The sequence below is a fragment of the Chlorocebus sabaeus genome, chromosome 8 (genome assembly GCF_047675955.1).
Source record: "Chlorocebus sabaeus isolate Y175 chromosome 8, mChlSab1.0.hap1, whole genome shotgun sequence".
NCBI classification, from domain to species: Eukaryota; Metazoa; Chordata; class Mammalia; order Primates; family Cercopithecidae; genus Chlorocebus; species Chlorocebus sabaeus.
The window spans coordinates 12,204,983-12,277,071 of NC_132911.1; the positions used below are offsets into that span (position 1 = coordinate 12,204,983).

General features: G+C 41.5%; 1 protein-coding gene across 4 annotated transcripts; it reads left to right on the forward strand.

The window, feature by feature from the left end:
* The first annotated feature begins 12,939 nt into the window (after nucleotides 1–12,939).
* TRMT9B (tRNA methyltransferase 9B (putative)) lies at nucleotides 12,940–48,275 on the forward strand. Of its 4 annotated transcripts, none has more exons than XM_007961696.3 (4): nucleotides 12,940–13,037; nucleotides 29,363–29,517; nucleotides 34,420–34,593; nucleotides 42,514–48,275. In XM_007961696.3, the coding sequence occupies exons 1-4, from the start codon at nucleotides 12,979–12,981 to the stop codon at nucleotides 43,548–43,550; spliced, it is 1,425 nt and encodes a 474-aa protein (XP_007959887.2). In that variant the 5' UTR covers nucleotides 12,940–12,978; the 3' UTR covers nucleotides 43,551–48,275. The 4 variants fall into 4 exon arrangements, with proteins under 4 accessions (XP_007959887.2, XP_007959888.2, XP_007959893.2 ...); XM_007961697.3 differs by having other exon boundaries at nucleotides 12,963–13,068; XM_007961702.3 differs by lacking the exon at nucleotides 12,940–13,037 and having other exon boundaries at nucleotides 29,461–29,517; nucleotides 34,420–34,457.
* The last annotated feature ends 23,814 nt before the right edge of the window (nucleotides 48,276–72,089 follow it).

Consider the following 72,089-nt stretch of genomic DNA (forward strand, 5'->3'; position numbering starts at 1 on the left):
GCCTGGGCAATATAACAAGACCCTCTCTCTACAAAAAAAGGAAAAAAATTACAAAAACATTAGCCAGGTGCCATGGCATGTGCCTGTAGTCCCAGCTACTGGGGAGGCTGAGGTAGGAGGACTGCTTGAGCCCAGGAGGTCAAGGCCTCAGTGAGCTATGATTGCACCACTGCACTCTGGCCTGTGTGACAGAGTGAGACCCTGTCTCCAAAAAAAAAAAAAAAAAAAATTGGATAGTGTGGAGTCTTAATTAGGGAAAAGGAGTCAGGCTGGCAGGACCAGGGGAGAGCAAAGAGAGAAAGCAAATAAGCTATAGGTCTGCCTTTCTTCATGGCCCAGGACATAGAGCCCTTCTGAGCAAATAACGTGCATAACTCACAAACTTCCTGCTCATCCTCAAACACTTCGATTTATCATCAAGCTCCTTGGCTGACAGAAGAATGCAGGTGAGCTCCCTGCTACCTTGGCGTTATCGATCAACCCAAGAATCGTTCTATAAAATCTCCAGCAAGCCTTTGTTTCCTGGCAGTCAGCTCCTCTTCCACCAATTCTGCCCATTGCACTCTGGCAGCATGTTTTCCTACTTTCTCTAATAAATCTGCCTTTCTTTACCTACAACTGTCTTGGTAAATTTGTTTACCCCTGCACCACTGGCCCAGGCAGTTGCTGCTCACCCACAACAGAGAGATAGATGATAGATAGATAGATAGATAGATAGATAGATAGATAGATAGATTCTTGCACTATGAGCAATTCTGAGAAGTTCATTTATATGACTCTTCCCAGACTGTTTCTGTGTCACTAACCAGCCAATATAGTAGCCACTGCAGGGCATGAAACAGGCCCACTTGCCATGCCTTAGTTGATCTTTGATCAAGAAATATACAGCATCTCAACTCTGGTTAGGCCACCACTGAGTCCAGGTTTTGATTTAACAGATGAGCAAGCTCCTAGAACTGCATTCAGTCGCCCAGGTTGGCACATGAAGCCCAGACTCTGGTAAGCTCACCCATGTTGATAAACTTAGTACAGTCTATAATTACATTCCTCTCTCTTTGGCAGTCACCTTCAGAATCCGTATGTGTGGGTACTTACCCCAGATCTTTTCCTTCTAAATTCAATGGGCTGTAAATCTGGTGTGTAAACCTTCTGGGTCTGACTTTGTAATATTTTTTCTCTGGAACCTGCAGGAAAGTGGCCAGTTACAGACTTGGGGACAGTGAGAAGGGGAGGGAACATGGTGGTGTGGAATGGGCTGAGCTCTCTCCCTCTTACAGGAAACTCCCTCTGGTCGGGGAATGGCAGGCCTATGAGGAAGTAAGGGTTGTCCTTTTCAGGGGAGTGAGGGAGGGCTGCATCCAAAAATTCTCATTCCTGTTCTCGGGGTCTAGTTTTGCCCCCTACAGGCAATGCCCTGACTTTCACATAAAATATTTGGGGAGGTATGAATTCAAGTAATTTCACATAAAATATTTGGGGAGGCATGAATTCAAGTAATTTCACATAAAATATTTGGGGAGGCATGAATTCAAGTAATTTGGCAGCCTATAGATTCTCACTAACCTAGAGCTTGTATTTCAGCTGCCTTAGCACTACCGCTTCAAGAGATAAGAGAATCAAGCCTGTGTCGAGTTAAGAATTAAATGGGAGGTGCAGTGAACCAAGATCATGCCACTGCACTCCCTCCTGGGTGACAGAGTAAGACTCCATTTCAAAAATAAGAATAAAAAATAAAAATAAAATAAAAAATGATTTGAGCATTTTTTTTTTTTCTTAAGCTCATTCAAATGCCTTTCTGCCTTCTTGAATTCCTCATGCCCTTGGTAGCAGTCTCCAGTGAGAACGGTGTTAATTCCCAAAGCCTTGCCCTACTTGGATACCTAAATCCTGCAACTACAGGTGATTAGTTAAATGAGCTTTCTGCTACTGTACCCCACTGGTTGCCAGAGTCCCATTCTGGACTTAATAATGTTTCTCAGAATCTTCATATTTCTCTTGGAATGGCCGGAACAACGACCAACACGTTTTTAAAAGTTTAGTTAAAATTGTGAATTGCAGGCAACAGAAAGGAATTCTGGCTATCTTAAACAGAGAAGAATATTGTCTGGAATACAGCAGGGACTGTACAGAATCAGGAGAACCTGGGTTGGAGAATGGGTTTGAATCCTGATTGTCTGAGAAGGACAAGGGCCCCTATTAGTGGGAGTGATGTGGCCAGGACACTGTCACCCCGCCTGTGCCTTTGAATGACTCGCTTTGCATTCAGAGTCCAGGATAAGAGTTCACTGTTGATTGAATCTAGGTCACAGGACCAGGCATCTATATTTGTTTCCTGGGGCTACTGTAATAAATGACCACAAACTGGGGGCTGAAAACAACAGAAATGTATTCTCTTGCAGCTCTGGAGGCCAGACGTCCTAAATCAAGTTGTCAGCTGGGCCCTGCTCCCTTTGAAGGCTCCATAGGAAAATTCCTCCTCGCCTCCACCAGTTCCCGGTGGGCCCAGGCACTCTTTGGCTTGTGCCGGTGTAACTCCAGTATCTGCCTTCCGCCTTCTCTCCTGTCTGTTATAAGGACATTTGTCATTGGTATGTAGGGCCCACCCAGATAACCCAGGATGATCTCCCCTTGAGATCCTTAATTGCATTTAAAATAAGGTCGCATTCCCAGATTCCAGAGGTTAGGATGTGGGCATATCATGGCGGGACGACACCATCTCACCAGGGGACAGGGAGTGGGGAAAGCTCCCTGCTTCCGTGTCTATGGTGAGAGGCAAGGCTCTGCATCCCACCAGCACTGCACACTACGGAGTTGAGTAGAAAATGCCCTGAGATATTAAAGCCAAAATAAACCAGATTGCAACCACAGCACTAGTGCGAAAGCCTACCATATAATACAGGAGAGGTCCAAGAGAGCACAGAAGACGAATCCTACATGGGGGGCAAGAAAGGCTTCGTGACACAGGCTGAACCATCAGAGAGACTTGGTCTGTTAGGTGGTGTAGAGGAGAAAGGAAATTCCAGGCAGAGAGGGAACAGACGAGCAAAAAGCATGAAGGTATCAAATGTCCAAAGCATTCAGGAAATTTCAAATCCAGAGGGAAGAGCAGTGGTACTAGATAAGGAGCTTGTGCTGGAATATAAATCCACGAAGTCACCATGCGGATTCCTTTTTTGTTTGTTTCTTTGATCACTGAAAGTTTCTCTATGATAGAAGTAATGCATTGATTTACATTGTGGTGCAAAGTCCTCCTCTCGTTGTCACAGAGAAGTCACTGGCTGGCTACTTCAAATGGCGCTGGCAGAGCACAGGGTGCGCGAATTGCAGGTGGGACATCATGAGCGAAGATGCAGATCAGATCCTGGGGGCTTTAGGTGACATGCTCAGGTATTTGGACTTTCTCTTTAGAGCTGGAGAGTGATACAGTGGTGACATAGAGGATGACTTTCAGGACTTGAGTGTGACGGCACAGGGCGTGTGAGATTGGAGACCATTGTGTTATCTGCTTCCCCAAACTCAGTTCTTTATTCCAGTGTTGGTTTCTTTTTCCTTTCCTTTTGTTTTTCTTTTTTTTGATAGAAACAGGGTCTCGCTCTATTGCCCAGGCTGGAGTGCAGTGGTGCGTTCATACCTCACTGCAGCCTCAACCTCCTGGGCTCAAGTGATCATCCAGCCTCAGTCTCCTGAGTAGCTAGGACTATAGGCGTGCACCACCACACCCGGCTATTTTTCAATCTTTTGTAGAGATAGGAATCTCATTAAGTTGCCCAGGCTTATCTCAAACATGTGGCCTCAAGTGATCCTCCTTCCTCAGCCTCCCAAACTCAGTGTTGGGAGGTGACAACATTTTCATCAATCTGTAGTGAAATGAGAAAATTAAACCTGATATAGTCAGTTCTTCATAAATTCTGTTCAATTTCAAAAGACTCTCCTTTGGTTTGAGATTTTATGAGAGTAAAATTGTCCATTTGTCTATGAAATTGTGGTAATAGTAAATAATAGGCTTTACAATCTCTGTATCTATCTATTATATCTATCTATCTACATACCTATCCATGTGTTTGCCTTCAAGTAAAAAATCAGCTGGTCCCTCTAGTTCTCCAATTGTCCCTTTGAGACTTTTCTGTCCTGTGCAATCTGCAAGAGTGAGAACTCCTGGACCAGGTGAGGACTTAATCCCAGGTGGACGTGATAGGGAAGGGGCAGGGGTACTCACAAGAGGGATATGACAGAGCTGGAATCCACACCATGAGATCCATGACAGTCCAGATTCTACTATGTTTTGCATACACACAGACTCTGTCTGAAATTCAAATACATAATCAGGGTCGGACACGGTGGCCCATGCCTGTAATCCCAGCACTTTGGGAGGCCATGGTGGGTGAATCACTTGAGGTCAGGAGTTCAAGACAAGCCTGGACAACATGGTGATACCACGTCTCTACTAAAAATACAAAAATTAGCTGGGTGCGGTGGCAGGTACCTGTAATCTCAGCTTCCCGGGAGGCTGAGGTGGGAACATCACTGGAACCCAAGAGGCGTAGGTTGCAGTGAGCCAAGATCATACTGCTGTACTCCAGCCTGGGTGACAGAGCGAGACTCCGTCTACAAAAAAAAAAAAAAAAAAAATCATAATCAGAGTTTATTTAGTTTATCTTTTTAGTACAGGTTGGATATTTCTAGTCTGAAATTCCAAATCCGAAATGCTCAAAAATTTGAAACTTTTGAGTGCCCACGTGATGCCACAAGTGGAAGTCACACCTGACTTCATGTGACTGGTTGCAGTCAAAATGCAGGCACGGGACACATGGTTTCTTCAGCATCTCCAAGGGACAAAAGGCCCTTCCATCCCTCTTTAGATACGATCTATGTTCTCCTCACATGCCCAAATTTCCCCACGCGAGCATGCTCACAAAGTGTAATAAAATGACCTGTGTTCGGGCACCAACGACGGGTTCCCCACGATGCCCCACATGAGGCCAAGACCTGCGTGCATTGCTCAATGTGGTCTTTTGCTTCTTTCCTGCTCTGTGGTGTGAAGAAATTGTTGAAAATGTCAAAAAGACCTGCAGATACCCCTATGAGTAATGGTGATGAGAAAAAGGAAGCATTTACGTAGTAGTGACGATGAAGATGACATTGTCAACACTGCAGAAAAAGCGCCTGTCAATGGCATGGTGAAAAGGGACGATGGGCTTATTGAAGGACTAGAGCAGTGTGCAGCCATAACACAAGAAATCATGTCAGTTTATAAAATCAGAGAGTTCCAAGACAAAAAAAAAAAATCTTAATGAGGCAGGTGACTCTGGAGGAAACATTTTCTAAAAGCCATCTAGCCGGCTAGGTGCAGTGGCTCACGCCTGTAATCCCAGCACTTTGGGAGACTGAGGAGGGCGGATCACCTGAGGTCAGGAGTTCAAGACCAGCCTGGCCAACACAGTGAAATCCCGTCTCTACTAAAATTACAGAAATTAGCTGAGTGTTGTGGCGGGTGCCTGTAGTCTCAGCTACTCAGGAGGCTGAGGCAGGAGAATCGCTTGAATCCAGGAGGGGGAGGCAGCAGTGAGCCAAGATGGTGCCACTGCACTCCAGCCTGGGCAACAGAGCAAGACTCTGTCTCAAAAAAAAAAAAAAAACCAGTAACAATAAAACCCTTCTAGCAGAATGTCTCCTCATCCCTAGAGGCCCCTCTTCTTGGTCCCTCAACTGCTTCTGATGTTTCTTCTTGCCTTGAAAAATAAAATACAGTGTACAGTAGCCTTTTAATCAAAACACAGCATTGCAGATGGAGACTGAAAGCCTGCCCTTACTTGTTGCTGTTAACAGCTGACACAGGTATCTGATGTTGTGCTGCTCGGCTACCCTGAACACTTTTTAAAAAAACTGTATTAATGATGTGTCCTATTTTTACTGTTAAGTATTTAAGTGTGAATAAGTATATGAACACGATTGCTTATCAGAAGCATATAAATTTAGAGTCAGGAACGATGGTGCTGTCACACAACCACAGATTGTCCATATGGGTGGCTGAGATAGTGACACCTTTTCTTTCTGATGGTTCAGTGTACACAAACTTTGTTTCATGCACAAAATTATTAACAATGTGGCATAAAATTACCTTCAGGCAATGTATATAAGGTATTATGAAACATCCATGAATTTTGTGTTTAGACTTGGGTCTCATCCCTAAGAAATGTCATTCTGTCTATGCAAGTCTTCCAATATCCAAAATCCGAAACACTTCTGGTCCCAAGCACTTCGGTTAAGGGATACTCAAACTGTAATAATCCCATGAGTGCCTCTTTGGGATCAATTGTGTTACACATTTATTTTATGAAATACACTAATACATAATTTATTGTCACATTTCCCCTTAATTTCATCCTTAGAAAAATCATTAGATAACTTATAGCTTTATGGTTGAAAACCATGCTCTTCATCTAAAAGCTCTTTCTTGAGCAACCTTTTTTCAGTAAAATGACTTTGGGATTCCTTGTCCTCTATCCTGCCTAAACCTTCTGTCCTGGGAGAAAAGAGGATGAGTAATACATGTTCCACTTCTTCTCTGGAAGTGCCTTTCATATGTAATAGCAGAGCAGTCTTCTTCCAAGGTGCTATTTTGGGGGACCTATTGCTTTTATCTCAACACAAACCGAGAGCTGTTTTTGTCAAATTGACACCAGCAGCCAATGCCCAGGGGAAGCCGGCCGCTATATTTTCATTTTTCTTCACTCTCGTGTTTGATTTTCTTGTTCATTTCTGACATTCTTTCATCTACAAAATCAAAATGAATTGTAATATAGTTGCAATGAACATGGCCTTATCATTGCCTGAGGAGGAATGGCCTTTGGTAACTGATCTCACGATCAATATTAAGCCGCGAGCTCTCTTTTCCTAATTTTTACATTATCCTCTTACACCCACTCCCTGAAACACACACACACACTCACACTCCCCACCCAGATGTTGTCATGTTCATTTCCCCTATTTCGTTTTTGGGGCTAATATCCTACTCTTAATGAAGGCCATTTAGACACGTACTCCTTGACATTTTTCGAGGAAAACAAAGTGCTCTCGGGGTATTTGATTTCTTCCCCTAAGGTAAACTCCCCTCACGTTGTTCACTTTCTTTCAACATGGTTATCGGGAGTAACTTTCTAGTCCCTGATGGGATTCCAGAGAGGATCATATCCTCCAGATGCAACATATTTTTTTGTTTTGAAGCTCTGAGTTTGTTCTGCTCATAGGATTTCAAGGAGAGATGCCAGCTGTTCCTTTCCTTAGCATTTCCATTGTAATCTCTCTGGTGTATCATTAAGGAGTTTTGTGTAGAGGAGAAAATATTTATGAGGTTGTTTTACTTGCTTCATTTTTAGAGGGAGTCAGAACCAGAGTCCAAGTGTCACCCCAATCTAGAAAAGCTAATATTGCTTGCTGTCTATACTTTTATATCCACCCGTCATATGCTTACCCCTGGCTATGGTTATTCAGCTGTTATTCTGTGTTACTCCTGAATTAGTCTGTAGCTTCGAGAGAGTAAGGACCACCCATCTTTGTTTGTCTTACAGTTACCAAAGCATCTGTTGCCTAGTAGGTGCTTAGTCAACATTTCTCAAATTAAATTTAATTATAATAGAGCTCTAGCGTACATGGTAATCTCTCCTCTGATGCTAACATCTATGAGGCTTAAGAGTTTGTGATTCTTCCTCTTCTAGCTCCATTTCTTTTCTTACTATATGTATTCTCTTTTGATTTAATATACTTAATGTCTCTAATGGGCTGTGTACTAGGATAATGATTGTTTTATTTTATTTTATTATTTACTGATTTATTTGGGTTTTTTGAGATGGAGTCTCACTCTGTTGCTCAGGCTGGAGTGCAGTGACATGGTCTTGGCTCATTGCAACCTCTGCCTCCCAAGTTCAAGCGAATTCTCCTGCCTCAGCCCCTGAATAGCTGGGATTATAGGCGCGTGTTACCGCACCTGGCTATTTGTAATTTCAAAAAAAATTACTGTATTTGTATTTTCAGTAGAGATGGGGCTTCACCATGTTGGCCAGGCTGGTCTTGAACTCCTGACCTCAGGAGATTCGCCTATCCCAGCCTCCCAAAGCTGGGATTACAGGTGTGAGCCACCGTGCCCAGCCAGTGATGATGTTTAAATGAAGTTCTCCTGAGCTTCATGTCCATCTAACTTTGTGGTCCTTCAGATACCACAGAGACAACATGCCCAAGTCTAAAACCGCAACCTCTTATCGCATTTCCTCTGATGGTGAACCAGTGCACTGTCTACTCAGGGGTCATCCTTCTTTTCTGTTCTTCACGTATTTATACAGTAGACATTTATTGAACATTGTAAAAATACCGAAAAAGATGCAGAGATCATAAGACATATTGTTCCTGTCTAGAAAGTGCTGCCGTCAATTACAGAACTTATGTTCAAACAGCTCATACCGTAATATAAAGTATAATGCATTACTGGCCATCATGGCATTTCAAAAATCAGTTACCAGTATCTAGTTCTTCTTATATCCTATTTCCCGCAAGTGCATACATCTTAAGTAAACTAATTTGGATGTATACACATGCATTACAAAGGAAGGGTTTATTAGAGTTTATATATGGCCATTACTAAAAGTTTCCTTTGCTTTACCTTGTATTCTTTCTTCTTCTATATTTTAGGACAGTAGGGGTACATTGTACTGTATCAGGCTTATTATCAGAGCTTCATCTTCAGCATGTTCCCTGCCTTAACTTTTCATAAGTCACCAGGTCCTATTAATTTGGTTCTTTCTCCTTAATATCTCTTGTATTGAATCCTTTCTAAGCATTATTAATATCATTCTTTGCTAACATATTTAACCAAGTTCTTTCTCTGTCTTCATTGAGGACCCATCCACGCAATGCCAGTCTACACTACTACCAGATGCAATTTCTTAAACCCAGATCAAATTTTGTCATTCTTCTTTTTGAAATAATTCAGTGGTTCCCCATGATGTTCAGAAGCTGGACTAGGACCTATGTGATCTGACTCCTACCCATTCTTCCACCCTCTTATTTCACCATCTGCTTCCCTGCCTCCATTTTTCCTCACCATCTGTATAGTTAAGAGTGTGAACTCTAGGGTCAAATTGCCTCGGTTAAAATCCTGGCTCTGCCACTTACTAGCTATGTAACTTTGGGAAAATCACTTAGGTCTTCCGTGCCTCAGTTTTCTTATCTGTAAAATGGGGGAAGTAGTAGTTCCTATTTTATATAGTTATTGGGAAGATTCAATGAGTTAATACGTGTTAAATGCTTACAACAGGGCCTGGCCCATAGCAAATAACTAATACAGACACTTCTCAACTTATGATGGGGTTACAGCCCAATAAACCCATTACAAGTTGAAAATATTGTAAGTCAAAAATGCATTTAGGCCTGGTGCAGTGGCTTACTCCTGTAATCCCAGCATTTCAGGAGGCCAAGGCAGGAGGATTGTTTGAACCCAGAGTTTGAGACCAGCCTGGGGAACGTAGGGAGACCCCATTTCTACAAAAGTAACCAAATTAGCTGGATGTGGTGGCCCACGCCTATAGTCCCCGATAAGCAGGAGGATAGCTTGAGCCTGGGAGGTCAAGGCTGCAGTGAGCTGTGATGGTGCCACTGCACTCCAGCCTGGTCAACAGAATGCAGACCCTGTCTCAAAAAAAGAAAAAAAAAATGCATTTAATACACCTAACCTACAGAACATCATAGCCTACCTCCCTAACCTACCTTAAACGTGCTCAGAACACTTATATTAGCCGACAGCTGGGCAAAATCACCTGGCAACAAGGAACACTGTCGAATCTCAGTTGTCTACTTTCATGATGGTGTGGCCGACTGGGAGATGTGGCTCTCTGTGGCTTCCCGGCATTGTGAGAGAGGATCCCACTGCATGTCATTAGCCTGGAAAAAAGATCAGAATTCCAAACTCAAAGCACAATTATTACTGAATGTATATCACTTTCACACCATCATAAAATCAAACCTTCATAAGTCTGGGACCATCTGTATATATTTGTGTGCATGTGTTGCTGTTATTGTTGTTGTCATTCATTTATCGGCTTTGTGTCTTTCTTTTTGCATATGCTGTTTCATATGCCTGGAATCACCCACTTCTCCTTGTCACCTGGCTGACCCCACTCATCTTTTGAACTTCAGTTTAGGTGTCAGCCCCTTGAAGGAGCCTTCACTCTGCCTTCCCACTCCAGGCTGGATTAGTTGCATCGCCTATGTGCTCCTGTAGCACTGGTGCACACCCACATCATAACATTCATCACACCAGATAAGGGGTATTGACACTGTGATTTTGAACACCATAAGTGACCTAAAGGTCCATGATGTTTAATAATTTGCAACGACACAAAATAATTATTTTATAATGATTGTATAAATATATGATTATTGTATTAGTCCATTCTCAGGCTACTAATAAACACATACCTGAGACAGTGTAATTTATTAAGGAAAGTTTAATTGACTCACAGTTCAGCATGGCTGGGGAGGCCTCAGGAAACTTACAATCATGAGTGGAAAGGGAAGCAAACATATCCTTCTTCACATGGCGGCAGCAAGGAGACGTGCCAAGCAAAAGGGAGAAAAGCCCCTTATAAAACCATCAGATCTCGTGAGAACTCACTATCATGAGAACAGCATGAGGGTAACCACCCCTATGATTCAATTACCTCCCACCAGGTCCCTCCCACAATACATGGAGATTATGGGAACTACAATTCAAGATGAGATTTGGGTGGGGACACAGCCAAACCATATCAATTCTATTATTTTGTAGATGATTATATCAAATAATCTTGATTCTTGGTATTAAATAAGGCAAGGCATGAGTTTGGGGAATCACATTAGCTCAGGATGTATCCATCCCAGAAGTAAAGGTTCTCCTACACTTTAATTTTCTATTTATTTGTATGCTTCCAATATTAAATTCTGGGGTCCCGAATGCGGTGAGAGCTGTTTTATCTCTATCCTTAGTGCTTTACATTCACCAGAGATTCAGTTAATATTTGTTGAAAAGATGAATGTGTATTTTTAATTTAATACAGAAAATTCTTTTTTTTTTTCCCAAAAATCTGGCTTTGCCCCTGAGCCGTGGTTTGAGGTGCTGACCCTCTTCCCAGGAAAATACACGCATGGCTCATTTCAGAAGGTTTAAGGTACAGACCTTGCCCTAGAAGATGGCCTCCTGTTTAGTCAAAGAGAAGAAGGGAAGAAATGTGTTTCTTTCAATACTAAATAGGACTGATTTAATGAAAAGACTCAATTGGAATTCAACTCCTTTGAGATAGATACGACTCCATTCTATCTTTGCCCAACAACTTCTTGGAGAAGGTGATATTTATGTACTTTAGACAGAGGCAAATTTGGATCCTAATTTAGGAAAATGAAGTGAAATCAGTCATATCTGTAGGTGTTTTGGGTGCCTAATTTGGGCATATAGACAAACCTCCTGCCCAGGTAGCTCACATATGCCTCCTACTTCTACAATAGCTACAATTTCTCTTCTTATTGGTACTCTTACTGACGGGGGCATTCAAGACTTTGCCTTCGGTGGCTTATCTGAGAGGTCTAACACATTTAGGCACAAATGCCTGAAGGAAAGGCACGAATGCCTGAAGGAAAGGCGCATAGACAACCACATTGTCTGATGACAGTTGACTGCCCAGGTTAGAGCCTAGCAGGGTAAGTCTGAACAGAGAGCTTTTAGCTTCACCCTGTCATGGGGACTCAGTCAGCAAACATCATCTCTCTTATAATTAAGGCAGGCTCTAAAATTGCATGAGCAACGATGAGGTGCTTTGGTAGCTCTTTCAAAATGCTTCTTAAATACACTTCTAACAAGTTAGCTTCTGTGGCTCTCAACGGCACAGATCATGTGCCTACATATGAGTGAGACGTAGCTGGGGTTAAAATCTATAGGCAAGTTCTGAAGACTAGAGAGAAGCTTTCCAAAGCACATCCAGATCAATGATGTTTTAAATAGGGGCCAGGACTGGGGTGGGGCTGGTGTAGGGGAATGTTGGGGGAAGCCACATGCATCTCTGAGTAGGAAAGCCACATGCACCCTGCCATCACGAGAATCACTGAGAGTAATGAGAAGTACAGTTTGTGGCAGTGTGGTGAACACACAAGTGAAAAGGAAACTAGGCAAAATGGTTGCAGGCTGGGACTTAGATTATAGTCCATTCATCCCACTTGCAGACAAGCAATTAGGGTCCAAGGTGTTACAGGATGGGCTTTTCCTATCACCTCGGGCATCTCTTGGGATCTCATTGTATACCACAAGACCTCTATATTACAAAGTGGTTTTTGGTGCATTGTTTTTTTTAATTACTAAAAGCTTTTTGATGGGTTTCATGACAAACTCTTACGAACAAGAAGAAAAATGTGAACAATGATGAATAACTACAAGTACTTGTCAAAGTGACATGAAAGTAGCTGGTAATAAGGAAAATATTGAGCAGTCCAATTGTACTGGAATGATTTAGTACAATTTAGTAATACTGTCTTAGATAGTATACATTTAATTGAGCCCCTGGAATCAGAGATGACTCTCAATGTTAGCAATTTTCCCAGGAACAAGATGAAATCATTCAATTTAACTTTAGGAGAAAGTATTGTATGTTTTATAGAAAGCTTAGGAATTGATTTATTGGCCCATTGATTTGAACCACTTTTATAATTCTGGCACACTCCACATATTAACAATTCTTTCTAATCGCTACTTGGCTGGGTAATTTATGCATAGGTCAGGAAGTCAACCTGGGCTGTAGCTGGTTCCATGTACTTATCATGTGAAATGACAGTTACTATCTGTTTTCTTCCTGATAGGGCCTGTGCTCCCTTCAGAGACTCACACCAGTGGTTTATCATGAGAAGGACTGCACTATTTGATTTCACTCCTACAAGTTTTCATTGACGTTACACATTGAGAAAGTTATGAGAAGCAACTGTCACTCTCTGGAGGTGGAGACTGCCGTGATTCACAAAGACAAGAGGTAATTTTCCTGTAATCACAGGATGACTCAGGTTAGTAGCTTTCAGCCCTTCAGCAACTCACATACCATGAGGCGTTTTTAGCAATGTGCATCTTTAGCGAATCTAATTCTTCCCAATCCCTATAATTTTAAATTTATGACAATGTGATACAAAGTACGTTGGAATTTGTTTTTGCACAAGGTGGAAAACAGTGTTTGAAAGTAGTTGTACGGGGTAAGTAAAAATGATAAGAACATATTTAGCATTTTTAGAAAGCAAAATGCTTTTGTAGGACTTAAACATATTTTTAAATGAGATTTTTATCACACAAAAGTTTACAGTATCATTTGTACTTGGAAATGATATATAGATGTTAAGTGTGAAGTCGCATGTATTAAAAAGTAAAATTAAAAAGCTATGCATCTTGTAATTAGGTCTTTTTTATAATATGAAAGACCTGTCTTTTAACTGTCTGGGCCAACTTGCATTTTCAGTTTAGAATTGTAGTTTAAGTATGTCTTTGAATTTTAAAGCAGAATTTTATGCTCTCTCTTTTTTAATTCTGTGTCCTCTGTGGCACTTATAATAGGAGAACCATTTCCAGTATTTCTATTGCTTTTTAGTTATGAAAAAGTGACCATTGTATGCCTAGATTGTACCTATAATACAGACCTGGCTGGATGCGTTGGCTCGTGCCTGTAATCCCAGTACTTTGGGAGGCCGAGGCAGGTGGATCACCTGAGGTCTGGAGTTCAAACATGGTGACCCCATCTGTACTAAAAATGCACAACTTAGCTGGGCGTGGTGGTGGGCCCCTGTAATCCCAACTACTCAGGAGGCTGGGGCAGGAGAACTGCTTGGATCCAGGAGGCGGAGGTTGCAGTGAGCCAAGATCGCGCCACTGCACTCCAGGCTAGGCGACAAGAGCAAGACTCTGTCTCAAAACAACAGCAACAACAACAGACCTCTGGGGCAGCAAATCAGAAAACACAAAATAAAACTGGAAAAGCTCAGTCTTAGTTCTGCTTTCCTCCAAGTGCCCACTGACCCACAGCTGGCTCTTTAGGATTTATGACCAAAGAGTCAAGGACCAGCTTGTACAGAGTCAAGAAGTGCTGTTTTGCAGAGGGAACTAAGAAACAGCTCCTTGATTCATTGGCTCTACAATTAATTATTGAGTGATGCTCTGTGTTCCGCACTATCCTAGGCTCTATGATGTACAGATGAGACATAGATATAGATATATAAAAACGTCACATTTCCATCTCTGCCCTCCAAAACCTTATAATCTAGTTGGGAACATATATATAGTTGAGAGTTCATGACAGTATCTGGAAAAATGCCCTAAGAGTGATAGAGATAATAAGTTTGCAGCGTATAGAAGTCCTGGGGCCAGGCACAGTGGCTCACACCTGTAATTCTAGCACTTTGGGAGGCCGAGGCAGGCAGATTGCCTGAGCTTAGGAGTTCGAGACCAGCCTGGGTAACATGGTGAAACCCCATCACTACTAAAATACACACACACACACACACACACACACACACCAGCCATGTGTGTGGCGTGCGCCTGTGATCCCAGCTACTCAGGAGACTGAGGCAGGAGAATTGCTTGAACCCAGGAGGCGGAGGTTGCAGCAAGCAGAGATCGTGCCACTGCACTCCAGCCTGGTGACAGAGCAAGACTCCATCTCCCCCCCGCCCAAAAAAAAAAGTACTGAGACGGATGATTTTTATCTGTAGTTATCCATGAATCCTTTATGTAGGAGGAAGAAACTGTGCTAGACTTTGCAGACCAGAAGATTTTGGCAGGAGGAAGTGATAGGAGAGCATTGCAGGTGAGAGAGAATAGACTGCTGGCTTCAGCAAAGACCTGAATAAGGTCCCGAGCAAGTCCCACTTGGGAAAAAGTGAGTAGATTTGTGTGGGTAGAGCTGAGAGTTTGAGGTACTGTAGTTGCAGGATGTAAGACTGGAAAAGTGGACTGGCCCAGGTCAGGGAGGCTTTTCATGCAGACCGAGGAGTGCAGGTGCTATCCAGTAGGCAGTAGAGGTCCCCTGAAGGGCTTTCAAGAAGGAGTGAATATTATCCAATGGGTTGTATAGAAAAATTAACCCTGCACTGGCATGAAATACAGATTCTAACCAACTTTTCTTGAACTCATAGAAGAAAAATCATGAATTGTAGCCAGCAAACCAGGAATGGCATGTGTGCTACGTGGTCTACGCAGTTACCTTTTACTATAGGAATGTGTTGTGTCTCCAGCCAAGTGGACATTAACAGAGAAGGTTGTGTTGCCAACTCCCATCATTATGAATATATTAGAAGGGATAGATGTAGGCGGTGCAGAGACAGCGAGAGGAACAGACAGACCAGCTAGACTAGCTGAGATACTAGGGGATGGCAGTACAAACAGAAAGACAGAAAGGGGGCAAAGGTTCCAGCACTGCGACAACTTTGATCTTCTAGGCTGGCATTCCAATAGCACATTGCCATCTCAGTAGATTCTTTTGCTCCAACAAGAGTCCCTTCATCCATTTGTGATGAGTCCCGTTGGCAACCCTAGTGGCCATGGTACCTCCCTTTCACTGTGGCCCCCACTGGGGTAGACGCTGTTGTTGTGAAGGAGCATTCGAGTTTGTAATACTTTAGTCCTTTTGCTATACACGTCAAAATGAACTAAAGCAAGGAGGAGGATGTGTTGGGAATGCCTAAGTAGCTGGCACAATAAAAGGAACCGCTGCAAACCAAACCTCAGGAAAGTTACAACTTGGGATGAGACATAAGGATCTTTGCTTCAGGGCTGAGCCATCAGCAGTTCTGCTCCAACCTCTTGTCAATTTCCCAGGCCAGGGAGAATAACTGTCTGAGATTGGATCATGTACCCACCGCACTGCCACTGTCAGTGTGCCTGGCAGGCCCCAGTGACACTTGGAGTCTGAGAGAGGTGCAGTTCCCCAAAGGAACAGAGGATAAACAGAGGCTTTTAAAAGTATTTTAATCTCTAAAATGTCTGTGATTGCAAATAGTGGTCATATGTGCATGGCCTCAGGCTTGGGAAGGGATCAGATATTCCCCAGAATCTTAGATCTCCAAAATTATGTTTCACTGCTACCTCTGATGGACCCTCTGCTCTTTCAAACTAATGTCTTTTTTGTTTTTCAAAAAGATACTGATATTGACTAGAAGCTTTCTCATTTTTTAAGAAGACACTGATGTTGACTAGAAGGTATTGACTAGGCAATACTTTCATGCCTGCATGCCTCTAGCTCCGTGGATTAAGCATCTTTTCTCTTTCTCCCTTTCCTTTCCTTCCTTCTGTAGCGGTCAGCTCTTCAAATACATCAAGTGCCCTGAAGTGACTTGATTTATACGCCTTACTTATGTTAGAATTCTCAAGTTTGCTACTTTCCCTGAAAAGCAGGCTAAGAGGACCTGAAAAGCACAGTGACTTGTCCACCTTTGGGGAACCCTGGAATTGATTCTTCTTGCAAGTGCAATTTAAATGACAAGAAACGAATATTTTCCTTTTTTTTTTTTTTTTTTTTTTTAATTTGAGATGGAGTTTCGCTCTTGTTGCCCAGGTTGGAGTGCAATAGAGCAATCTCGGCTCACTGCAACCTCCACCTTTCAGGTTCAAGCAATTCTCCTGCCTCAGCCTCCTGAGTAGCTAGGATTACAGGCATGCACCAACATGCCTGGCTAATTTTTGTATTTTTAGTAGAGACAGGATTTTTCCATGTTGGTCAGGCTGGTCTCGAACTCCCAACCTCAGGTGATCTGTCCGCCTTGGCCTCCCAAAATGCTGGGATTACAGGCGTGAGCCACCGCGCCTGGCTGAAACAAAAATTTTCAAATCTTGCCCACGCTTCTAGGCTGAGTTCCAAGGCACAGTTCCCGATCTCTCAAGCATTCATTTGAAGATGTGTCAGCTTACACACACATAGGGCTCACTGAAAATTTCCCTTTTTAATAATTTCCTATTATTCTGGAAATGAACATAATATATTAAACTTCAAAGCAATACAACTCTAGACTTTCTAGAGCAAGAACTTTTAACCTTTGGCATTATTTTGGATTTTAGTTTCTTAACACAAAGGTTCAAGCAAGTTTCAGTTGCAGTTAGAAGTCGTCAAAATCTAATTTCCATTAGTGATACATGCGTAAAAAGTTATACGAGCAATTGATATTTGATTATATAAATCTAGTTTGAGTGCTAATTGGAGCAGATATAAACAAATATATACAAAATTATATATTTTTACCTTTTCTTCTCTTTATTCTTTATACATATTAAGTCATAGCTCTTAGCTTTTCGTCTGCTTTTCTTACTCCCCGTTTCTGGCTTTCTTTGCACTAACATATATGCACCACATGATAATCATTCAATACATATATTCATTCCCCCGTTTCTTCTCCTTTTACTTCCCCTGGTTTCTTTCTTCTTTTCCTTGTCATTCTATCTTGATTCTTTTCTTGATTTTTACTAAAAAAAACTTCATTGATACATATTTTTGTCTTCTTTGTGTTGTTTTTGTTCTAGGTTTGGTTTTTTTGGAGGGAACACTGATTCTTCTGTTAGTTGTGTGTGTTTCGGGAGATTCACCATCCAGATATCAATTAGGCCCCAAGTCATTGTTGTCTTAGGTTCTAAGGCTTATAAATATTATAATATTTTTCAGAAAGATTTTATTCTCTGCAGAATAAAAAGCTCAGCAGATTTTTCCAATAACTGCACATATAAAGAGCCACATAAACAGTAGACTGAATATTACAGATGATCCACATGGGAGTAATAAATGAGGACACTCTAGTTTGTCCATACATTCTTCGTAAGGTACTGAAGTCACTGAGAATTGTCTTAACGAGTAACAGTAACAATGAAACAGCAAGGTAATTCGAGAATGAAGGTAAGTAGCAATAGCAACCACCTGCTGCTACAAGCGGAGGATCGTGTAGCCTCCTTGCTGGACCTTTACACAATTTTATGTTCCCATCTATTTATTGAGATCAGTAATCCCCATATATTATTATAGTTGTGCTACTTGGAAGCTGTGGCTGGCACAATTCATCCTTAATTTCACTTTGAGTTATTGAGTAAAGCTCTTCAATGTGTGATAAGATCACAAATATAAGGTAGGTAGAATGAATTTCCTTCCTCTCATCATACTGATGAGTCACTTACCTGCTGCCCTAACTGAAACAACTTCTTTATTGAGAGCAAATGGACTCTATTCTTCGCTGGTTACTGGATAATCTGGCATTGGACATTACCTCATTTAAGTCACTTATTTCTTCAGTTAGATTTCTTCTGAGCTAAAACTCTCTCAGCAGTTTCTGATATACTATGACATAATCTTATTGAATGGGGATACTGCTTTGACATTTCACCTGATCTTTGAACCCAGTGATCTCCAGTTTCTAGCTGCCCAGAAGGCACTGACTGGATGGCATTCATCCCTCAGGGAAATGGCAGAACACGGATGAGAGAGGATACTCTGCTCAGTTTCAAGTTCTAACATGGTTTAAAATAAAGGCAATTGCCTGAAAGCAAAAGGCAGTTTTAATTGAAATATACACGGACCAAAGTACATATATCATAAATGTACAAATAAATGAATGAATCTTTCATAACCTAAGCACCCTCATGTAACCAGAGCCCACATCAAGAAACAACATTACCAGCACCCCAGGACCACCTCCCGACCCCCAGTGCTCCCTGCCAGGTGCTACCCCCAGGCAGCCTCTATCCCACTTCTAATGGCCCACATTTGTTTTATTTGTTTTTGCACTGTTTTTTTTATTTATTTATTTTTTTATTTTTTTGTCTTTTTGAGACGGAGTCTCCAGTCTGCCCAGGCTGGAGTGCAGTGGCATGATTTTGGCTCGCTACAAGCTGCGCCTCCCAGGTTCACACCATTCTCCTGCCTCAGCCTCCTGAGCAGCTGGGACTACAGGCGCCTTCCACCACGCCCGGCTAATTTTTTGTATTTTTAGTAGACACGGGGTTTCACTGTGTTAGCCAGGATCATCTCAATCTCCTAACCTCATGATCTGCCTGCTTTGACCTCCCAAAGTGCTGGGATTACATGTTTTTGTACTTTATTTTATTTTCTCTGATCTATCTATTGGCTCATGTTTTTGTACTTTCTATAAATGGAATCCTACAGTGTGTATTCTTTTGTGGACTTCCCTTTTAATATGATATTTATGGAATTTTTATCGTTTGGATATTTGTCCCCTCCAAATCTCATGTTAAAATGTGACCCCCAGTGTTGGAGGTGGGGACGGTTGGGAGGTGTTTGGGTTATGGGGATGGATCCCTCACGAATGGCTTGGTGTCCTCCTTGTGGTAATGAGTGAGTTAATGCTCTGTCGGTTCACATGAGAGCTGGTTGTTTAAAGGAGCCTGGCATCTCCTCCCCTCTCTCTTGCTCCCTCTCTGACCTGTGACACACGTGCTCCTCAGTCACCTTCCACCATCAGTAACAGCTTCCTGAGGCCTCACCAGGATCCAAACACGTGCTGGTGCCATGCTTGTACAGCCCGCAGAACCATGAACCAAATAAACCGCTTGTCCTTATAAATTACCAAGCCTCAGGTATTCCTTTACAGCAGTACAAAATGGACAGATATAGAGGTTGATCCATATTGTTGCATACGGTTGAAAACTTTCATTATTTTAACTCTGGTAGCATTTCATTGTATGAATATACCACAATTTATTTGATCATTTCACTGATGATGGGCACATATGCAGTTTCCAGATTTGTGCTACTCTGAAGAGTGCTTCTTTGGATATTCTAGCATATGTCTTTAGGTGAATATAGGTGTCCATATCTTTTGGATATATGTATATACCTTTAAGAGTGGGGTTGCTGGGCCATAGGATATGCATATGTTTAGCTTTAGTTGTTACTGCCAGGCAGTTTTCCAAACAGATTGAAACAACTCACATTTCTTCCAGCAGTGTATTAGAATTCACCAATTCCATATTTCACCAACGCTTGATATTCCTTGTGTTTTTCATTTCAGCCATTCTTTTGTATAGGTGGTGGGATCCCATCATGGGTTAAATTTGCAGTTCCTTGATACTAGTGAAGTTAAGCCCCTTTGTGTGTGTTTCCTGCGTATCTCCTGCCCATTGTGAAGTGTCTGTTAAAGTCTCTTGCCCATTTGTTGGTTGTGTTGTCTGTCTATCGCTTTTTTATTTGTAAGGAATTGTTTATATTCTGGATACTACTCTACTGTCAGCTGTATGTACTATGAATACCTCTTCACACTCTGGGGGTTGAATTTTCCCTCTCTTCATGGTGTGTTCATTTTAATATCGTCTACTTTATTTTTCCTTTTATGATTAGCACTTTGTATGACCCTTTGTAAGAAATTTTAACTTACTCCAAGGTCATGAAGATGTTCTGCATTTTCCTCTAAAAGCTTTATTGTTCCATATGATAGCAAGAGGTTTTAATTCATAAACGTATGTCAGTATTTGGAGACAGAACTGTTTTAAAGCCACGTGTGTTTTCCATTGAGCTCAAACATAGAGGACTCACTGCAGGGAAGAGTGTGGTACAGAAAGAAACTCAAGATAGAGGTGATGGAAGTTCCCGTCACAAACGAATGAGAAATCCTTTCTGATGACAGGGCTAAGTGCTTGTAGCCTATCACCTCGGTCTCTGTGCTAACGTCTTAGGAGGAGTGGGTATAATAAGCACCATCTTGAGGACATTCAGTTATAGCACCTCCTCCCTGGGGACAAGGAGCCACTCTTGGGGACAAAGCCTTCTCAGAGTTCATTAGATTTCTGTGGCTCAAGTACAGAGTCTCATCTCCTTGATGAGACAATAGAAAAACCTTTTCCCTAGAAGCCTTTTCAGTTCCTTGGAATATTTTTACTATTTGCACCTGGGTGTGAATATGTTTGTAGCTATCCAGTGCTCATTAAGAAACTGGAAAAACTTGGGAGACCTTTTTATTTTTATTTGTCGACACATCAAATACTCAAAGTTGCCTTTGAAATTGTGGCAGTTGGATATATATGTCAGTGTCCACCTCTCTATCCCTATTTCTTTGCCTAGAAACATGACATCAAGAAAGATTGTTCAGAGGCTGAGTGCAGTGGCTCACGCCTGTAATCCTGGCACTTTGGGAGGCTAAGGTGGGTGGATCACAAGTTCAGGTGTTCAAGACCAGCCTGACCAACATGGTAAAACCCCGTCTATACAAAAATACAAAAATTAGCTGGACGTGGTGGCGTGTGCCTGTAATCCCAGCTACTCAGGAGGCTAAGGCAGGAGAATCTCTTGAACCTGGGAGGTGGAGGTTGCAGTGAGCCGAGATTGCGCCACTGCACTCCAGCCTGGGTGACAGAGCATGACTCCGTCTCAAAAAAAAAAAAAAAAAAAATAGGGAAAGGAAAAGAAAGATTGTTCAGGGTAGGGGAAGATGGGAGGGTTGATTTACTGTGGGAAGGATATGTTCATTATCTTGAGTATCTTGATGGTTTCACAGATACATACACACATACACACACATATGTGTAAAAACATCAAATTATATTCTTTAAATATATGCAGTTTGTTATATGTCAATTATACCTAAATAAAACTGTTAATATGATTTAAAAATGTAAAAGAAATATTGTTTAATTGGCTAGAGTTCCATCATTCATGTATTCACTAAACGTATTTAGACCTATTACATTTAGGCCCCGTGCTAGATACTACGGGCTAACCAAAGATGTGTGTGAAATCTTGTTTCTTCTTTAGAAGTTCAGAATCTAGTAGAAATATTTAAGCCATTATAATACTTTACAGCACGCGATATATTTCAAGTGCTGTGGAATTATGATTGTGGAGATTATGTTTCTTTGAGAAGGCAGAGAAGACTGTAGGTAGAAGTTACCACTTGGTTCACAATATTAAGTTCAAAAAAGTAGGATGCAAAACTGTATCCAGCTTTCTCTCAATTTTTTAATAATATATATCTATGAGAAAGAAAACTTTTAATCTTTATGAAGAAAAAAGGGAGAACTTATATGGTAACAAGTTGTCATCTAATAAAAATTGATGTATACTTTTTACTTTTTCATGATCTAGATATTCTGCAGTTCATATGATGAACTGAGCTGTTTATTCCTTTTGGTGGGTGGGGTTAGAATACCCATGATGTCGCTCCATCAAGAGTTCTGAGGGACCTAGGCTGATGCCTCCAGGACAAGGAACTTCCTTGCAGAGACAAGGGATAGGGAACTTGGCAAGCAACACACTGGGATCACATTTATGCCATAGCAAGTCACATAGGGTTTACCTGAATTCAAGTAAGTAGAAAAATGTTAGCCTAATCACATGCCCAGGGCAGGAAAACTAAACATTCATGACTTCTCAATAGAACCCTGTTGCTAGAAGCAGGAATTGCCAATGTCCTTCTCTTTGTTTTTCTAGCCTTGGGAAACATGCCAGGCCACTCACTCTCCTGTTAGTTTTCTGTCACTTTCTCTCCTCTCTTCCATCCTTCAAGGAATAAATGCTCGAAATAGGCAGAGTTTGTGGGGCAAGGGAAGGAACAAAGATGATTCAGTGTCTGAGGTCTGCTCTTCTGTGCCTACATCTGCTTCCCCCTGGCAAAATTAGTTGTATCTTTGTCTACTCAGTTTCATTTGTGTTTTTGTCATCATATTTATGATTTCTTTTGATCATTAGCATTCAATTTTGGGGGTTTGATTTAAGGTTACATTGTAAGCTTTACAGGTTGCTTGAAAAGTAACAATAAAGGTAAGATATTACAACACTGTGTGTCAGCATCACTGCACACTAGTTATTTAAAGTGTAAAATAATCATTTCAAAATGTTAATAAAAAAAGCAGTTTGCCTGCCTTTGGAAAGGTGTGGTTGTAGAAACAGAAATGAGTTCAAGTGAAGAATATTTTAGGGCTAGAACAGGGTATCCATTTGAGATTCAAAGTTAGGAAATGTGGTACCTCAGGACGCAAGGGTGGTACTCTAAAATGAACAGGTTTCTTGTGAGTTGAATGACCCTGAGACCCTGTCCAGAGCCTACATAGGGACTAGAACTAGAATATCATCTACTAGACTTCTCCAGTCCTTCTGCCTTTCCCCCCGCCATGTTATGAAGCATCCCAAATTCTCATCTTGTTTTTTTGTTTCCTACAGCTACATTTATTTTGCAGAAAAATATTCTTTTGGTTCATCCATATGTGCATGGCTAAAAACGGACTCCCTAACACAGACTCCAAGTGATCACAACCAACCACTTGCGGTCATTTGACTATTCAGGCCTTTTAGTTCAAATTCTCAAGATTGGGTCAGTCTCACCCATGGACTGGTTCCCTGTAGGTCTGGTTTTCAACCTGGGTCCACTCAGTGAGGCGGGGATCCCTGGAAAGAGGAGGCACAGGCTCAGAAGCAGGTTCTCTTGGATCGACAGCAATGAGCAACTCTGATGTGCATCCTTCTGACTTTCTAGTTAAAATGTTTACCGTCTCATACTTTCAGTCATTTTATAAACCGTCTTAGAAGTTATGATTTGTAGATAACATACTTCACTAAAACTACATGAATGAAAAAGGATGCTCAGGAAAAATGCTTCCTTTGTTTGGGGGACATTCTTAAATTGCAAAACATTAAATTAGCATTTCCAAAGTGTCTTCCGCATAATATTATTTCCTAAAAACACAGGAGGTGTTTAAAGACAGAAAGAGTATGTTAGACGCAGTAATTCTGAGAAAAGATTTTTCAAAACTTGTAGTATGCTGGGGAGCATTTTGAATCTCAAAGGAGGGACATAATGTGAGGCTTTAAATACTGACTTTTTATGTGGATTATTTTTTGAGTCTGCAATTTGACAGCACACAGATTAGGAATCCTGGCTAATCCAAACCCTTTATCCCTCGCTTCATCTGGAATCCTGTGCTCCTGTTTTAGTTCTAGTCTTATTAGCTTAGTCACACTTTCAAACTCAAGGAATTTGTTTATATACATAAAATTCATGTGGAAAATAGTGTAGGAAATTTAAATCCACAGCGTTTAAAATTTAAATCTGCAGTGTTTATAAAGTTAACTGGAAAACATCAGAAAAACAAAACAGATTCATATCGCTTATACACTTAAAAATAACTCTCTTTTAGGTTACCTGATGATAGCAGAGGCCATAGAAAACTCAGGGCAAGATCTCAGGGGGTGCTGTTCAGATACTACAAATTCTGCGCTTGAAGTTGGAGTCGTTTTGTAAACTGCATAGTGCAAGGAATCCAGTTTGTGTTGGTTACCACTTAACATTTGCAAGTGCAGTAAAGAAAAACTTACTTGTTCTAGTGTTCTCTAAGTTGTATTGCTTGATTGATTCCTTGAGGAAGGGGAAATGTAAATAGACTAAAATCTACTGAGATTTTGATTTAAATGAAAAGCACATAGTGTTTCTGTTTTTCTCTTGCGTGGGCAGTTCTAGCCAGCCATATGTTTACTTTGTAAATTTCAGTTGAAGGTGCAACATAAGCTGTTTCAATTTGGGTGGAAGTTTTGTCAGACCTCACAAATTAGATTTATACTCAGGAGTTTGCTAGAATTTTTTGCAGGGGCTGTGGGTTGGTTCATACTGATTAAAGACAACCTATTACATTTTAAGAGTAAATCCTGAATAGCTCTTCCTTGAAACAGAAGGAGTGATGGAATTATATTATCATCATTTGGTGATACTTGTAGTAATAATTGGGGCAAGAATCATTGGTAGATGCTAAAACTGGCGGGTGAGCAAATAAGAAACAGTATTTGCATAGTCTGCAAGTCTCTCTCCATACAGGGAAGTAACTTGGCAGACACCATCTTACCCAAGTACTTCCCACTTCCCAGGACAGGGGTAGAGGTGTGGGGACAGAGGCTGTCCAGGGACGGTACCTTCTCTCTAGTTACACTCCCATCTGCCACTTTGCAGGTGTCGGGTCCCCTCCCTTCCCCAGCTCCTCAGAGTGATCACTCCCTCTGCTAACCAAAGCCAGTACTACCCTCTGTACTCAGAGCCAGATTCCATTCTCGTGATATGTGTTTATTTGATCATTTGCTGAGGGTCTGCTGTGTCCTAAGTGCTGGGAACTCAGTATTAAATAGGACAAGTCCTTGTTCTCCAGAGTCTTCCAGCGGACTCTGCCAGAGAAAAATATCTTATCTGAATTCAACGATTACAGGACTCTGTGATCCCTGTAGAGGTATGCATGGGATGCAATAGCTGATAGCCATCAGTAGGGCCAAATGGGTTATTAAATGATTGAAAATACTTTCCTACTGATTGGTAAAAGCCACAACCTGGGCCCCTGGCCACTTCCCTGGGCTAGCACTCACTCACATGCCAAAATAGAATAGAATAATTACAGAGTTAAGCCCAAAACGGGACCTGCTCTCATGCTTTTCTTACTCTTTCCCTGTTGCCCTTATCCTGCCTGGAAGGTCAGGAAAGCCTTCCTGGAGGAGGCGATGCCTTTTCCAAGAGTGACTAGAATTTAGCCAGGTAAAGCATAGCATCTGTTCAGGCCCCTGGATGAGAAGGAATGTGTCACCGCTGAGAAACAATGGGTCATTGAGTATTATGGCTAATGCTGAGGAAAGATGGTGAGAAATGACCCTTAAGAGGTCTGGTGAGGCTAGATCAGAAAGAGCCTTAGGTGCCCGCCTAAGCCAGCTGAATCCAATGAGACAAGCTATAAAATGCCTCTGAAGAAGTTGAAGGTAAGAATTGAGGGGAGTGGCGTGGAGTAAGACGGCCAAATGGAAGGCTCCACTGATGGTGTGTCCTCCCTCCGCCACCCTCCCGTCAAGGACCAAAGTTAACACCTATCTACACACAAAAAAGCACCTACATGAGAACCAAAAATCAGGAGAGCACTCACAGTGCCTGGTTTTGACTTCATATCACTAAAGGAAGCACTGAAGAGGGTGACAAAGACGGTCTTGAATTGGCCATGCCATCCCTCCTCCAACCCCCTGGCTGCAGCCATGTGGCATGGAGAGGGAATCTGTGCTTAGGGGAGGGAGAGCACTGCAGTTGTGAAACACTGTATCGAACTCAGTGCTGCCCTGTCACAGTAGAAGGCAAAACCATGGGGCTGAACTCAGCTGACACCTGCCCACAGAGGGAGCATTTAAACCAGCCCTAGCCAGAGGGGAATTGCAGATCCCAGCAGTCTGAACTTGAGTTCCTGCAGGCCTCACCCCTGTAGGCTAAAGGGCTCTGGGGTACTAAATAAACTTGAAAGGCAGTCTAGGCCACAGCTCCTAGGTGGGTCGTCCTGCTGAACTGGCCTCAGAGCCAGTGGACTAGGTGGGGAGGAGGGAAGGCCACCTATGGAGACACCAGCAAGGGCTGCTAAGAGAGTGCTTGCACCAACCCCTCCCGCTACCCAGGCCGCACAGCTCCTGGCTCCAAAAGAGAGCCCTTCCTTCTGCTTGAGGAGAAGAGAGGGAAGAGTAAAGAGGAGTTTGTCTGGTATCTTGGATACTAGCTCAGCTACGGTAGGATAGGGCCCAGCCAGAGTCCTGAGGCCCTCTTTCCAGGCTCTACCTCCCAGATGACATTTCTAGACACTCCCTGGGCCAGAAGGCAACCTGCTGCCTTGAAGCAAAGGAGCTAGTCCTGGCAGGACCCATCACCTTCTGACTAGAGAGCCCTTAGGCCCTGCATAGCCAGCAATGATACCGAAGTAGTACTCTGTGGACCTGGGTGAGACTCTGAGTCTTGCTGGCTCCACATGAGACTCAGCACATTCCCAGCTGTGGTGGCTGTGGGGCAAGACTCCTGCTTAAGAAAAGTGGAGGGACAGGGAAAGGGGACTTTGCCTTGCACCTTAGGTACCAGCTTGGCCACAGTGGGGAAGGGGTCTTTGGAAAGGGGAGGGAAGAGTGGGAAGGGCTGCATCTCGTGGCTTGAGTGCCAGCTCAGCCACAGTACAACAGAACACCAAGTAGACTTCTAAGGTTTTTGACTCCAGTCCCTGGCTCCCAGACAGCACCTCTAGACCTGCTCATGGCCTGGGGAACTGGCCACAGAGGTTACAGTGAGCTGAGATTGCGCCACTGCACTCCAGCCTGGGTAATAGAGTGAGACTCCATCTCAATAAAATAAAATAAAAAACAAAAAGGACAAAATATCTGAATAGGCAATTTCGCAGAAGAAGACATAAAAAATGGCAAACAGGTATAAGGAAAAGTGCTGAACATCATTGATCATCAGAGAAATGCCAGTCAAAACTACAATGAGACATCATCTCACCCCAATTAAAATGGGCTTTCTCTGAAAGTCAGGCAATAAAAAATGCTGGTGAGGATGTGGAGAAAAGGGAACCCTTATTCACTATTAGTGGGAATGTAAATTAGTACAACCACTATGGAGAACAGTTTTGAGATTCTACAAAAAGACGAAAATAGAGCTACCTTACGATCCAGCAATCCCACTCCTAGGTATATAACCAAAAGAAAGGAAACCAATATATCCAAGAGATACCCATGCTCCCATGTTTTATTACAGCACTATTCACAACAGCCAAGATCTGGAAGCAACCTAACTGTCCATCAACAGATGAATGGATAAAGAAAATGTGGTGCTTATACACAATGGAGTTCTCAGCTTTAAAAAAAAAAAAAAAAGAAATCCGGGTGAGGCGTGGTGGCTCACGCCTGTAATCCCAGCACTTTGGGAGGCCGAGGCGGGCGGATCACGACGTCAGGAGATCGAGACCAACCTGGCTAACATGGTGAAATCCCTTCTCTACTAAAAATACACAAAATTAGCCACGCATGGTGACATGCACCTGTAGTCCCAGCTACTCGGGAGGCTGAGGCAGGAGAATGGTGTGAACCCGGGAGGTGGAGGTTGCAGTGAGCCGAGATCATGCCACTGCACTCCAGCCTGGGTGACAGAGCGAGACTCCACACACACACACACACAAATTCCTGTCATTTGCAATAATATGGATGGAACTGGAGGTCATTATGTTAGCTGAAATCAGTCAGGCACAGAAAGACAGACTTCGTAAGTTCCCACTTATTTATGAGAGCTAGAAATTAAAATAATTGAACTCATGGATATAGAGAGTAGAAGGATGGTTACGAGAGGCTGCGAAGGGTAGTGGGGAGTGGGAGATAAGTGGAAATGGTTAATGGGTACAAAAAATAGAGTAAGACCTAGTATTTGCTAGCACAACAAGGTGACTATAGTAAAAAAATAATTTATTTGTACATTTTTAAATGACTAAAAAAGTATATTGGATTTTTTGTAACACAAAGGATAAATGCTCGAGGTGATGGACACCCCATTCTCCCTGATGTGATTATTGAGCCTTGCATCCTTGTATCAAAACGTCTCATGTACTCCATAAATATATACACCTACTGTGTACCCACAAAAATTAAAAATAAATAAATGAGAAGCAACGAAATCAGTCCTATATTTTACAAAAATAATTATGACGTAATTGAAATTGGGAAAAGCAATTGAAGGGCAATAGAACTGTTTGCCAGCTGTTGAAGTAATTCAGTAAAGAAATGGGCACCTATTCTAAAATAAAAGCAGTAGTGATACAGAGACATGACTGGAACCCAAACACTAAAAAGGTAGAATTAATAGGACTTCGTTATTGGATTAAAATGGTGAGCTACCTGTTATGAAATTTTGAAATCTATTTAGCATCAGATACAATGGTCTTATCCAAAGTAAACCGTTTAGTAACAATTTTGGTTATGCTTCTAAAATTAGGAATTCATCTTGGCTGGGTGCAGTGGCTCACGCCTGTAATCCCAGCACTTTGGGAGGCCGAGGTGGGCAGATCACGAGGTCAAGATCAAGACCATCCTGGCTAACACAGTGAAACCCCGTCTCTACTAAAAATACAAAAAATTAGCTGGGTGTGTTGGCAGGCACCTGTAGTCCCAGCTACTCTGGAGGCTGAGGCAGGAGAATGGCTTGAACCTGGGAGGCGGAACTTTCAGTGAGCAGAGATCGTGCCACTGCACTCCAACCTGGGCGACAGAGCAAGACTCTACTTAAAAAAAAAAAAAAAAAAAAAAAAATTCATCTTGTCCAGGAACTTATTATATAATAATTAACTCATTTTCAAACCATTGTTTTCCTTAACATAGTAGGTAAAAACCGTGCATTTGCTAGTCTTTTGGCAACGATGGTTACAGTGAAGGTATTGTACTTTGCAGCTTATCAGAAAGTGTGTGAACAGCAAGACTTTTGCAGTTGTAGGTTCCAAAGTTTGGGAAATATGCATCCTCCTTCAGTCACCTATGGTGCATAGGCTGACCTGCATGCCTTGGGTTGGTCCTGTTTTCCCCAGGATGGATCATGAAGCCGCCCAGCTGGAGAAGCAGCATGTGCACAACGTGTACGAGAGCACAGCCCCTTACTTCAGTGACCTGCAGAGCAAAGCGTGGCCTCGTGTCCGCCAGTTCCTCCAAGAACAGAAGCCGGGCAGCATCATCGCAGACATAGGTAACCCACCGTTGGGCCATGCAGCATGAAATATCTTCCATTGAGCCTTTGCTTTTCAGATTCATTTTTTATTTTTGTTTTAATAAGAATCCCAATTGTACCCTTGGCATGCCAGTACCTAGAATATTCATTTTACAGCAGAACCTCAGACAGTCAAGTCAGCAGCAAGTAAAAAACTTTCTCAAACTCTTTTTTTTTTTTTTTTTTTTGAGATGGAGTTTCACTCTTGTCAGCCAGATTGGAGTGCAGTGGTACAATCTCAGCTTGCTGCAAACTCCACCTCCTGGGTTCAACTGATTCTCCTGCCTCAGCCTCCCGAATAGCTGTGATTACAGGTGCCCACCACCATGCCCAGCTATTTTTTGTATTTTTAGCAGAAACGGGGTTTTGCCATGTTGGCCAGGCTGGTCTCGAACTCCTGACCTCAGGTGATCTATCTGTCTTGGCCTCCCAAAGTGCTGGGATTACAGGCATGAGCCACCATGTCTGGCCTCAAACTTTGCATTTAGACAGTGACTTTTCAGGGCCTTTGTGTACATCCTCCACCAAAACGGACCTAACATTGATTGAATAAATTAGGATGGAGATGATGGCTTGTGAAACTGACCATTGTAAATTTAAAGACATTCACATTTGCCAAATGTGTTCTCCGCTGGTGGCTCACTTTGAGTGGTTCACATGCCTTCTATAGAATTGTGGGATTATGCAAGAGGTCCAGTAATGTCTTATGAATCTCATGGGTCCTTTCCCTTAATTATTCTGTAGGTGTTTCATTATAGGAGCATATGTTTAATTAGACAGTATTTTCATAATAGCTTATTTGTCTGGAGGACATTGGTTCAGCATCCTCCTAAATCAAGAACTGGTAAACCACAGCTTAGTAGATCTAGGACTAAGACTTAAGTTGTGGTTGGAATCTCATGCGAGGCCTGCCCACCTAAAACTGCATTCTAGCAGTTGCATGCTGACTGCACCCATGAGTCGTAAGTCTGTAGTTGCAAAGTCTGTCTAGTGTGATATACACTCTAAATACTGGTAAGAGAAGCAGACATACTGGAAAACTTATGACTTGCTGAAGATGCTATGAGTAATGTGGAATCTGGGGAAGGGGTGCATATCACATGGAAATCGGGAGTCTTTGAAAAATATCTCTACCATGTAATTTAAAAAATAATAAATCTAGTTTCAGAATGTGCAGTGAGTTTGGATCTATTACCACCTATTAATGTAAGTAAGCCACATACCAGGATCTTAAAATCAGTGGGAAAAAGGAACTATTAGGTAAATGACTTTGGGATAATGACATATACAATCAGAGAGTTACTTTCTCACACCTTACATCAAAATAAATTCCAAATGAAGCAAAGATTTAAGTATAAGGAAATGAGCTCATTAAAGGACTAGATGACAACTAGATTGTAATTTAAAATATTCTCAGAGGCAAAATGCCTATGTATGATACACATACAAAAAGAAATCATAAAAGAATATACAGTTCATTGCCATTATTCACAGTACTTTCATTTCATATATGTATCATAAACATTGAATTGGCAAATACTGAATCATTACTCATAGGGGAAATATTGGATTAGGCTCCTGTAAGCTTCGGGTCACAACATTTTTGTCAATTTACCAATGTGTAAGCTTGTTGCATTTGTGCTTCTGTTTAAAGACACCTTGATTACTGTGTATCATTATTTCATAAACATTGGGCTCATGGCCAACACACTATAACTCTTTCCTGAACAAAGCTTATCTAACACATATATTTTGTCCATCAGAGACATCCCAGCCTTCTTACGTTCAGGAACACTAGACGGCATTTCAGCCCCAGGCTTAGGCTCTTTGAAACAGCAAAATCACCAGTAAAAACTGTACAAATGGAGAAATCGTGGCCCTAAATAGATTATGGAAAGGACACGCGATTACAGTATGGGAGCTGATAAAAGGAGTCTGGGTATGTGGGTCTCAGGTGACTCAAATATTTTGCTGCACTGTGAGTATATAAGTCTGATAATGTCCATGCAGTGCTGTAGTATTGACATTGGGGTTACAAATAAATTTCAGCAGGTAGATTAACTGCAAATATGGAAGCTGTAATTGATGAGGATTAACTGTATTGATGGATAACTTTGACCCTATAAAAAGGGAAAAGTTCCACAAGACAAAAATGTAGACAGACATACAATTCAAGTCAAAAGACCAAAATCAAACCAAGTAAAAATATCTGCAACATATGTCATAGAAATCTAGATATTTTGTTTGTTTGTTTGTTTGTTTGTTTTTTTGTTTGTTTGTTTTTGAGATGGAGTCTTGCTCTGTTGCCCAGGCTGGAGTGCAGGGGCGGGATCTCAGCTCACTGCAAGCTCCGCCCACCGGGTTCCCGCCATTCTCCTGCCTCAGTCTCCGGAGTAGCTGGGACTACAGGCACCCGCCACCACGCCTGGCAAATTTTTTGTATTTTTAGTAGAGACGGGGTTTCATCGTGTTAGCCTGGATGGTCTCAATCTCCTGACCTCGTGATCCGCCCGCCTCGGCCTCCCAAAGTGCTGGGATTACAGGCGTGAGCCACAAGCCTGGCTGATAATTTTTTAAAAAGCATTCTTCAATGTCACTGTAAAAAAAAAGATCAGCATCCTGTCATTGGCGACAACGTGGAGGAACCTGGAAGATATTATGCTATGTGAAATAAGCCAGGCACAGAAAGACAAATACCCCGTGGTCTCACTTATATGTGGGATCTAAAACAGTGGGACTCATAGAAGGAGAGATTAAAATGGTGGTTACCTGGGGCTGGGGTGTCAAAGCAGGTGTGGTAGGTGTAGGAAATGGCAAGATGTTGGTTAAAGTGTTCAGAGTATCAAACAGAAGGAATAAGTTCAAAAGAAAAAAAAGGAAAAATACCATCAAGTCACAAGAAAAATAGTTAAAGGATGTGAACAAGTGGTTCAAAATGTGTAAAAGTATTTTAATAGGTAACCCACCGATATGGTTCAGCAACAAAGCACAAAAGAATGCGTAGTGTAAAATCTTCTCCCATCCCGGTCACTGGCACCAAGCAACCCACACCAGAGGCCTCTGACGCTATTAGCTTCTTGCATGATCTTTTTGAGATGTTTTATGTAAATATAAGCGTATTTGTGCCTGTGAGTGTGTGATGGGTAGTTTCCCTTTTTTTGGTTACACTAATGGTAGTATACTATTAATTATACTCCTAGCTTTTGTTATACTTTTAATATATTGAGGAAATCATTCCATATTTATTTTTATAGAGCTACCCAGTATTAAAAGCTGCCTAGCATTCTGTGCTAATAGTGCCATATTAACATTTAATATATGTTGTTTGCTGTATTTTGCCACTACAAATTACACTACAAATAGGCCGGGAGTGGTATCTCACACCTGTAATCCTAGCAGTTTGGGAGGCGAGGCGGGCAGATCACTCAGCTCAGGACTTCGAAACCAACCTGGACAACATAGTGAAACTCCATCTCTACAAAAAATACAACAACAGTAAAAAAAAAATTGGCTGGGCATGGTGGCACATGCCTATAGTCTCAGCTACTTGGGAGGCTGAGGTAGGAGGACTGCTTGAGTCTGGGAGGCAGAGGTTGCAGTGTCCTGATGTATTTCAGAAGCAGCAAACTAATCATCTTTGAATAGTGATAGATATTTTTTCAGGTAGAAAAATTGTATAGGTAATGTCAATAGGTACAAATATAGGCTCTAATGGTTTCTTTTAATATTTCTGGAAAGGAATTAGATTATATATCTGTGATAGAATATAATATAAAGTATTCGATTGTAGAAGGCTTTGTTTCAAGGTGGTTATTCATTCATGTTACTACCTTCTTCAACCGTAACATCAGTAAGACCTCAATGATCTAAACCTTTGGGCTTTGTAAATCCAGAATTATTTAGGTCTCTGCCACTGGAAAGTGAATATCAAAAATTGTCTATTTAAGGAAAAAAAAAGTAGTTTTTATAATCTGAGTTGTATACTGGGCCCATAGAGATCATTTTAAATGTAGCAATGAATAGAGATTGGATAAAAACAATGTTAAAAATGCTTTTCTAATTCAAGTTCAAATTTTTAAAAGTTGAAAGGCATGTTTTAGTGTATAAATAATTGAGAAGTTGTTGACAGTTTGTTTTGCAGTCAGCAAGTGGTAAGAATTTTTGGAGAGACAACAGGAGAATAAAGTCCGTAACATGCGTGTATATACAATGAAATATGGATGTGAGCTTAGAGACCGCACACGGTCTCTGGGATACTAGAACTATCTTTCTTGCCATGGATCAGCTAACGTGCCTTGGTTGCACTAGTGTACTGAGCCCTATGGACATTACCTCATTAAATATTCAATAAATGTTATTTTTTTCCTATGGCCTTTCTCTCTTCTATATGAGAATATGTAAGTATTCACTGAAGACTTTTATTTTTGTGAATACCTTCACACCATGTTGTATTCTGTCTTGGTTAGTTTAAAAAAAAAAAAAAAAAAAAAAAGTTGGCGGGGCGCGGTGGCTCAAGCCTGTAATCCCAGCACTTTGGGAGGCCGAGGCAGGCGGATCTCCTGATGTCAGGAGTTCAAGACCAACCTAACCAACATGGAGAAACCCGTCTCCATGAAAAATACAAAATTAGCAAGGCATAGTGGCACACACCTATGATCCCACCTACTCGGGAGGCTGAGGCAAGAGAATTGCTTGAACCCGGGAGGCAAAGGTTGCAGTGAGCCGAGATCGCGCCACTGTATTCCAGCCTGGGTGACTGAGCGAGGCTTTGTCTCAAAAAAAAAAAAATAAATAAGTTAATTATATTTCTTGTTATGAGACAATGAACTATTTCACACTTTCCATTGAGGACAGCATGTAATGCAGGTTTTTCTCTTATAGGTTGTGGGACTGGAAAGTACCTTAAGGTGAACAGCCAGGTACATACCGTGGGCTGTGACTACTGTGGGCCACTGGTAGAGATTGCCCGGGATAGAGGATGTGAAGCCATGGTATGTGACAACCTTAATCTCCCCTTTAGGGATGAGGGCTTCGATGCCGTCATCTCCATAGGAGGTAAGGCAGCCGGATCACACATTCACCCTTTGCCATGAGAATAATTGACATGGTTTAGTCTGTTCTCATGACTCACCATCTGTTCTGTGTAGAAATGTCAATGTAATTTATTTTCTCTAATTTAAAATAATTGTTTCAATGACTTGAGTGATTTGACTCAACTCCAAAATGTATTTATGGCACATATGATTGTTTTAACTATTTAAACCTTCAAATTATCATTGCAGTTTTTTTTATGATTCATTCCAATTTCTTTTATTTATGAGTAAGAAAGGATAAAAGGAATCTTACTCATTGAAAACAGCACTTCATTATATTTAAATGAAGCCAGATTCATGCAAAGCAAAGTAGATTTTTAGAAGTTATATTACCATTTTTTAGGCCAAAATAGTGGCCTTTGTTAGCAGAGAATTCTAGGGCTCACACACCAAGTGTCACCTGGACCAATCTGCCACTCATGGGCACTCAGGTTCAGGGAGAAGGTGGGTCCCATCTGGTCTTGGATGGCATTGTTTTTATAATGCCACTCTGCTCATATACTGCCAGAGATTGTTCATGAGTCTAGGGAATGTGTTTCTCATATCTTCCCAAAAAGTGTGACCAGAAAACGCGCATGCCAAAAAATGGGGAAAAAATTCCATGCCTGAAATACACGCAGGTAAGGAATACATGACACCTCCCATATTTAAATATGCAGGGAAACTTGATATTTAAAGGAATCCTATGGCAAGGTTTTTTTGTTTGTTTTGCAATGGAAAAATCTTTGGCAAAGCAAATTACTTGTCCCAATACACTCTTAAAAATCAACCTATTTGGCTGGGTGAGGTGACTCACGCCTGTAATCCCAGCCCTTTGGGAGGCCAAGGTGGGTGGATCATGAGGTCAGGAGATTGAGACCAGCCTGGCCAACATGGTGAAACCCCATCTCTACTAAAAATACAAAAATTAGCTGGGCATGGTGCAAGCGCCTGTAGTCCCAGCTACTCAGGAGGCTGAGGCAGGAGAATCGCTTGAACCGGGAAGGCGGAGGTTGCAGTGAGCTGAGATCGTGCCACTGTACTCCAGCCTGGCTGACAGAGTGAAACTCTATCTCAAAAAATAAATAAATAAATAAATAAATAAATAAACCCATTTGAATAACAAGTTTTATCCAAGAAAGATGATCTTTTGTAAAATGGAGTTATTCATGACAAAAATGCAGAATACGATGATTTGCTCTTTTCCTAAAATACATGAAAGATTGATTTATCCAACATTAGGTGGGGACTGTTTCTTCGTATGGTGAGGGGAGGCTGCCTAGAAGCCATAACCTTGGAACTAGTAAGGACTGGCAAGAGATGGTTGCCATGGAAACTTGCTCTCTGAGTCTCATTTGCAGTTGAAACTGTTAGATCCATTTTGGTTGTAAGCATAAAGAAGATTGTCTTAGCCTTTGCAGCCTGCTATAACAAAATACCATAGACTTGGCTTAAACAACAGACATTTATTTCTCACAGTTCTGGAGGCTGCACATCCGAGATCACGGTGCCAGCAGGGTAAGGTTCTGGTAGGGACCCTCCTACCAGCTTGCAGATGGCTTAATTATTGCTGTATCATCACGTGGAATGTAGCAGGAGACTGGAAGGAGAAGAAGAGAAAGAGAGAGAGAGAGAGAGAGCAGGCTCTTTGGTCTCTCTTATAAGACCATTAATCCCATCATGGGGGCCCACTCTCATGACTTGGTCTAAACTTCCTAAAGTTCTGATCTCCTAATACGTTCACTCTTGGGGTTAGGACTTCAACATATGAGTCTTGGGGGCCACAAACATTCAGTCTATAACCAGGAGAAAACCTTGTTGAATTAAGCAACACTATACAATGCTTTGAATCTTTAGTGGAAAAAGGTTTTGGTTTGATCATTCCACTTAACTAGAAATTGGAGAAAGGTCAAAGAAATGGGCCGGGTGCGGTGACTCACGCCTGTAATCCCAGCACTTTGGGAGGCCGAGGCGGGTGGATCACGAAGTCAGGAGTTCAAGACCAGCCTGGTGAAGATGGTGAAACCCTATCTTTACTAAAAATACAAAAATTAGCCGGGCGTGGTGGCAGGCGCTTGTAATCCAACTACTTGTGAGGCTGAGGCAGGGAACTGCTTGAACCCGGAACGCAGAGGTTGCAGTGAGCCGAGATCTCGCCACTGCACTCCAGCCTAAGCAACAGAGTGAAACTCCATCTCCAAAAGTAAAATAAAATAAAATAAAATAAAATAAAATAAAATAAAATAAAATAAAATAAAATAAAATAAAATAAAATATATAAAATAAAATAAAGTCAGATAAATGTGTGGACTCTGCTTTTCTTTTGTCTACACTCATTTTGCTTTTTTTCCTTTTAACTATTTAAACCTTCAAATTGTTATTGGATTTTTTAATGATTCAAGAGTCTTTTAGTTTTTTGAAACAGGGTCTTACTCTATCACCCAGGCTGGAGTGCTGTGGCAGCCTTGATCTCCTGGGCTCAGGTTATCCTCCTGCCTCAGCCTCCCAAGTAGCTGGGACTACAGGCACACACCACCATGCCTGGCTAATTGTTTTGAATTTTTTTGTAGAGATGGGGTTGCTGTATTGTCCAGGCTAGTCTTGAACTCCCGGGCTCAACCAATTCACCTGCCTTGGCCTCCCAAAGCATTGTGATTACAGGCATGAACCACCATGCCCAGGCTAAATTCGTTTTAGTCTGCAAAGCCACCTACATCCAGACCATGCCACGGAGCCACTGGTGAAGGAAGTGGTCATAGACCAGCTTTCTTATACTTAGGAAATGCTCCATGCGTATCTGACTCCATCCTTCTCTATTTTCAGTTTACATCTCATGCCTTGCCCTCAGAGAAAATGGAGTACACCTAGTTACCATCTTCGAATTTAAAATGCTTCCTTGAGTGGAAAAACAGCACATGCTTGTATGATCTGTAACTATGAATTAATGTGATGTGGTTATTTTCAGTTAGATTTCACATTTAGAACTATATTACAGCAGCCAGGCATGGTGACAGGCACCTGTAGTGCCAGCTACTTTGAGAGGCTGGGGTGAGAGGATTGTTTGAGCCCAGGAGTTTATGTCCAGCCTGGGCAACATAGTGAGACCCTGTCCCTAAAAAACATATATACACACACACACATACACACACACACACAACATATATAAATATAAAAGGTAAAATATATATGTGTGAGTGTGCATATATGACTGTATGAGACATAAGAGAGAGAGTCTACTGAAATTTCTCCTATTACATATATAGGGACCTATATTATAAGAAATATATATAAATAAATATATAAATATGAATAATATATAAAAGAAAGCATAGTATGAGAAATTTCAGTAGACTGTCTCTCTTATATCCCTATATATTTACTTCTCTATTTAAAATTCTATATGTTGGCACTTTCTGCTTAACAGGAAGAAGTATATATGTGTATATATGTTTGCTTTTCCATATCTTTTAATAATAATAATGTGAGCTAAGCATACCTAGCTATGCCTTCATTTACTGGTGGATTAGAAAAAGAAGCATCGTTTTACTTACCTTTGGAATAGTCTGATAAACATCCTAGGGAAATGTGGTGGCATATTAACATAGCAGCGATCAACGGTGCCCTTCAGGCTAGTGCTTCTCAACTGGGGGTTATGTTGCTCCTTCCCCCTTTCCCCAGGAGACATGGGCAATGTCTGGAGACATTTTTAATTGTTACAACTGGATGTGTGTATGTGTAATGTCATCTAGTATGTGGGCTCCCACAATAAAGAATTATCCACTTTGGGAGACTGAGGCGGGCGGATCACGAGGTCAGGAGTTCAAGACCAGCCTGGCCAATATGGTAAAACCCCATCTTTACTAAAAGTACAAAATTAGCCAGGCATGGTGGCGCATGCCTGTAGTCTCAGCTACTTGAGAGGTTGAGGCAGGAGAATTGCTTGAACCCGGGAGGCGGAGGTTGCAGTGAGCCAAGTCATACTACTGCACTCCGGCCTGGGTGGCAGAACAAAACTCTGTCTCAAAAAACAAAAACAAAAACAAAAAAATGAATCATCTAGCCCAAAATGTCAATAGTACTGATGTTTTAAAAAAGCCTGCTTTACACTAAACCTGCAGATTCTGAATGCTGAAGGTTAGAGAAGCGAGGCATGTACACTTGAAAAGTTAAATGTAAACAAATGATAAAATATCAAGATGGAACAAGACATTAAAGGAGATCGTGTGTAACTTCTCATCTGAATCTGAAATCCAGTAATTGAATTCAACCTACCTACTGTCTGGGCTCTCAGCAGGAAAATACTGCTTTAGGATACATATATTGAGTACTACTTTTGCCTTTAAGTTGTAATTATGATTTTTTTAAACAAAAGGACTTTAAAAAATTCAACATAGTTTCCAGATATTGATATTTCAGGTAAATATATTCTCACTTCCCATTTTTGATACATTTACAATGTTTCTTAATAGAACATGCATGTGTATGCATGTCTAATGCATTTAACATGTAAAGAAGTAATCATTTGTAGGGTTTTTGTTTTTTTCTTTTTTTTTGAGACAGGGTCGTATCCTGTCACCCAGGTTGGAGTATAGTGGCGTGATCTTGGCTCACTTCAACCTCTGCCTCCTGGGTTCTAGTGATCCTCTCACATCAGCTTCCTGAGGAGCTTGGACCACAGACACACACCACCACACCCAGCTAATCTTTTTTTATTTTTTATTTTTTTGGTAGAGATGAGGTTTCACTATGTTGCCCAGGATGGTCTTGAACTCCTGAGCTCAAGTGATCCACCCACCTCAGCCCCTCAAAGTGCTGGAATTACAGGTGCGAGCCACCATCCCAGCCGGCTATTTTTTTCTTAAGAACATTTGGTTTAAAGACTGTTACTTATTACACTTTAAATATAAACTATAATATAAAAGACTGATATTCCTGGGCGAAATTACAGTATTACATCTGATTGGAAAGGAATTGTCACTTAGGCATTAATAAACGAATAAATAAGGAGTTTCTGTTTAAGAAAACAACTTGGCCAGGCATGGTGGCTCATGCCTGTAATCCCAGCACTTTGGGAGGCTGAGGTGGGAGAATGGCTTGAGCTCAGGAGTTTGATACCAGCCTGGGCAACACGGTGAAACCCCATCTCTACAAAAATTACAAAAATTAGCTGGGCGTGGTGGTATACACCTGTGGTCCCAGCTACTCAGGACGCTGAGAGAGGAAAATCAACTGAACTCAGCAGGCAGAGGCTGCAGCCAGCTGAGTTGGAGCCACTACATCCTGGGTGACAGAGCAAGACCCTATCTCAAAACAAAAATGAAAACAGAGAAAAAAACTTACTTTGAAGCCCAATAAAATTCTGAATGTTGATGTATGAGTCTACTGAAGAGACCATTTTATTAAAATAGTCCTATTTTAATGGTTTTTTTTTTTTTGGTCTTATACCACCCCCTAAAAAATACAGTCAATTATCATTATCTACAGTAGTAATGTTCTATAAAGTCTGTGTGAACACTGAATTAATAAATTCAGTGGAATATAGAATCCCAAGAGGCATACAGGGTTAGGTTTCTGTGAGCCTCTGGTCACAACATTTTTGTCAGCTGAACAATATATTGCCTTGTTTTATGTGTGTTTCTGTTTAAAGACAGTTTATTTGATCTTTGGCTCATGCCAACAGCACTGCAACTCAGGCCTGAATGAAGTTATCTAACTCATGTATTTTCTCCGTAAGGCACATCACAGTCTTTCAGGGCTTAGGAGCACTAGGTAGTACCTCACCAGTATGTTTGGAGGCGATTTCAAGTAGCAAAATCACCAACAAGAAGCACAAACATGCAGAAAATGTGGCACAAAATAGATCACAAAAATAACCCTTGTTTACAGTGTTGGAGTTGAAGTCAGAAGGAACAACATTGCTTTGTTTCATCTCAGCTGGGAATACGTGCATTGAGAGGCTTGCGTTGCCCCTCTGCATTCGTCAGTGAATGACCATGAAAGTCTGGGAGCATTGATTTGGGGATTACAATTTGGGGAGTATTGATTTGGGAGCGATTGATTATCAAGTGGGCAAATGTGCAAACACAGAATCCATGAATAATGACGATGGATTGTATTTAGAAAATATACCCATAGAAGAAGCTCTAAAGTGAATTAGGTGCAAGTTATGGGAGATACATACATACATATGGGAGATACTTGAGACAGTGTCTCACTCTGTTGGCCAGACTGAACTGCAGTGGCATGATCATGGCCCACTGCAAGCTCGACCTCCCCGGCTCAAAGGATCCTCCCACTTCAGCCTCCTGCGTAGCTGGAACTACAGGCACACACCACTGTGCCCAGTTAATTTTTTTGTATTTTTTTGTAGAGATAGGGTTTTGCCATGTTGCCCAGGCTGGTCTCAAACTCCCGGCCTCAAGTGATCCACCTACCTCAGTCTCCCAAAGTGCTGGGATTACTGGCATGAGCCACTGCACGTGGCATGGGAGATATTAATGGCCCTTAGTAACCACAGATAAATGTGAGCATTAGCAGTGGATTGAGTCTTTCTCAGTCCCGACTCCTGTACCTCCTTAGCTTAGTAATCAGGACTCTACTTCTAGAAAGGTTTGCTTTCAAATGAGCCATTTTAAAGGACTCTTCTTTTGGGGGGTGGGGGGTGGCAGTCTGAGGCCAGGTGGATGGAGTGATTGGTCAAAGATCACAAAACTGGTTACCAAAAAAAATCTAGCAGAATAAAATACACTGGTGTCTTGTTCTTCAAACCCATTTTACTCTCACACCTCTGGCTTTCTTACATTGCTGCATGGTAGAGATACCAAAGTTCGTGTGCTGTCGATAGGAATGAAAACTTGATTACTAACAATACAAAATGTATCTGTTGAGTGATATTTCTTTACTAGTTTCATCTGTACACAAACCCCATTTTTGATATTTAGTATATCTCTGTGGCAGGTAAACTACAAAGATTAGTTTGCCTAAAATCACCACTAACAGTTGGATTATTTTGACCCTTAGAGCAACCCTTTCAGCCTCTATCTCTGCCCTCACAACTCATATCAAAACAAGAAACTTTGCTTGAGATTAATTTCCTCCCTGATATATTGGTAGGTCTGTGTAGGAAAAAATAATTTGAAGTTTTCTCTTGACACAGTACTGTGATTACACTCCCTCAAGAACTAACAGACTAGCACTTTCTGTCTATTGGTGGATAAAATTATGCCTAATAACACACTTATGACTTGATAAAGGCAGTCTTACTTGAAGCTCATTTTGACTTTGCAGAAATTGGAAGTAAAATGATGACCTGTATACACTGATTTTTTTAATAGACACAACTATTTTATATCTTATTATAAGCAATCAATTGGACTTATGGTGAGCTGGCTGATCTCTGCATTATCCAGACAGAGAAACAATCTTTAATATATTTCTCTATTTCTCAGCTATTACTTTAGAAGTACAAAGTATTCATTAAGACATTGAATTACATCATAGAATTCAACCAGGGAACACTTAATATCCCTTTCAAATTTTAGTAATTCACATTGGCCATCCTTCTGGTTAAGAAAATCCGTAGTATTTTGGAACTGGAAGAGACTTTATGGATTTATGGACTCTAGACTTATTATTTTAGAGGAAGCATGTTAAAATCTATAGAACTTAAATATCTTGCCCAAGATGAGCTATCTAATATTAAAGGACAGCAGCCAAAGCTAAAATTTCTGTCTCTCCTAAAATCAGGCCTGTGCTATTTCTGTCATCATCGTTGCCATGGAAGAAATAAGAAGGTTTTACTAGATGTCAAAATTTCATCATTGTTATGTGGTAAACACCAGTATATACATGTGTGGGTTTATGTGTGTGCATACACAATAAGATCTAGTTTTGTCTTTTTCAGTCATACATCATTTTTCTACGAAACAAAGAAGAATCAGAGCAATAAAAGAAATGGCCAGGGTCTTGGTTCCTGGAGGCCAGCTGATGATTTACGTTTGGGCAATGGAGCAAAAGAACCGTCGCTTTGAGAAGCAAGACGTGCTCGTTCCATGGAACAGGGCCCTGTGTTCCCAGCTCTTCTCAGAGTCCAGCCAGTCTGGGAGGAAGAGGCAGTGTGGACACTCAGAAAGAAGCCATCCCTACCATCCTCCTTGCTCTGAGTGTAGCTGTTCTGTTTGTTTTAAAGAGCAGTGTGGTTCAAAACGGTCCCACAGTGTGGACTATGAACCTGCTATGGCAAGAACTTGTTTTGCAAATATTTCTAAGGAAGGCGAGGAAGAATATGGATTCTACAACACATTAGGAAAATCATTTCGTTCCTGGTTTTTCTCCAGGTCTTTGGATGAGTCAACTCTGAGGAAGCAAATTGAAAGAGTAAGACCCTTGAAAAACACAGAAGTTTGGGCCAATAGCACTGTAACAGTCCAGCCTTCCAGACACTCTAGTTTAGACTTTGATCACCAAGAGCCATTTTCAACAAAAGAGCAAAACTTAGATGAGGAAGTGTTTGTGGAATCTTCTTCTCAAAAACACTTAGAGTGGCTGAGAGCACCAGGCACTCTGAAGCATTTAAATGGAGATCATCAAGGAGAAATGAGGAGAAATGGAGGGGGGAATTTTCTGGATAGCACTAATACCAGTGCGAATTGTGTGGATGCAGGTAACTTAGAAGATGATAATCCTTCTGCTAGTAAAATATTGAGAAGGATTTCTTCAGTCGGTTCCACAGATTCCAACGCAGATGATACAATGTCTGTCGAAGATCCACAGCCTGATCTTTTGGACTCCAGAGCCTTTATGCGCTACTACCACGTGTTTCGAGAAGGGGAGCTCTGCAGTCTGCTCAAGGAGAATGTATCAGAGCTCCGTATCCTGAGTTCTGGAAATGATCATGGTAACTGGTGTATCATTGCAGAGAAAAAGGGAAGTCGTGATTGATTGGATCCTTTTAGACAACTCCTCCAAAAGACGAACCACATTTTTTTCACTAGGTTTGATATGGTTACCTGAATTTGCATTCAGTGTTATTGGTTAATACATTTATGATTTGGTCTGCAGAGACTGTGAATTATATGGTTGTTTTTGTTTTTATCTTTGAATAAGCACAGATCCTGGCACTGAAAGCACTTGACAAAGGGTATTTGTGCTTAAATGTTAATATAAAAGATCTGAAGAAGCAACAGAAAATGCCCTTCAGTACAGCTCAGATTTTTTTTTAACCCCTGAGAGATAAAATACATTTATAGTGTTTTTCAGTGTTACACATGGATTTAAAAAGATGATGCTGTTAAATAATCTTTTAAAACAGTATTTTTATAAAGTGAGGGGATAATTTCTGGTTCTCAGGTTATAACTGAGAGCAGTGTGCAAGATAATAGGTAAACTTGATCCATTGCACAAATATACATTGAACCATGTGATGACTTATCTTGCTGCCAAGGTCTTGCTTCTACTTAAAGTTTTCAGAAAACTGAGTAACAGTAGAGAGAACCAAGAAGTGTTACAAGGACTTTTCTAAATTGTAAGCTAACTTGCTTCAAAATAAGTTGACATGTGATAGTAAGGTTTTCAATGTAACCCAGGAGGTTTTTAAAGGCACTGTTAGGCTGAGCATGGTGGCTCATGCCTGTAATCCCAGCACTTTGGGAGGCCAAGGCAGAAGGATCACTTGAACCCAGGAGTTCAAGAGTAGCCTGGGCAACACAGCAAGACCCCATCTCTATAAAAAATTAGCCAGGTGTGGTGGTGCAAGCCTGTCATCCACGCTACTCAAGAGACTGAGGCAGGAGGATCACGTGAGTCCAAGAGTTCAAGGCTGCAGTGAGCTATGATTGCACCACTGCACTGCAGCCTGGGCAGTACAACAAGACTCTGTCTCAAAATAATAATAATAATAATAATAATGATAATAATAATAATAATGATAAAGGCATTGTTAGCTTGTAAGTAGTGGAGGATGTAGGTACTAGTAGTTATATGCAAGTACCCAAGTGGTATTCTTCCAATCTTATTAGAAGCATGACTATTCAAGATTGATATTACTATTGCTTATTAGCAAGATTGCTATCAGTCATGCTTATTAGAAGCATGAATATCCAAGACCAGGATTGACTAATGATGAGTCTGCATCAAGAACTAGGCATTTCTTTTGAGTTGACAGACTCTTTAGGAAAGAGGAATCTAGGTGAAGCACTGATTTTGGCTCTGAGAACAAACAGATTAAGGTACAGCATAGTTAGCCTTGGTAGAGGTATGACTGGGATTTGCTGTATCCTTTAAAATAGTATCTGGGCATTTATTTTATTGAAGGCAACTATATTTTATTAGTTATGTTAGGAATTTAGGTAGAATCAACTTCTACTTATTAAAGGTTGAATTTCTGTCACTTTGTAGAGAAATGAATAGACTGGACACTGTGTGGTCAGTGTTTAGATTTGCCCATGGGTCTGTTTAAATCTATGTCATGGATCCTGAGACATATATAATTAAGACAGGTCTAGAGACAGGAGAAGCAGAAATAAGCTGACCCAGGAGTACAGTCTCAAGTAGTTCATGAATGAGAAAATGGACATCTGGCAAGAGTCTTTTTACTTTATCCTGGCTGAAAATCCAAATCTTGTTTTATTTTTTCCACTAAAAGTAACTAAAATAATAACGAATTTCATTTGTTCTTGGGTTCTTTTTTCCTTTAATGATTGTGCTATAACTTAAAATAATCATGTTACTTTTGAACATTTTTAAAGCATATCTGAAAACAATTGATGTTTATAACTCTCTTTTGGCTTCAAAATAAGATTGTGTTATCACCATTTTGATAGATGAGGTTGTCTCATGAAAATGATGTATATGACTTCTACCGTTCAGTGTACATCCTGCAGTAGTGGACGATTGAAAACATATATAAGCGGAGTATAAATTAAAGATTAATTTGGTTTCTTCTATTCCTTAATTTAGGATGTTAAACCATGACTGTAAGGGATTTTCTTGGTAAAAAGAGAAGATTCTCAGAGTCAAAAATGTTCTTACAACTCGGGCTTGATGGCCTTTGAATTAGGAATAGATTGTTCCTCTCTCTGAAGCCTGTTGTCACATGGGTTTTTAATCCTGGCCTTGCTGCTAGAAATCTGTGCTTGAAGTCGTCTCTTTCTGGTGGTAACCTACCACTTAAAAGTCATGACGTGGTGGAACTCAGTTTACGAGACTCTTTAGCCTTTGAGCTAAACTGAGCAACCTCTTAGATGTACACACACCACTTTGTATGAAAGGGTTCTCTAGAATGGTTCTTTGGAGAGAAATATTTTCATGTAATTTTGACAGGGGTGTAAATAAAGCATGGTGACTAATAACTCTTTCACTCTTCATCTGATGAACATAAGAATCTATGCATCCAGATATTATTTTGTATACAAATATTTAACTTGGTGATTGATAATCTCTCTTTGGGGTAGTCACATGGAAAGCTCTTTTAAATTTAACTTCTGCCTTTGGATTTTTTTTTTTAAAAAAAGCCATTGAAGAGCAAAACTAATGTAAATGTCTTGATCATTCAAAAAGTTTACTAGTCCTCGAAAGGAAACATGAGTCATCAGTGAGTATAAACGTAGACAGTTGATTTGTGAATGCTGTCGGCCTCAACGTGCTTGATAATAGATTCTACTGATCTAGCTGGAGTAATTTGATCACTTACTTCCTTATTAACACTAGATCACACAGTGTCTTTCTTATTCCCTCTTCTTTACTTACTGGCATGAGCACAGAGTCCCACTATCTGAAAGAGAAGGGAGAATTTGGGGGATTATTGGAGGATTCTTACAAACTTGGTTGGCAGCTGGGCACGATGGCTCATGCCTGTAATCTCAGCACTTCAGGAGGCCGAGGTGGGTGGATCAACTGAGGTCAGGAGTTTGACACCAGCCTGACCAACATGGTGAAACCCCGTCTTTATTAAATACAAAAAATTAGCTGGGTTGGTGGTGCATGCCTGTAATCTCAGCTACTTTGGAGGCTGAGGCAGGAGAATCGCTTAAACCTGGGAGGCGGAGATTGCAGTGAGCCGAGATTGTGCCATTGCACTCCAGCCTGGGCAACAAGAGTGAAACTCCATCTCAAACAAAACAAAACAAAACAAAACAAAACAAAACAAAACTTTGTTGGCTTCCTGATGCCTCACTGTCTATTTGAGGAATTCCATGGAATCTTCAAAGGATTTGGGGGAAAGTGCATTAACGTGGACACAGGATGGAATCAAAATAATGTTATAGTGGGAATAATTCCAGCACCTATTTAATTTTTTTCCAATTGCCAGCATAGTGATGATATGATACCAGCATATCAAAGTAACTAACAAACTAGCTACACAAACATCTTGGAGTTTGGTTTGGTTCTCTTTTCTCATCACAGATCTCTGTGCAGAATAGTGCTAATCCTTATTTCTTGTTTGCCTTTCTATTTCCTTCCAAATTCTACATGCCAAGAATTCCTCTGTCTTTTAAGTGGCCATCAACTCAATAGGCAAAAATTTGGAATAATCCAGAGAAAAAAACAATCCAGATATAAACCAGGTAGGAACATGAATGGCCCTGAATATTAATGACCTCCCCCCAAAAAAAAGGCACTGGTGAATTTTTAAATTAAATTAATACATATATATGTACATATATATGGGTTTGTAGGAGAACAGAAGGTCTAACTCAGGAGTTGGACTTGGTGGGGGAGGGCACAGGTTAAATGTGAGCTGTGAGCACCCAGTTTGGGAGGAAGGAGGAAATGGGAACCAACTGCCAGTCAAGCAGCTGCAGTCTAAGTAGAACAAATTAAGGCAGGCCTCAGCATCTCTTTCCGATTACATAGAAAATCTGAAATGAGAATAGCTGTGAACATTTCTTAATATACAACATTCATTAGTTTATTTGCAGTCCTCACCACAGCCCTCCAAGATAAGTATACTTATTGTTCCCATTTTGCAGATGAGGAAAACTGAGGCAGAAAGAAATTAAATTGCTTAAGGTTACACACATAGTAGGTATTACACATTTAGTCAGAGGCAGAGCTGGGATTCAAACTCAGGTCTGGCTCCTAGCCTCTGCTCTTAACCACAACACCATATACTCCCACCCCTGGGCCCAGCTCATGTGCTTGGCAGAGTATTAGAGCCTTTCAAGGTAAGTGTGATTATCCGCTTTACAAATGAACTTTGGAAAAGTTAAGCAAAGATTACACAGCTAGACAGTAATTCAATAGTAGTCTCTTACCTATTTTTCCTTTTATTTTTTCATTTGTAAATCTGTTTTAATTTGATTTGAATTCAAAAATAGTACTTGATTGCAAAATATTCTGGGACCACTTTTCTCCAACTCTTCAACTTTTCAACAATTATTGTTTTCCCATTTTATAAGTAAGGCAACTGAGGACTATTCAGATATTTCATTCACTCCATTTGTTTACTAAGCCCTGCTGTGTGCTGGATACACAATCTGCTGTGTGCTGGATACATATGATACAAAGGAATGACTATCTGGCATCTTGAAGGTACCCAGAATATTGGACTTAATTGATCTGAAGGTGCCAAGCTGGAACATTCTTCATATTCCCTGTGTGCCTATTACCAAGTTATATTGTTTAGTTTGAGGGAAAAAAAAAAAAAACCCTCCCTTAGAGAATCACGATGCATATTAGCATATTTAAGGACTACTAAAACTTAGACTTAATCTAGCCTGCCTTAGACATATTAACATCCGGTAGCACAAGTGTTCTGTGAGATATATTTCAGAAAAATACAGAATAAACACAGACTCCTTTGGATGGCATTCAGGCCCTTCATAAACTAACTCTGAATTATTTTTCAGTCTCATTTCCTGCAATTGCACCCGATTTTTTCTGTTCTGCAATCTGCTATTTTAGACAAAGCTTTCATAAGAAATTACATAATGACAAGTAATTCCCACATTCCCTGGATATATACTTGGATTTCAAATGCCATAATTGTAATCTTTCTCCAAAGAAAAATGCACGATACAGGCTTCATTCCATCAAGAGGCATATGAGGTAAGTGTTATTATACACGCGTCCAGCAGATGGGAAAACCACGGAAGTGGAAGGGAATCAGAGACGCATTAACAGACCCTCAAACAACCATAATGCTTAACTCCTCTTGTTCCAATCTTGACTCAAAATTAGGATTATTTTGATTATTTGATGATTGTTTTGATAGTATAAACTCCATATCTGCAACCTCAGTTATCTACAAAACTGAAGTGCAAACATTGAAAAAGAACTCTCACCAACCAAGGATTGAAATTGTAATGCAAATAGAAAGGGCTCCGCTTGAGTGCACAATCAGAAACCGAAGAGAGTTGACCAAAGAGAAAATTCTAGCTGAATTGTCCTATTTTTAATTCCCCAGGGATCCCACTGTCTATGACACATTAACAGCGGTGTGAATCATTTCTGTTACATCACATACTCTGTCCTCTCGTGATGCGGGTCTTCCCCAATTGAGTATGTGCAGATAATCAATGACTTTATCTGGGAGGGATTGGAGCTATAGATTATTCTATCTGACCAATCTGATGGACCATTTGTAAGAGCTGATTGCCAGATTGGATCTTCATTTGACAAATAAATACTAGAGCTACAGAAAGTAAAGTTTACTCCCACCCAATTAATCATTAATTCATCCACAGGAAAAATACGTTTTCTCCACATGGAATATTGATTTTTCTATGAATATTACCTCCACATTGAAAAACGACTGAGTCACTGAAGTTAAGCCAGTGTACCTTGACGTTGAATTCCCTGAAGAAGGTACAGTTATATTTACATTCCCTTAGCAAGAATTTGGTTAAGTGGTAAGCATTTTTCTCTTTTCTTTCTTTCTTTTCTTTTTTTCTTTTCTTTTCGTTTTTTTTTTTGTTTGTTTGTTTGTTTGTTTTTTGTTTGTTTGTTTGTTTTTTTGAGACCGTGTCTCTGTCACCCAGGCTGGAGTACAGTAGTGCAATCTCAGCTCACTGCAACCTCTGCCTCCCAGGTTCAAACAATTCTCGTGCCTCAGCCTCCCAAATAGCTGGGATTACAGGAACGTGCCACCACTCCTGGCTAATTTTTGTATTTTTTGTTAAGTAAAGATGAGCTTTCAACATATTGACCAGGCTGGTCTTGAACTCCAGACCTCTTATGAGCTAATCATACCACTTCTAACTAGATTTTCTATTAATGTACAAGGAGGGACTCCACTACTAAAGTTTGTTTTACTTCTCTGGTAATTTACACAGAATGCTGGCAATACATTAAGGCTCACTAATGTGGACCTAAGTGGAATTTCTGAGAGGCTTTGAATATGTATGTGCAAACTGTCCTATTTTCTTCATATGCTCTCTTAAATATGTATGTATGTAAATATGTATATGACACATATATATATTCCCAGACATCTAGGATTTGCTGTCATTAGTGACCAAGAAAAAGTAGTTCTTTTGTGCACGTGTGAAAACATCAAATTAGCAATTACCATAGAAATATATTTCATTGAATAACTAGGTTTTGTTTGTTTGTCTGTTTCAGGGAAATGTAAAACAATTATTAGATGTTATTGTGCCTCTTCTTGTGTTGATATGTGTATTTGGGTCAAAAGTGCAAAAACTTTTTTCTACAATATACAGTTATTTTGGCTTTTCCCAGGGGAAGCTAGCAATAGTTTTAAAAGCACAAATTGATGTAAAATATTTTGACTCTTAAAATAATGTGAAGAAATTTTATTTGCATTAACCAAAAATGTTTAGGATCTTTTTGTAGTAAGTATATTTTAAATGGTGTAATTTGTATGTTTATGATATGTATTCAATTATTTAAATTAGGTCTCAATGCATTTTTTAAAAGGTGGGCTCCCAGGTGAACAAAACTTTGCTTTTCTTCTCCATTCTGTACAGGACAAGCATTATTTAGTTCACACAGTCAGCTCTCACTACACTTCAACCAGACGGGGCAAGTTCGTATTTGAATTCTGTTATCTTTCTCTAAGGGAAGCAAAATTAACCATTTAATACTAGATTATCTTTAATGGTTATTAAAAGAATGTTAATTACCAAAAATACATATTTGGAGATTAATAAAGATGTATTAGACTATCCAAAAGTGGATGCGTGCAAATGTGATCCTAATCTAGAAAGGATGTCATTTTTGTATGTTGCTTGGGAGGTAGGCAAGTTTGTTCTCTTTCCTGACCTGCTCCATCTGCAACTTGTCAGCTCATTACCAGCATGGGGGTGTGAAACGAGGGAGGATTTGCGCCGGCCCTGCTGTGGCTCTCATGCCACTCAGAGGGATGCAATCTTGCAGCAGATGGTGCCCTGGTATGGCGCAGCTTGACGGCTCCTCACCTGTGATGGAAGAAGCTACTCCGTCTCCCTGAGCATCAGGTTGGCCCTCAGGTGGCTGCTTGAAAGGCAAAAATCATGACAAATAAAATTCACTCTGTGCTGACCTTTTGCAAGAATCAGTGAGACCTCTGTCCTGTGCTTTGTACTCTGCCAGAAACCTCCCAGTTTAAAACCATTGCTAGTTATTGTCTTTAGAAGCCATCCCTTCTTCCATCTTTGTGCTTCTTTTCTATTTTTGAAATATCTAAGCATAAATTCAGTTTTAAAATTATATATTTAACAGATGTATAGTGGGTTTTACAGTTTTCTCAATGGGTGAAATCAGAAGGAAACTGTCAACGTCAGTACACTTCACTCCCCACCGCATCCCGGATGCAGGGCACAGAAGATAATCCCCATGCAAGTGCACGTGTGTGCGAGGAAAAGCAGCAGATGCTTGGGATACCAGAAACCTTGGGAGCCACTGACTCCCAGAAGGAGTGACTTGCAAAGCCAAGAACCAGATCCATATGCTTCTTTCTGCATTCCTCCACACACACCTGCGTTTGCATTCCTCCAGACAGTTGTCCTATGCATCCATCCAGATCTTTGTCACACTGCAGCCCACTCAGGTCCCATCTGCAAAGAAATGCCCCTGATCCCACAGCTCCATGTTGATCTTCTCCCCTTTCACCATCTACAGCCCTTTGCATTTAGGATATTTTACAACACTACTCGTTTTACACCTTTACAATTTAGCAGTTAAAAAACCATTCTGCATCAGCCACAAGTTTTCCCTTATGTCTCCACCAAGTTTTTGTTAAGGGGGATAGTTGACCAAGGCCATTCCAGCTCCAGTCATTTTTCTACCTAGCACAGTCATCCCTCCAGATCCCTGGGTTCCACCTCTGTAGATTCAAGCAATATTTGAAGAAAGGAGATTGTGTCTATGCTAACACGTACAGACATTTTCTCTTGTTATTATTCCTTAAACAATAGAGTATACCAACTACTTACACTGTGTGATGTATTATAAGGAACCTGAAGATGATTTAATGTCTAAGGGAGGATGTGTCAGTAATGTGCAAATGCTGTGCATCATTTCTATATCAGGGACTTGAGCATCCATGGATTCGGTATCTGAGGGTGTCCTGGAACAAACTGCCCACAGATATCGAGGGACCACAGTATTTTTATCCTCCATGTCACCCCCTGCCTTGACCTCCAGAAACAAACAATAATTTGCCGTTTTAAAGGACCTACTCTAAATGAGCAACAGAGGAGCTCTCCTGCCCACCACCGACTGCCCGCCTGCCTTCAGCCTTGTGGGGAGGAAGAGCCCCGGCCCTGGCTGATGGAACTCAGCTCCTGGGATCAGCTGGCAATAGAGGGTCATGTCCCAGCTTCATTGACTTCCTGCATCATAAATCTCCTCTTAGGAGATAACCTCTCCTCTCAGGCCCTTAGGACCAAGTGCGCTCTCTCCACCTTCTCTGAGACCTCAGGTGTGAAGAATACGCTTTTATTTATTTGCTAGATTTCTGTTTGAATACTGATGAAAACTAGTCATGTGGACTTGGTCCTCGGGGTTAATTGTCCAAGTGTAAAAACAAAAACCACCAGTGAATGATGTTTGACCATCAGTTACAAGTTTTTCTTTCTCTTGCAATGAAACAGCTCACAATAACTGAAAATGAAGGGCGTGGTAAGTTGAGATAGAGATATCCCTTCCTTCCCAACACCCCACCCCTGAAAAATCAGGGTAGGCAGGCCTCTGTTAGAGCTCTCTTGCTGCAGAAGAGAACTCACAGCCACTTTGAAGTGAACCCCACCCATCTTTGAGAGGCCAGGGTCCTCACAGTGTTCACCCAGGGAGACTCTGCATTGAGGGGAGGGTGGGAACAGCCCCACTCGCCAGCAGCTGCTCGCAGCTGTGAACTTGAGCCCCCAAGATGCTGCCCAGGAGTGGAAGAAACCTGACTTGGAATAGCCCCGGATGTCGCGCTGAGACTGAGCCCTGGCCTGCCTGCCCGGGAGGCTTGGCGACGATTCCTGTGTCCATGCTTGGCATAGAGTGAGTGGAGCTGCCACCTTCAAACTGCATAGGGGGGCCACTTCCACTGGCCTGGTTCTTGCTGCGTGGGAGAGCACTGTCCCCACCCCAGAGGCAACTAAAAGCTTCTCATTAAAACAAATGTAGTTGAGCCCCAAAGTTCCAGGAAATAAGATGACTCCAGGAGAAGGTGATTATTAGGGTGTCTGACTCAACCCTATACTCTTGTTTGGCTAAGGAAGGAACTTCGGTGTGATGGATAAAGTGACCTGCACACCCCACACGGGTAGAATTCTCCTGCTTCGGGGGTAAGAAGCTGTCCCGAAGCAACCCTCACCCAAGCCATCTTGTGAGCTCTCAGCCCTCAAAGAGGTGGTCTGTGAAGAACTGGAGTTTTTCATTACCATATTATCTTGGGACTCAAAATATGTAACCACCCCGAGAAAGGGACAGAAAACACAGGAACGGAAAGAGCTTGTTTCCCTATCGTTTTAAAGACTTCAATTTTAAAAACTGCCATTTCTTTGCATTTTTTTGTTCATCAATTTCTGAAGAATTCCTATAGGCAAGGGCCTTTCCAGGCTCTGCTGGAGATTTTATGGGAAAAAAGTTCAGTGTCTGATCTTGGAGAATTTAAAATTGGCAGGACAGATAAGAGGGGCACAGTTCTCTCTTTCTAGAATGTGATTCCACTCCTCAGTTGGCCTGACTTAATCACGCTTCCATCTCAGCTTCGACGTGCCTTTCCGAGGTAAGCCTTTGGGGCCCCTGCCCCTGATACAGAAGAGACACTAAGCTATTTTCCTGCTCTGTGGTCCTGGAGTTATGTGAATTTCCTTTTGAACCTCATCATGCATATTTATTTATTTAAGCATATTTCTCTGCGAGAGTATACCTGTCACCATGGCAGGGGTTTGTCTGCCTCTTTCACTGAAGTACCTGCATAGTGCTGGCGCTGTTGGGGGTGCCCGGTAAACCTGGGTGAACGAATTTTTACCTGCCTCTGAATGAGGGTGCTCAGAAGCAGCAGTGAACACTGGGACCCTGGGGGAGGAAGAGGGTTATCATAAAGGAGGTGACACAAGGCTGGACCTCACAAGATGAAATCTCAGTAGGGCAGGAGAGCAGGGAATTTGGACAATGGCAGAGAAGAAGTGAAGCTCAGAGTAAATTAAGTAAATTGATGATGATGACAATGACAGTATCATTTATCATGTGGTCACTTTATGCCAGGAACTCTTACATTCGTAGCAATGTTTATTTGTTACACCAACCATGAGGGGCAGGTACCACTGAGCCCCATCTAGTGATACAAAAACCAGGGTTCATAGAGGTTAAGTTCCCTGCCACGGTCATATGGATGGAAAGTAAAGACAGTAAAGACATTGAGCTTTGCATTTGGACTCGGATCTAGAGTTGTTCAAACCCTAGTTCTGCTCACTCCATGGAAACGTGGGTTTTTTGAGGGGAGTACAAGTAGAGGAAAGTGGAGAAGTGGATTGCAGTTTGATTCTTAGGGGCCAAGAATGCCACCGGGGGATTTAGACTTTAACCTAATCACACGTATTTATTTCTTCAAATGCTAGAGAGCCTTGGAACATTTTTGAGCACGTGCTTTGGAAACATTCCTCTGGAAAACGGAGAAGGTGAGGGAGGGGAGGGGAGGGTCTGAGATTTGAGGGGTCTGCAGCAGGAGGTTGGGAGACACAGTAGGGAGCTGGGACAGCAGATCTAGAAATGAAACTAGGACACGTCCAGACTTCAGGTAGAATTAACTAGAATCTGGTTAGAGAGCCAGAAAGAACAAAGAGAAAAAATACCTCCCAAGTTCCCACCTGGCTGCTCAGGAGGCTGTCATGTGCTTAACAAATAAAGCCTGCCCTTTAACAAACAGAGGAGGGAGGAGGTGTCTGCAGGGAGGCTACAGACAAAACGTGGAACGAGGCTGCCCTCTTCTGGACAATGAAAGCCGGATGCGGAATCAAAATCCTCATATGCCCAGGACAATTTATTATTATTATTACTATTATTATTATTATTTTATTTTCAGAAACAGGGTCTTGCTGTCCAGGCTGGAGTGCAATGACGCAATCATAGCTCACTGTAACCTCGATCTCCCGGGCTCAAGCGATCCTCCTGCCTCAGCCTCCTGAGTAGCTGGGACTATATGTGTGTGCCACTACACCCAGCTATTTTGTTTGTTTGTAGAGAGGAGATCTCACTATGTCACCCAGGCTGGTTTCAAACTCCTGGCTTCAAGCGATCCTCCCAACTTGGCCTCCCAAGGTGCTGGGATTATAGGTGTGAGCCATCACACCCAGCCATCAGCACACTTAAATATACATCCTTATATATATTTAAATACATATCTTATATATATACATATACATCCATACAGAACTGACCAATGCTGAGTTGATACTAACTAGTCAACCAACAAACAACTGGTAACTAACGACTTGGTAACCAGGTAGGAATTCGGACAAATCTGGTTGTTCAGGGAGAACAAGGGTCTGTCAAACAAGTTGTTACATCTTGTAATGCATCCTATTTCAGACTCGGGAGCAGTTTTTATTTTACATGGTCTCTCTCTCTAATTACTTCAGACTTATCAAGCACAGGAGAAAACCTAGGTAAAAAATAAATAAAACACTCAAGAACATCTCAAATGAAAAAAAGAGTTATAATATCAAATGTTGTTGCAGATGTGGAACAAGATGTGGAAAAACTTGAAACTCCACTAACAGGAGATACTGAAAAGCCAGACAGCAAGGACACAGAGAGGGAGACAGAGCTGAGCTAAAAGTCCAATCTAAGACAGTACACTATGACCCAGCAATTCCCACTGCCAGTGTAGACCAGATAAAAAAAGTCCTATGTTACCAAAAGATATGTATGTGTATGTTCTTAGCAGTACTTTTCATTATAGCCCAAACCTGGAAATCATCAAGTTATCCATCAACAGTAGACTGGACAAATGTATTTATATAAGTGTATTCATATAATTTAATGTAATAGAGCTATGGGAATTTACTGCTACCCTGAACAGCAAAAGTAAATCTCACAAGCGTAACTTAAGTGAAAGAATCCAAACCAAAAATCATATATATCATTCCATTCACAAATTTCAAAAACTGGCAAAATTTTGTATGGCGATGGAAGGCAAAATAACAGCTCCTCAGGATATGGGCTGGGTAATGTTCTGCTCCCAAATCTAATTGTGGATACAGGGGTGGGTCACTGTGTGGATAGATGGGTGTGTCACTGTGTGAATTCAGGAGTACACACTTTGATATGTGAGTTTTTAACTTTGTATTTTTTATATATATATAGAAATATGTGAATATATAAATATATAAAAATATATAAAATATATATATAAATATATAAAACATATATAAATATACATATATTTAAGAGACAGGGTCTTGCTCTGTCTCCCAGGCTGTAATGCAGTCCAGAACTCCTAGGCTCAAGGGATTCTCCTGCCACAGCCTTCTGAGTAGCTGGATTAGCTGGGACTATAGGCATACACCACCACACCTGGTGGTATTTTCAGCTTTAAATAAATGAATTGGCTGGGTGCGGTGGCTCACACCTGTAATCCCAGGACTTTGAAAGGCTGAGGCTGGAGGATTGCTTGAGGCAAAGAGTTCAAGACCAGTCTGGGTGACAGAGTGAGACTCCATCTCTAAAAGATTTTTTAAAATAAAATGTACTTAAAATTTAGGAAAGATCTCAGTTGCAAGGGCTAAGTTGAAAAGACAGGAGTAAAAGGGTAATAGACAATTTAGAATATATGGATATATGTCATTTGGTACTTTAATATATATTATTGTTTTTTAATTATTTAATAGTCCATGAATAGATGAAATTCCATGAAGACAAGAACTGTACCTCATTCATCTTTATAGCCTCTGGATGCCCAGTGTACATCATAAAGTAGCTATTCAGAAAATATATATTTAAAAAATTTTTGAATGTTCTGTTTACAGCAAAGTTCTCTAAACTAAATATAGGGATTGAATACATTTCTACAATAAAAAAATTAGACAATAAAGACAAACGGCATTTCTGGGCTTATACTGGACAAAATAGGAGCAAGAATAGAGGGAATTTACTCTGTTTCTGTTACCTTAGGATGAAAAGAGTTTGCTTGGATTTATCCAAAATCTTTTTTCTCATCCAAATATGAAAATATTATAAAGTTAAATTTTCAGCAATAACATTGTATTAGTCCATTTTCATGCTTCTGATAAAAGCATATCCAAGACATGACCATTTACCAAAAAAAAAAAAAAAAGAGGTTTAATGGATTCACAGTTCTACATGGCTGGGGAGGCCTCACAATCATGGTGGAAGGTGAAAGGCACGTCTCACATGGCAGCAAACAAGAGAAGAGAATGAGAACCAAGCAAAAGGGGTTTCCCCTGATAAAACCATCAGATCTTGTGAGACTGATTCACTACCATGAGAACAGTATGGGGGAAACCACCCTATGATTCAATTATCTCCCACCGGGTCCCTCCCACAACATGAAGGAATTATGGGAGCTATGATTCAAGGTGAGATTTGGGTGGGGACACAGCTAAACCATATCAGACATATTATCTATTGCTACATAATAAATTACGCCCCAAACTTAGGGCTTAAAACCACATACATTTTTTTTTTCTTCGCAGTTTCTGAGGCTTAGGGATTTGGAAGTGACTTACCAGGGGTTCTGACTCAGGGTCTCCCAAGATGTTGGCTGGGGCTGCAGTCACCTGAAGGCTTGACTGGGCCTGGGAGATCCACTCTTCAAGAGGCTCACTCACATGGCTATGGGCTGGAGGTCTACTCACAACTCTCCCCAGAGTAGATCATCCAAGAGTAAGAGCAAGCCAGAAAACACCATCACTTTTATGACCTAGTCTCTGACATCACACACAATCACTTCTACATTCTATTCACTACAAACAAGTCACTAAGACCGGCCCACATTCAGGTGGAGGGGAATTATGTTCCATCTTTTGAAAGGAATATTAAATAATCTGTGGATGTATTTTAAATCATCACAGTCCACCATCTGGCCACAAATTATTTCTATTTCTCCCACATGTAAAATACTCTAATTCCTCTCAACTCCTCCCAAAAGTCTCAAACTTGTACAGGATGTCCAGGTTTGAAGTCCAGGATGTAATTATTTAAATCAGATCCCAATACAGAGAAATATTCTCAGGTGTAGTTCTTTTTTTTTTTTTTTTTAATTGAGACAGAGTCTCACTCTGTTGCCCAGTCTGCAGTTCAGTGGTACAATCTCAGCTCACTTTTAGCCTTGACCCCTGGACTCAAGTAATCCTCCTGCTTCAGCCTCCCAAGTAGTCGGGACGATAGGCACACACCACAATGACTGGCTAATTGTTTAAAAGTTTCTTGTGGTGATGGGGTTTCACCATGTTTCCCAGGCTGTTCTCAAACTTTTGGGCTCAAGCAATCATCCTGCCTCGGCCTATCAAAATGTTGGGATTACAGGCATAAGCCACTGTGCCTGACCAGGTGTAGTTCTTTAAGAATAGATCTTCAAGTAGAGTTCCTCTCTGTCTAAAGTCTTGTGGACTAAAGAGACAAGTTATCTGCAATGTCTATCAATTATTATCACTGTGTAACTAATTACTCCCAAAACTCTGTGGTTTAAAACAACATTTATCTCAGTGTCTGTGGGTCAGGAGTTCGGTGGTTTTGCTGGATGAGTCTGACTCAGTGTCATTTCACAATGTTGTAGTCAATGTGGGATGCAGTAATCTGAAGGCCTGATTGGGGCTGGAGGGTCTGCTTCTAAAAATCCCTCACCAGCATGGTTGTCGGCTGGTGGCCTCCGTTCATTACCATGTGGACCTCTCCCTGGATTGCTTAAATCTCACAACACACAGTTGGTTTCCTCCAGAGGAAGTGACCCAAGAGGAAGCCAGAAACATGGAAGCCATGATGTCCTTTATGACCTAACTTTGTGACATGCCATCACCTCTGCTGTGTTCTATTGGTTACTCAGAACAGCCTTGATATGACACAGTAGAGGACTAGGCAAGAGCATCAATCCAGGAATTTAGGGCTCATGGGTGCCATCTTGGAGACAAGCTAGCACACCTGTAATGCTAGAAGCTGAACCCAGGAGCACCATCAGAGGCTGTAGATTCTGGTGATGTCTCAAACACTCTTCCTATGATCTTGATACAGTAACAAAATTTCTGAGTACCCTGAAAAGGGAAATAATAAGTTTCTACCAGGTGAATGATTAGGTGATGATGATCACTTTGAAGTAACATGAGCCTGGCCATGTAAATCCAGCAATGTGTTCTTGGAAAATATCACTGCCCTTCTCTAGGCCTTGGTTTCCTCAGCTTCAAAAAGTGTATAATAATAGCTGCTTTGGGCTGGGCGCAGTGGCTCATGCCTGTAATCCCAGCACTTTGGGAGGCCAAAGAGGGCAGAGCACAAGGTCAGGAGTTCCAGACCAGCCTGGCCAATATGGTGAAACCTGTCTCTATTAAAAATACAAAAATTAGCCAGACGTGATGGCTTGCACCTGTAGTCCCAGCTACTCAGGAGGCTGAGTCAAAAGAATCACTTGAACCCAGGAGGCAGAAGTTGCCATGAACCAAGATCGTGCTATTGCACTCCAGCCTGGGTGACAGAGTGAGACTCCATCTCAATAATAATAATAATAATAATAATAATAATAATAATAGCTGGTTTGGTCAGTTCTTACAGGGGTTCAAGGTTACATATGTAAGATACAATTATTAAGCAATTGATAAATGGTAACTATTTTAAAGAATATTGCATATTGGCCAGGCACGGTGGCTCATGCCTGTAATCCCAGCACTTTGGGAGGCTGAGATGGGCGGATCACAAGGTCAGGAGATCGAGACCATCCTGGCTAAGACAGTGAAACCCCATCTCTACTAAAAATACAAAAAATTAGCCAGGTGTTGTGGCACGCACCTGTAGTCCCAGCTACTCGGGAGGCTGAGGCAGTAGAATGGCATGAACCCGGGAGGTGGAGCTTGCAATGAGTCAAGATCGCACCACTGCACTCCAGCCTGGGCAACAGATCAAAACTCCATCTCAAAAAAAAAAAAATGCATATTTTGTGATATTGCCTGGTAACCATCTGAGTTGATAGATGTATTTCAGTTTTTGGAAAGAAATATTTAAGTTAGTAAGAAGGTAAACCTTTCTCATTTAATAACTGATATACCATATTTCATAAAACTAAGAAAATAGAAGAAAAACATCCATTGTTCTACAACTCTAATGCAATGTCATCACCGTCTTTCCTTCCAGCTTTCTTTTCCACGCATTTCCCATAACTGAAGTCAGAGTGTACATAAAAGTTTGCTTTTTGCTTCTTTCTCTTTATATCTTAATATAGAAACTTCTAACAGAGTTTGACACAGACACTTGCCCCAGTGTGTAATGCTCAGAGGAATGACCCATGGGTCCTAATGAGAGGTAAGCACTGGAAAAGGAGGGGAAATTCCATAGGTCAGCAAGGCTGCATCAGGATCAGCTGAAGTTCTGACAGCAGATCTCATGGAGAGTATCAAAGGCTAACTAGGGAAACAGTAGGAGTCACTAAGAGATTCTGGAAGTTGTGTAGGGATGAAAGTTGCTTAATGACTCTCTGACTCAGTTCATCTTCTATACACCAAAGATGTTACATGCCCCTACCTTTATAGGGCTGCCGGGAGGATTCATCAAGTTCCTGCATGTAAAGTTCCAGGCACAAAGTAAAGATGTTGCTATTAAAATGGTAAGATGTGGCTGGGCGCAGTGGCTCATGCCTGCAATCCCAGCATTTTGGGAGGCCGAGGCGGGTGGATCACGAGGTCAGGAGTTCAAGATAAGCCTGGCCAAGATGGTGAAACCCCATCTCTACTAAAAATTAGCCGGGCGTGATGGCGGGCACTGCTCGGGAGGCTGGGACAGGAGGATCCATGCTGGATTCAAGCTGGGACAGTTTGAATCCATGAGGCAGAGGTTGCAGTGAGCTGAGATCGCACCACTGCACTCCAGCCTGGGCGAGAGAGTGAGACTCCATCTCAAAAAGCAAAAAAAAAAAAAAACAAAACAAAGCAAATGGTAAGATGCAATGCATCAGGGTCTGGGATTTTCCCAAGTGTTTAGCAGCGTAGGAATTCTCAACAGACTTCTGAAACATAATTTATGCCCTCAAATGTTCATGACTAATATCTATGATATAGGAAAGTCTGTCTGGATATCAAGTCAGTGTGGGTTTGATCATTCATTTCAACCATTGGAAACAAACCCCAATGTCTCGAGGAGCCAGGTGAGTGACCTAAGGGTGCAACGGCAGGAAGGTGTACCACCTAGAGAGCACAAGCCCTCCTCAAAAGAGAAGCTGTTACTGGGTTCATTGTTGCCCTATGTAAGTGTGGACCAGGGTTGCTGTTTGACGTCTACAGAGCATTGTTTCAACATTCATCAGATTTAATGCACTATGCCACATAAGTGAGGTGATGCTATTAGGGTAGGTTTTGGAAATTTACACACACACAAGTCTGCTAAAGTAGTTAGGTTGAAGGATTCCTAGCTCTGGGAGAAAGGTTACATTTTCTGCCTTATCCCCAGCTCCCCAGCTATTGGGGTTATTTGAATTATTTAACCTTGACCTGTTGGATTAGTCCATTCTCACACTACTAATAAACACATAGCTGAGACTGGGTAATTTATAAAGGAAAGAGGTTTCATTGACTCACAGTTCTGTATGGCTGGGGAGGCCTCGGGAAACTTACAATTATGGTGGAAGGGGAAGCAAACATGTCCTTCTTCACATGGCAGCAGCAAGGAGAAGAATGTAAGCTGAGAGAACGGGAAAGCCCCTTATAAAACCATCAGATCTTGTGAGAACTCACTATTATGAGAATAGCACGGGGTTAACCACCCCCATGATTCAATTACCTTCCACCAGGTCCCTCCTGACTCACATGGAGATTATGAGAACTACAATTCAAGATGAGATTTGGGTGGGGACACAGCCAAACCCTATCACCTGTATTTAATTTATATAATAAAATATATTTAATTTATAGATTATGTTAAAAGTACACATTGACACATGAAAGGTTTCAAGAAATCCTATACTAGAGCAAAGAAACCCACTTAACTGTATTCAGTCCCTTGTTTCTCATAATATTTCATTCAAAAGCTTTATTTTCCATATAAAATGTATGAATACCTTACAGAGCACTCTTCAGAAAAGGATGCCCGACTTTTAAAAGGAAGACCCAAACAAAGCAGTCAACAGAAACGGAGTGCTGCTCTGGTGCCATGCCCGAGACACCTGCCAATAGTCTTCTGCCACTCACCATCCTTGCATCAGCATCTGGGACATGGTCATTACACTTGACGGCTTGTCACTCCACCTCTCCTCACTCCTCAGCTCACAGAAAAGAGATTTGTGAAATACCAGCTCTGGTCTTGGCAAATATTTGTTTCCCCTGGCACCCTGGAAAATGCATTTTTAAAACTCTTCCTACACTTGCGGTATGGCAGCAGCTTTATCAGTATGTGAAGATAGAGCGATGATGTGGCTTGGATACTTGACATTTTGTATTGTTGCAAAGTGGCAAATTGCACTGAGCTGCAAATGCACTGTAAACGGTGTTGTGCTGAATTATAAAGACAATTAGCATATTTCTTCCTTGTTTCTCATTTATCTTTTAGTTTGTAAACATGGAAAGCAGAGTGCGGTAAGCTTTACATGCCTTATCTGTAAAATGAGCCCAGTGATACTTACGTTACAGACTTTTGTAAGCCAGAATGTTTAAAATGTTAAACTACCTAAGATAGTATAAAAAACATAGCAGCATCCAATAAATGACAATTCTTAGTATTACCTCCACACCTCCTGATAACATTAAACTCTTGGAGGATGGAAGAAAGCATGGATGTGAAGCACATACAATCACTAGAGGAAATCAGAATACTGCAATGTTTGGGGTTCCTTGAAAATTTTTAAAGCGTGTAAGGGTCCTTAGACATGATCTTTTACAGATAAGAACAAGATGAAATGAGATTGATAAAAATTAATCAATTTGCCCACGTTTTGCACAGGAGCATAAATTACCAGCAGACAACATCTGGATTCCATACTAAGAACAAGCATCTCACTACAAAGTTACAAACTGAACATGCCTCATGCCTAAAGTGCACACACCTATCAATCTTCACTTTGCATGGTCCCAAAGATTCTGTAACTTTCACAAATTTGCATATTGAATAACAAATTTGAACTTTTGGGCTACTGAGTCATGTGCTGCAAATGTCACCGGTCCTTTGTTTAAGTCTCTGCGTGTATTTCAGTCAACAGGTTTTCTTCATTACGCACTGTTTTCTGTCCATCAGGCAGCAAATCATCAGCGCATCCCACCACCAGATGGCGCCAGACCCACTTGCGGAGGCTCTAGGGGCGCCATCAGCTTGGGACTAGAAGCTGATGAAAAACGAGAAGTTTCATTTCCAGGTTCCATTTAAACGTTCATCCTGGGCCATAAAAGCAGATGAATTAGATATGCCATTATCCTGCATATATATATTTATATTTTATTATATATATATACAGAGAGAGAGAGAGAGAGAGAGACACGGAGTCTCGCTCTGTCACCCAGGCTGGAGAGCACTGGTGGGATCTCAACTCACTGCAACCTCCGCCTCCGGGTTCAATCCATTCTCCTGCCTCAGCCTCCTGAGTGGCTGGGATTACAGGCACGCACCACCACATCCGGCTAAATTTTGTATTTTTAGTAGAGACCCGGTTTTACCATGTCGGTCAGGCTAGTCTCGAACTCCTGAGCTCCTGATCCACCCGCCTTGGCCTCCCAAAGTGCTGGGATTACAAGCGTGAGCCACCACGCCTGGCCTATCCTGCATATTTAAAGTTAATTGAGTTTAATAAAAACAGAGCAGAGAGAGAGAAATAGCGGCCCGCCCAGCAGCTCTGAGCTATCTCATATAAGGTTTAGCGGGGAGTCCCGACCCAAGTCCAATCTCCAAGCTCTACACATCTCACCAACAAAACAGGAAGCCAACACATTCTGGATCTTCTTTCCAAGATAAAGTCGACCATTTGTAATATTTTTTTCAGAGACAACGGAAGCTGAAAAATAACTGCTGAGAAAGGAGGAACTTTTCTAGAAGAACTTAAATCCAAAAGGCTATGGGATGGTAATGAGAAGTGGACGAGAACAAAAAAGGCATGGAAAGTAAAATCAGGAGGCAAAACAAACGTTTTAGAACAGCCAAGTGTGGGGAGTTGGAAAGTGAAGCTTTGAGTAGAAACCAGAGTTACAAAATTTCAGAGCTGGAAGGGGCTTTATAAGGAAGCAGAATTGGGCCCGAGGACTAAATAGTTGCCAAAAACCACACAGGCAATTAGTGGCAGACAAGAGAGGACCTTTGTTTTTGCTAACCTGGGCTCTTTCCATCGAAACATGTGGCCCTCTCACTATCTAACTAAAAACCTTTCACAAAATCCAAGTAAACACAGAGAAACATCCTCTCTTCTGTCTTCACTGCTTTCTCTGCCCACACGTGCACATGTGCACACACAGCCACAATTACAACAATACAGGAAATGGAAGGAAGCCATCTGAAACTTCAACGTCGGGCACGGCCACCACAGATAACGTATCAAATGCAAGGCTAGAAATCAGCACTGTTCACATTCACACAGGAAGCCCGACTCAAGCTGTTTGACCCTATTTAGTAATCAGTTCCATACTCACAACAGAATGCCAGAACAAAAACAGAAGGAAAAGAAAAAAAAATAACTCCAACCATCCTTTTCCTTTGGAAGAGGATTTATACCAAGAAGTTTAAAGAGAGGCCCAGCTGGTTTATAGAATTTTGCAGGAAATTTGGGGACCTCTGTGATGCCATTGTCTTCCCTGGCCCAGGAAAGTAGCCATACCAAGGCGGTTATGGGGATAATTCAAACAAATCAAAGCCATATGTCACCTCAATTGTGCTTACACTTTAGGCAAAAGTATTTTGGACCTAAATATTTCCGATAATCATCAGATGCATCCTGGTCTCATGGGAAATGCTGAGAAAACCTATGGGGCTATTATCCACTTACTAGCTTTGTAACCTTGGGCAACTTACTTAACTGTTCTGAGCCTCTTCCTTCCTCTACCAAAATGAGATTGATCAACTATTGCCTTCCAGAATAGTTCTGAGGTGAAAATGAGAGTCAATGTTCTATGGCATGAAGACACACCAGGAAATATTAGCCGTTTCTTTCAGACATATATGTATATTTAGTAATAAATATATATTTAGTAAATATTAAATATTTAATATATATTTATATATATTAAATATTTAATATATATTTATATATATTAAATTTTATACAGTATTATATGTAATTATATAAAAATTATGTATAGTAAATACATATATATTTAAGTTTTACATATATATATATATTTTTTTCCTGAGACAGGGTCTCTTTCTATCACCCTGGCTCGAATGCAGTGGCAGAATCATGGCTCACAGGAGCCTCAACCTCCCTGGGCTCAGGTGATCCTCCCACCTCAGCCTCCCAAGTAGCTGGGACTACAGGCGTGCCACCACACACAGCTAATTTTTGTATTTTTTGTAGAGACAAGGTTTCACCATGTTGCCCAGGCTGATCTTGAACTCCTGGAGTCGAACGATGCACCTATCTTGGTCTCCCAAAGTGTTGGGATTACAGGCATGAGCCACCGTGCCTGGCCCCATTTAATTTTTCTATTTTGTTTAATTTGTGTGGACTTGGGCCTCAAAGAGAAAAGTGAGAAGAAAATGCCTCGTGTACAGTGGAGCCACTGGTGAGTTCTCTTAGGCCTAATCTACATCTGAAGTTCTCAAATATTTTGGTCTCAGAACCCACCTACTTCCTTAAAAATTGAGGATTCCAAATGGCTTTTTAAGTGTGGCTTATTGATATTTACTATATTCACAAATGATACTCAGGGTTGGGCACGGTAGCTCACACCTGTAATCCCAGCACTATGGGAAGCCGAGGTGGGCAGATCACTTGATGTCAGGAGTTCGAGACTAGCCTGGCCAACATGGAGAAACTCCATCTCTACTAAAAATAAAAAAATTAGCTGGGCATAGTGGTGCACACTTGTAATCCCACCTAGTTGGGAGGCTGAGGCAGGAGAATCGCTTGAACATGGGAGGTGAGGTCGCAGTAAGCTGAGATCGTGCCACTGCACGTTAGCCTGGGTGACAGAGTGAGACTCAATCTCAAAACAAAATAAATTAAATAATAATACTGGGGAAGTCTTAAATTATTTATTCATATAAAAGTAAAAGCAATATATTATATGTTAATATAAATAACACAGTTTATGAAAAATGCATTTTCCAAAACAAAACAAAAATGTAGTGAGGATAGTGGTGTCATTTACAGTTTACAGATCTCTTTAATGTCTAGCTTAATAGAAAACAGCTGGATTCGCATAGCCACTCCGCTTCTACACTCAGCCTGTTGTAATAACTTGTTTTAGTGGAAGTTCGTGAAGAAAAATCAGCCTCTGTGTACGGGAGAAATTTTTTTTTTTTTTTTTTTTTTTGAGACGGAGTCCCGCTCTGTCGCCCAGGCTGGAGTGCAGTGGCTGGATCTCAGCTCACTGCAAGCTCCGCTTCCCGGGTTCACGCCATTCTCCTGCCTCAGCCTCCCGAGTAGCTGGGACTACAGGCGCCCGCCACCTCGCCCAGCTAATTTTTTGTATTTTTTAGTAGAGACGGGGTTTCACCGTGTTAGCCAGCATGGTCTGGATCTTCCGACCTCGTGATCCGCCCATCTCGGCCTCCCAAAGTGCTGGGATTACAGGCTTGAGCCACCGCGCCCGGCCTACGGGAGAAATATTTTAATAGCTTTGTCAGGTATTGGTGCTTATGGTATGACACTATACCTAAGTTCAGTAAGTACTAGTTTCTCAGAAGTTAATTTCAGTGTGGAATCTGCAGCCTTAACAATGGAGTTTTGTGCAACTTTAACAATGGAGTTTTCCTCTGTTACAGGAATTCCATTGATTTATTCTGCACTTTGAATACATTTTATCTATGCATGATTTTGTAACATTTGGAAGATACTTGTTCACTGAGTTATATAGATCTTTCAATTTCAACAAATTTTATTATACAACATCAAAAATCATTTTTTAACAATATTACCACCAATCTCATCAGAATAGTCTCTATAAGGAAACTGTCAAGCTCACTGTGATAGACATAAGTTTTCTATAGTTTTTATTTTCTCTTGAGTTCAGATTTTATCTTTGGCAACAGATACTCTTTGTTATTTTACTTGAGGTGACAATCTCACTTTATTCATTTTTGAGAAAGCATTTCTGAATTTCTCAAAACATGACTCCCATAATAGCAATGAATGGACAGCCACCTGGTGATATTGCTCCTAATATCCACAGAAGCAGCGTATGATATTATTCCCAATATCGCAGGGAGGGTACAGCTCTTCTGTGATATTGTTCGTAGTATCCAGAGGGGGAGAGGATGACGATAATTCCAGTATCGCAGGCTGTGTTCACCCACCCTGTGATATTGTTATGAGTATCCTAGAAGGGAGAGGATGATACGACTCCCCGTAGAGCAGGAGGCATACACCCAGCCTGGGATATTGTTCCTAATATCCATGGAGGGGAGAGGCTGATATTACTCCCAATATGCCAGGGAGTGAACATCCACCCTGTGATATTCTTCTTAATATTCCAAGGCCAAGAGGTTGATATTACTCCCCGTACCGCAGACACTGTACATCCCCGTGTGATACTCTTCCTGATATCCGGAAGGGGAGAAGACGGTATTAATCTCCATATCGCAGGAGGTGAACACCAACTCTGTGATATCTTTCCTAATATGCAGGGGGAGAGAGGATAATTTCATTCCCAATATTGCAGAAGATGTACACGCCCCCGCGTGATATTGTCCTCAATATTCCAAGGCACAGAAGATGATATTACTCCCATTATCGCAGAAAGTGTACACCCCCCAGTGATGTTGTTCCCATGACCCAGGAGGGAAGAGGATGATATTACTTTCAATATGGCAGGGGGTGTACACGCCCCCGGTGATACTGTTCCTAATTTCCACCTGGGAGAGGATGATATTACTCCCAGTATCGCAGGGGTCAAAAACACTCCTTTGATATTGTTCCTAATATCCAGGTGGCGAGAGGATGATATTCCTCCCTATATTGCAGAGAGTGTACACTTGTCTTTGATACTGTTCGTAATGTCTAGAGGGGGAGAGGATATTACTCACAAAATCATAAACACGCTGTGTGTCCACTGTGGATCCTACGTTGAATTGTCTATTAATTTTAATGTCCTAAAATTTTAATAACCCTAAGGGGTCACCATTTTAGATGAAATTATACCAGGAGATTCCTCTAAGGCCAAGAGCATCCAGCTGCTCCCCTGAGAGACTCTACCCCCTATCTCAGGCTGTCCTTGGGGATGAGATGACCCTGGGGCTGATACTCACTAGACCCTCCAATAGACATGGCCACAGTGGGTATCCTGGGTCATCCACAGACAGTTCTAAAATGCCAGGACTAGGAAAAGACAGGAGGGTGGCTGAGGACACAACGCCCTGTAAAGTTTTCACGGGGACACCTCAACCTAAAGACATTTTGGTAATATGTACACTTAGGAAAGATGAAAAGAAGAGAGGTACAAAGATTTTTTTTACAGTAGAGTGTCAGATGATTTAGTCTTTGCTTTCCTCTCATGTAAAATGTTTGGAAACAGAAAAATATTTTGGCCAAGGTGGCTCACGCCTGTATTCCCAGCACTTTAGGAGGCCGAGGCGGGCGATCAGTTAAGGTCAGGAGTTCGAAACCAACCTAGCCAACATGGCAAAACCCTGTCCCTACTAAAAATACAAAAATTAGCTGGACGTGGTGGTGGGCGCCTATAAGCCCAGCTACTTGGGAGGCTGAGGCAGGAGAATCGCTTGAACCCGGGAGTCAGAGGTTGCAGTAAGCTGAGACTGTGCCATTGTACTCCAGCCTGGCAACAGGGCCAGACTCCGTTTCAAAAAAAAAAAAATATATATATATATATATAAATATACATTTAAAATTATTACATGTAGATAGCATTTGAAGTCATGGGACTGACTGTAGTTAGAAACAAGAAAAGGCAAGGAAAGTTTTTATATTTATATTTATATATAATTATATAAAATTAATATACATAATTATAATATGTAAATATATCATATAGGCTGAGCACAGTGGCTTATACCTGTAATCCCAGCAATTTGGGAGGCTGAGGTGGGCAGATCAGCTGAGGTCAGGAGTTCGAGACTAGCCTGACCAACATGGAGAAACCCCATCTCCACTAAAGATACAAAAATTAGCTGGGCGTGGTGGTGCATGCCTGTAATCCCAGCTACTCAGGAGACTGAGGCAGGAAAATCACTTGAACCTGGGAGGTGGAGGTTGTAGTGAGCCCAGATTGCGTCATTGCACTCCAGCCTGGGCGGCAAGGGTTAAACTCCTTCTCAAAATAAATAAATAAATAAATAAAACAAGAAATACATCTTTATGTCTAAATATATAATTATAATACATAAATGTATATATAAATATACATTCATTATAAATTTATTAATATATGAAATATGTTTATTTCTGAGACAGGGTCTGGCTTTGTCACCCAGGCTGGAGTGTAGTGGCACTATCATAGCTCATTGGAGCCTTGAACAGATGGCTCAAGCGATCCTCCCATCTCAGCCTCCTGAGTGACTAGGATTGCATGCATACACCACCATGCCTAGCTAATTTTAAAATTTTTTGTAGAGACAGGGTCTTCCTTTTTTGCCTAAGCTGGTCTTGAACTCCTGGGCTCAAGTGATCTTCCTGCCTCAGGCTTCCAATGTGTTAGACGTGGGCCACTGCATCTGGTCTAATGCATTTTTTAATTTGCGAGTTTATATTATTTAATATTTTGAAGTACTGAATGTGTTGAACAACCAACTTGCAGAATTCTCAAACAATGGACGGTCAGCTGTCATGTCCTGGTTCAAATCGTCCCAGCACACCAAGGCTAGAAACCTTTCAGCCAACTTCCACTTATGTCTCATGGGGCAGGACAATGTCACTTGGCCACTCCCCACTAAGAGGGACTCTGGAAAGGCAAGAAACTATTCTGTTCTCTATAATGGAACGTGACCAGGGAGAAGGCAGCTGGGAGGGCCAGCTGGGCCCTCCAACCAGCAGCATCCACCATCGACCAACTGCCCTAGAGCTACACCGTGCTGGGCATTTGGGGCACTGTTATGAGCAAGAGTTTCCATTTTTCTTCTCATGGGACCTTCATGCTAGTGGCAAGAGACTTTTTTTTTTTTTTTTGAGACAGAGTTTTGTTCTTGTCACTCAACCTGGGGTGCAATGGTGTAATCTCGGCTCACTGCAACTTCTGCCTCCTGGATTTAAGCAATTCTCCTGCCTCAGCCTTCGGAGTAGCTGGGATTACAGGATTGCACCACCACATCTAGCTAATTTTTGCATTTTTAGTAGAGATGGGTTTTCACCATGTTGGCCAGGCTGGTTTGGAACTCCTGAGCCACTGCACCCAGTCAAGAGGGAGATTTTAAATCAATAAGTATAATTGTGATGAATGCCAGAAAGAATAATGTGTGTGATGGGTAGGGGACCTAAGTTATTGTCTCATAGTTTAACACTTTCATAGGCAATAACTAAACACTTAGAAGCTTAAAACAACACACACCTTTAAGCCAATTTTGGCAAGCTAGGAGTTGAGCACATTTTAGCCGGTCCTGTGCTTGGGATCTCATGCTAAGCAGCTGGGCTGCATCCTCATCTGAGGCTCCGCCAGGGCAGAATCCATTTCCAGGTCCGCTGAGGTTATTGGCAGAATTCCTTTCCTCGGACCCGCTTGGCAAGGGCCCAGCTTTTTGCTTCCTTGCCTACGGGGCCCTCCAAAGGTCCTTTCTCAGCACAGCATCTCCCTCCTGTAGCGCCTGCAGGCGGAACCTCTCTCTCTAGTGTGCGAAGGTGATGCACTGTGACAGTGACATCCCATTGCTTTTGCCAGGCTCTATGGGTTAGAAGCCAGTCACCGGTTTTGCTTGTACCCAAGGTAAGGAAGACCATGCAAGGGCATAGGTCACTGGGGGGTCAGTCACTTTAGGGTGTGGCTGCCACCACTGAACTTGGTGAGACTTTAAGGGTTGGTAGGAGCTGGCCAGGTACAGGGGTGAGGGTGTGTCAGGCAGGGGTGAGGGCATGGAGGGGGATGCAGAGGCCTGCACCCTGGAATGTCCTTTCACTCCCTGAGGTTTTGTTCTCCTGATCCCTGAGTATATCCCAGAACACGGTGGGGCCCTAGCAGGGGAGAGGTAGGGAAGCATGTGTTGTTCGTCCGGGGACCTTGTTAGGCAAATCAGATTAGGGGCCAGGCTTTCAGGGGTGGGTGCGAGCGTGGGAGTGATGAGTGTGCAGGTGTGTGTGGGAAGAGCGATGGAGATGGGGTCAGCCCCGGCCACCATGAAGACCTTAACTGTGCATCCACCCATCCCAGCAGCCTCCCTGAGTGAGTGCCTTCAGGGTGCAGGTCCTGTTTTACACATGGAAGTGAATCAGAGTGGGACACTGCCTTGCCTTAGAGAGGTCACACTTCTTCTCCTTCTTCTTCTTCTTTTTTTTTTTTTTTTTTTTTTTTTAAATTTGTGACAGAGTCTCACTCTGTTCCCCAGGCTGGAGCGCAGTGGTGTCACCTTGGCTCACTGCAACCTCTGCCTCCAGGTTTGAGCAATTTCCCTGCCTCAGCCTCCTCGGTAGGGTAGCTGGGATGATAGGCACGCATTACCATGCCTGGCTAATGGTTGTATTTTAGTTTCACCATATTGGCCAGGCTGGTCCCAGTCTCCTGGCCTCAAGCGATCTGCCCGCCTCAGCCTCCCAAAGTGCTGTGACTACAGGCGTAAGCCACCACACCGGGCGAAAGGTCACACTTCATGCCA

Coding starts and splice junctions, on each gene's coding strand:
- TRMT9B (XM_007961696.3), top strand. CDS start 12,979: ATGAGAAGCAACTGTCACTCTCTGGAGGTGGAGACTGCCGTGATTCAC. Junction 13,038..29,362: donor GTGATTCACAAAGACAAGAG/GTAATTTTCCTG, acceptor TGTTTTCCCCAG/GATGGATCATGAAGCCGCCC. Junction 34,594..42,513: donor TGCCGTCATCTCCATAGGAG/GTAAGGCAGCCG, acceptor TGTCTTTTTCAG/TCATACATCATTTTTCTACG.